Genomic DNA, 70,948 nt, shown 5'->3' with positions numbered 1-70,948 from the left:
TTCTTTTTTTTCCTTTCTGGTTTGTCATCGCATCCCCCTCCCCGCTTTCGTTGCTTTTTTTTTTGTATTTAGCTTCTTGACTTCTTCTATAAATCATCTACATGCTTTGATCCTTAAATATATTTCTAAGTTACTATTTACAATCCAGCCACCTTCAGAGTTCATTCTGTTTCAATCTAAAAAAGTCTTCCTAACCTCTACTGACCACACATCCGTCCTAAATTTGTTACCCACGATACCTCTCCCAAACAGCTATTACCAGACCTTTTTAAGCGCTGTTACTTTTTTCTGAGTGGTTCTTAACAGATTTCCTTTTATCAAAGGATCCCACTTAAACCCCTCTTTCTCTATGTGGCTGCTACTTATTTCCCTCCAAAATAGTGCTTTCTACAGCTCATTGGTTTGCCTTTCAACTCGAAACCCAAACCCCCTTCCACCTACATCAGCCAGGCCTACATTTTTTTTCCTCAGTGGTCTGGCCTGGTTTACACTGTACCAAAAGCCACACCAAGCTGGCCAAACATGTCAAGGCACTGGAAGCAAAGAGATTAATGGTAAGCTGAGCTTGAAGATCAGGGAAGCAAAGAGAGGGATGGTGCTGTTAGAAGGGTTGAGGGTAATAGAAAGGTTCAAGGAGTTTGTAGAAGGTGCAAGTAACAAAGGCAAACAAAGTTGTTGGAAAGAGTTTCCTCTCAGAAACTGGAAGAAGATTTGTTGTAGAATGTAAGAGAAACCTTAAAGGTTATTGTATATCTTTGACAGAATTCTTTGGCAAGGGAAGAAAGCAGATGGTCTGCCTACCAGAAGGAAGGAAGAGTCAGGGCTGGAAGGCAGTCCATGGGATCTTATGTGAACTGCTGCAACACTTGGGTGCTAAAAGAGAAGAAACAGTTAAAAGGAAGATAAGCACTTCTACTAGTCTGGTGAGAAATAATAAGCAAGAGACTCTATTAGTGACAGCTGGGGCAGGCAAATACAGAATGGTAGTAAACATACAGAGAGGAGATTGGGAAAGTAAGCTGATAGTTAAAGCTTCAGCTCATATACTAGACTGGAGGAAAGGTGCAGATTTATTAATAGCAAGTTTAAAGCTGAAGAGTACGTTTATTTTAACACCCTTTGAGAAGGACAAGGCTGTGCTGGATCTGCTGGAGAATAGAGTAGAAGTTGAGGCATTAAATATCCAAGCTGATCTTGGAAGCTTCACAGTATCAAGATGGTGTCCGGGATCAAACTCCAAAGATTTCTTTGTTGAAGATGGAGTGCTAGTGCGTCTCTTAGGCCTTCCCTTTAACTTGTGGAAGCAGGAAGTTGCTGAAGCCATTGCTTTGATGTGTGGAGGATCTTTAGGAGGTGCCTTTTGGGGAGACCTTTGTTCAGCCTCCATTTTATTGAATGGTGTAAAACCTGAGGAGATTCCTCGAAAGATTGAGGTGCTAGTTGAAGGGCTTTGCTATTCAGTGTGGTTGGCTTCATCCTTTGAATCGGTGCTCTGGAAGGAGGCTCGTAGGGAGGGAGATGAGAAGGTTGAAGAAGAAGTACTGCATGGCAAGAAGGGATTGGTTGATTCAAACAAGAAAAGAACTTTCACAAAAATGGAAAAACCAAGACTGGAGAAACAAAATGGTAGCATTCAGGGGGTGGGTTTTATGCGTGTGGGAGCAGTGAACAGTTTGGAGGGTGGCAGGTCCTTTGCACAGGTTGTAACTGGTGCCAACCTGACCTATTTGAACAAGGAAAAGGAGTTGGTTCAAGGAAGAACTGGATCTAGACCGGATAAAACCAATCCGAGCCTGGGGTTGGATGCGTGTGACTCTTTTTAAAAGTCACGTGAGGTCGCGGTGACTTAAAAATGGGCTAAGGCCAAAGCCCATTCGAAATGTCTTGGGTGCGATTAAAGGCCCATTTGGGTCAGCGGGCCCGATCCAATGTTTTAAGAAGGCGCGTGAGCCTTTAGTAACTCACGTGACTGGGGACACGACTAAGATAGACGATGCTAATGGTCTATCATCGTTCCTAGTCGCAAGACAGGAGGGAATGTGCGCAGCACTGGAAAACAGAGAAGAAGCTCAACTTGCAGTGGGTTTCTTGACGAAGGCTGAAGGAGTTTAGCCCCATGCGGCGCTCCTCAGAGAAGCCGAAGCCAAGTTACGTTAAGGGAAGACCTGAAGAGAAGGAAGATAAGGATGAAGGCTGGGCGCAGTGCAGTGAAGGTGATGAAGACTCAGAGGACTATTCGGTCGATGGTACTAGCGTGGGCAGTGCAAACGACGAAGGTAGTTGCACTGGAGGTGACATCGATGGGTGGAATAGTGTAAGTTTATTTCAGGGTGACGATGGTAAGCGGTACAATCTGTTCCCAAGACCATAGAGTGTGCAAGGAGGATCAGAAGGGGCAGACCGGGAGAATCGGAAGCAGAGCAGGAACATGCCATCGAGGGGTAAACCAGGGGTAGAGTGGAAAGATCACCAGGGTGACCAAAGGACAAAAGCACTTCCCGACCAACTTAGGGAGATAAATATTTACCAACCTCTGGAACAAGAGAGGGAGGCAGGGAGCAGTCCTTTTCCAACTTGTCCATCAGTCCCATGTAACCAAGTGATTTCGGTTTGTGCTACTAATGTGTCTCCAGTGTCTTTGGTTCCAGATTCCGTTCCTGCTCCATGTTTTGTAGCCCATGAATATGTAGCTGAGCCAGCAGACGGGCTCTCCGAGGAGGGAGAGACCAGAAGGAAGGAAGGTGGGAAGGTGCCGGAAGGAAGGTTTAGGAGTGAAAAAGTATGGGAAATTATTGAAAGAGTGCTTAAGGAAGTGGAAGGAGAGCTGATCTGGAGAGGGGAAGGGGAGGTAGGAAGAGGGGAGGGGTTCATGGAGAGGAGGGAAAGGAATGAGGGTAGAGTTGGAGAGGACTACGGGGAGAGAGCAGGGTTGGAGGGAGGTATTAGGAAAGGGAGGGTGGATGGAGAAGAAAGAATAGAGGTGGGACCAGAGGAGAGGAAGTAGGGGCATGTGGATAGAGATGGAAGGGATTCTATAGGAAGGGTAGGGCTGGTGGACTCGGTGAAAGAAGACATGATAGCAGAATTTGTAGGGAAGCTAGGTTGTAGGTTGAAAGATCTGAATGTGCTGAAAGAAAACTTACAGAAGAGGAAGGAGAAGATCAAAATAAAGAAGAGGAGATTGAGTGAAGTAGAGAGATTGAAGAGAGGTATAGAAGGTGATAAGAGGCTTGGGGTAAAGGGAGACAGGAGGAAAGGGCAAAGTAGTGGTAAGTGGCAAGGGGTTTACCAAGAAGCGGAATGAAGATTCTTAGTTAGAATGTGAGGGGAATTGGGAGTGCAAGGAAGAGGGTGACAATAACAGAGGTAATAAGACGGTGTGACCCAGACATTGTGTTGCTACAAGAGTCTAAGAGAATGCAGTTTAATGATAAATGGGCAAGGAGTGTATGGAAAGCCAGGGGAATTAGTTGGGTGGTTGCTCCCTTATGGGGTGCTTCCGGGGGTATTGTAACAATGTGGAAGAAGGATGTGGTGGAAGGTCTGGAGGAGTTGATCGGAAAGTACTTGGTGTCTCTGAAGTTTAAGCAGCAAGAGGATGGCTATACATGGGTGCTCACAAATGTTTACGGACCGAATGACTATATATAGAGAGAGGAGTTGTGGGAGGAATTGGCTAATGTTAGCGGGTTGTGGGATGGGCCTTGGTGCACATGGGTGCTCACAAATGTTTATTGACCGAATGACTATATATAAAGAGAGGAGTTGTGGGAGGAATTGGCTGATGTTAGAGGGTTGTGGGATGGGCCTTGGTGCATGGGTGGGGATTTCAATGTGATTAGATTCTCGGAGGAGTCCAATAAGGTTAACTAGAGGATGACAAAAAGCATGAGGAAGTTTAATAGTTTTGTGGATGCCTTTGAGCTTAAAGAGATTCCCCAAGCCCATAAGACATTTACATGGTCAAACCTCCAATCTAGACCCATTTGCTCTAAACTGGATAGATTTCTGTTCTCTTTGGATTGGGAAGAACATTGGGGAACCTTGGCTTCTAGAGATCTCCCAAGGGTGACCTCAGATAACTGGCCCATAGTATTATGTGAGGAAAGAAGGTGTGGAGGTCCTACCCCCTTTAGATTTGAAATTATGTGGTTACTTCATCCAGGGTTTACTAACAAAGTGAGGGAATGGTGGCATGACTGTAACCCACTAGTGGAATGTGGGGGGATGAGATTTCATAAGAAACTACAATTCTTGAAAGCAAGAATCAAGGAGTGGAACTTGATGGAGTTTGGGAGGATAGAAGAAAGAAAGGGAGATTTGATGGATAAGATTGAATGCCTTGACTCTAAAGAAGAAAGGGGAGAATTTGGAGAGGAAGACAATGATCTCAGGAGAGATTTGAGAAGACAACTAGAGGATTGTCTGCACAAGTAGGAAGTTAGTTGGAGGCAAAAATCTTGATGTAAGTGGTTGCAAGAGGGAGACAGAAACACTAGGTATTTCCATTCTCTAGCAGATGGCAGGAGAAGGAAGAACTTTATCTCCAAATTGGTAGTAGATGGAATCGAGTTAGTACAACAAGAGGAGATTGCTAGGGCCTGTGTGGAGCACTTCAAATCTATTCTAAGAAGGCCTATGAGTAGAAGGGTGTGGGTAGAAGGTTTGGATTGGCCAGATGTAGGGGTGGAGATCAGGAGAAGGTTGGAAAGAAGCTTTACTCTAGAAGAGATCAAGGAGGCTGTGTTTTCTATGGATAGAACAAAAGCTCCAGGGCCGGATGGGTTCACAATGGCTTTTTATCAGGAATGTTGGGATATCTTGAAAGATGACCTCTTGCGGGTGTTTGAGGAGTTTTTTAGGAGAGGAATTGTCAATCCGGGCGTGAACTCTACATTTATAGCTTTAATTCCAAAAAAAGAAAGATGCATCACACCCGAAGGATTTTAGGCCAATTAGCCTAGTTAATAACTTGTATAAGATCATTGCAAAGGTGTTGTCTATGAGGTTGAAGAAGGTATTGCCCGATAGCATTGCACACTATCAAGGAGCCTTTGTGAGTAGAAGACAAAGTACTGATCAGATTTTAATTGCTGATGAGAGTGTGGAGAATTTTAAGAGGGATAAGAAGAAGGGAGTGGTTTGTAAGTTGGACTTGGAAAAGGCTTATGACTTGGTGGACTGAGATTTCTTGAGGAGAGTTTTGACTAAATTTGGGTTTGGGGCTAGATGGTGCAAGTGGATCATGTGTTGTGTCAGGAGTTGTCATTATTACTAGTGAATGGGATAGTGGTAGATTTCTTTCCAGCCAACAGGGGTATAAGACAAGGAGACCCCCTGTCTCCTTTCTTGTTCATTCTAATTGCGGAGGTTTTGGGGAAACTGATTCACAGAGCATATGCTAGGGGGCTCATTAGAGGCTGGAGAGTTGGGAGGGTGGAAACCCCCTTCACTCACTTACAGTTTGTTGATGACACGATTCTATTTTGTGAAGGCAGTAATGTGTGCTTGATTAGGAACTTGAAGTTGGTGATACAACTGTTTGAGCAAATGTCTAACTTGAAGGTTAACCTTGGAAAAAGTTGTATAGTGGGGGTGAACCTGGAGGAGGGAGAGCAGGGAGAGTGCTGAAATGTTGGGGTGTGAAGTTTCAGGGTGGCCTTTGAACTACTTAGGGTTGCCATTAGGTGATAATCCCATGCGAGAGAGCTTTTGGAACCCAGTGGTGGAAAGGTTTGAGAAAAGATTGGTATCCTGGAAAAAGAACTACCTCTCTCTCGGTGGGAGAATTACACTAATTAAGGCCACACTTGCTAACTTACCCATCTTCTTCCTATCGATGTTTAAAATTCCAGTGAAGGTTGCTAACAGATTAGAGAAGTTTATGAGAGATTTCCTATGGGAGCCAGGAGAGGAGAAGAGGGATCACAGAGTTAGCTGGGAGATAGTGTGTAGGAGTAAGTCTTGTGGTGGTGTGGGGCTTGGGAGTATCAGGAGAAGGAATATGACTATGTTGGGGAAGTGGTTGTGGAGGTTCCCTATGGAGAAGGAGAAGCTATGGGCTAAAATAGTGGCAAGTATACATGGGCTAGATGACAATGGATGGGACGCTGGAATCAGAGCTAGGACCACAAGCAACTCTCCTTGGAAAGCCATTCATGACCTGCTACCAATTTTCTCCCCTAATATCAGGTATGACTTGAATTCCGGTAACTCCATAAAATCTTGGGAACAAACCTGGGTGGGGAGCGCCCCTTTAAAGGATCAATTTCCTTCTTTGTATGCTCTTTCTGATTTGAAAAATGAGCCGATCTCATCTTTCATCACCCCGTCCTCTTCCACTTCTAGGATTGGGTGGAAGTTGGGTTTAAGAAGGGATTTGAGGGACTCAGGCCTCGACAGTATTTTGAGCCTTATTGCACTTCTTGATAACGTTGTCTTAGACCCCACTAGGGAGCATTCTAGAATTTGGACACCTACCCCCAATGGCATCTTCTCTTGTGCCTCGTTCTTCAAAGTCTTAAGTCAGTCCACCAGTCCTACCTTCCCCCCTTTCCCTGTTGGTGAGGTTTGGTGCAGAGCAATACCTCCTAGGGTTGGTAGTTTTTGTTGGGAAGCCTATCTGGAAAGAATTAACACTGGTGATCTACTCCAAAAGAAGAGACCCAATACTTGTTTGTCACTTCAGTTGTGTGTTCTATGTAAAGTGGATGGGGAGACTGGTTTTCACCTACTGGTGTCTTGCCACTTTGCAAGGTCAATTTGGGATTGGGCTTCCTCCTTATTTGGATGCAGTTGGAATCCCCCATCAGACTTGCAGGGCCTTTTCTCCCCTAACTTTTTCAGGTGGTGGATAAAAAGGGGAAGGATAATGTGGAGAGGACTAAGGGCTGCAGTATGTTGGACACTGTGGGGGAAAGAAACTCCAGGATATTCTCAGAAACCCAAAGAGGAGCAGCAGATCTGAGGGCTATCATACATATTAGGGCGGTATAGTGGCTGAAATATTTGGAACTATTCACAGATTACATTGTGGATGACATGTTGAGGAAGTGGGGTGAAATTGCAAATTGCACATAGACCAAGTCAGCAATGAAAGTGGCTTGGACTCCCCCACCTAGTGGATTCTTGAAATTAAACTTTGATGGATGCAGTAGGGGAAATCCGGGGCAATCGGGGATTGGAGGTGTTTTTAGGGACGAAAGTGGGGTCATCTCTGCCATGTTCTCAGGCCCAATTGGAGTGGGTGACTCCCTTAGAGCCGAGATCTTTGCAGTTATGGAAGGAGTCCGGAAAGCTAAGGAGTTGAACATCAAGAAACTCATAATTGAAGGGGATTTAGAGGTGGTGATAGGATGGCTGACTAAAGATCAAAATGGTTTATGGAAGTATAATAATGAGAGGAGGAAATTCATGTGGCTGGTGCGGGAGATGGAAGTTAAGACATGTTGGGTTAAAAGATCGGCTAATTCCCTAGCTAACGGTTTAGCTAAACAAGGGGCAGAAACGGATTCACTATTTTGGGCTAAGCTGTAACTTTAGTGTATTCTTTTCTCTTTTTCTTCTTTTTTCTTCCTTTTATGAGGCTCTTAGTGGCTCTTGGAAGATAAGTGTGATTGTCTTCCTCCTGTAAATTTTCTACTGATGATTTAATGAAAGTGTTATTGATCAAAAAAAAAAAAAAAAGAAAACATGTCAAGGCACAACCGGTGATGGCTTTACCTGGTTGTATATGTGCAGTAATTAAAATAATCTCTAAATAGTTAAAGATTTTGCTCCTAGTTTTGTATCTTTTTTTTTTAAGATTTTGCATGGTCTTCTCTCCCATTTTCTATGCCTCATTGTACTTAATTGCTTTTAATTTAATAAATTTCCACAGTTATTGATAAAAAAATCTTCTTTGAACTTGTTTGAAAGTTCCTTTCTTTTCTGTACTTAGCAGAAGCAAGGAACCATTTGATTGGACGTGGATGCAATTGTTGAGTAGCAGGTGACCAGCGAAAACCATGCAGACTCTTTATCTTCACTCTTTTAATTGTTCTGACAGGTTTTCTCTTGGTCTTGCTCTCTCTCATTTAATATCATTCATGTACATATTAATTTGAAATTTTGAACTTGAACCCCTGAACACTTGCAGGAGAAGTCCCCTTGAACTGATAGATTGGACAAAAAGGAAAGCCCTGAACCTGAAAGGACCTGCTCAGGGACTAGGATTCCATGGAAGAGATTTGAAATATGGTTTTAACAAGTCCACTCAACATGGAAAACTTGTTTGTTCAACTCCAAATTCAGATGACAATCAGCCGCCTCTCTTTGTCTCCCAAGAAAAGCCAAACACAAACCATGCACCTGAACCCTTGTTGAGCAAATGGTCTCCTCCTAGGTACCTGTGGAGGGGATTCTCTGTTCTCATCCTGGCAGGACAGGTGATTATTAGATCTTTGAAAGGTAAAGTCCATCGGAACAACACCCTTCAGCAACTGGAGAGGGTAGGACCTAGATCAGTTGGGGTTTGCCTCTTGACCTCAGCTTTTATTGGTATGGCTTTCACAATCCAATTTGTTAGAGAGTTCACCAGATTAGGGCTACACAAATCCGTTGGTGGTGTATTGGCCCTAGCCTTCTCTAGAGAGCTAAGTCCTGTGGTTACATCAGTTGTTGTAGCTGGCCGCATAGGAAGTGCATTTGCAGCAGAATTAGGGACGATGCAGGTCTCCGAACAGACTGATACACTGAGGGTGCTTGGTGCTAATCCAGTGGATTACCTGATCATACCCAGGGTGATTGCTTGCTGCGTGGCTGTGCCAATTTTGACTCTCATGTGTTTTACAGTAGGAATGGCATCTAGTGCTCTTTTGGCTGATGGTGTTTATGGGATTAGCATTAACATTATCTTGGATTCAGCTCAGAGAGCTCTTAGGCCTTGGGATATTATCAGTGCGATGATCAAGTCGCAGGTTTTTGGGGGCATCATTGCCATAGTGAGCTGTGCATGGGGAGTTACCACCATGGGAGGTGCCAAAGGCGTTGGTGAATCAACCACTTCAGCAGTGGTGATCTCTCTCGTTAGCATCTTTATCGCTGATTTTGCCCTCTCGTATTGCTTCTTTCAGGGTGCCGGAGATTCACTGAAGCACTGCATGTAACGTTTATAGTTTCAGGTGCACTTGTGATCGATCATCTTTTGACGTCCAGGCGGGAGCTTGTTCAATTGCTGTGTTCTTTCTGAATGCAACAAGAGATACCAGACCAAGCATTCCATGCTCTGAAAGGAGCAAAGTTTCTGTAAAAATCTGTTTTACTTGATGTTCGCCATCATTTTTATTTTACTATTCTGTTTTGGATTCTCTCGAGTGTATGGTCCATTAAACAAATACGCAGTGTAATGCATTTTCTTGTGGTATCATCTAGAGTCTAGACTGTAAGCAAGGAAAATTTCACTTGTGAGAAAATTGTTGTGAACTAATATCTTTGGTTACTTCTATTTTCCCGTTTCCTCTACTCTTTCTAACGTCAACTGATGGGAAATTTGGATTTTGGAGTGGACCAAGCAGAGTTTATCTCAACCTTGCTATTACGTATCGGTATCGGCTGATACATATCAGTTTTGAGACCTGCCGGCACATGGCCTGTATGTTGTTAAATTCAGTTACTTGTATAAATGATTTTTGACCCCCTATAACTTGTTAAATTCAAATGATTTTAAAAGTTTAGAAATTATAGAATGTAAATTACAGTCAATCATGGCCTGTATGTTGATTGCAATATAATGTATTATTTAACAAGTTGTTAAAGTATGTATTTGTTATGTACGCCGTATTGAAGTTTAGAATTTGTGTTATGTATTTCTTAGGATTTGTTTGGATTCCCTATCATGTCTAGGAGCACAAGTCGGGCCAAGTTAGACCGGTGGAGGTCAAGTTGGGCTTGGGCTGACCTTTCTTCTCTCTACGTTTTTAGTTTTTGTCAAATGTACCCATTTCTTAGATTTTAATTACCATGTTTTTTTATGCAAATATGAAGATTAAGTCAGGTTCAGGTTGGATTGGGTTGGGTTGGGTTAGGTTAGTCAAGGAATCAACCCTAGCGGCCAAAGTTAAGCTGGATTTATACTTTTCAACTTTAACCCTAACCCTAGCTCAAACCTCAACCCAACCCTACTTCTATGGGCTGGGTTCAAGCTAGCCCAGCCCAAGTTTTAGCCCTAATCATGTCCTTTAATTCCATATCCTAATTATTCCACCATTTTCTAGTGGTTCTCATGGCACTAGTGAAGGGGTTGAACAGATATTTGGTAAGAGACTTTGGAAAAATGATTTTCCGTGTATGCCAATCAATAAAAAAAAGTGTTTATGGAAGAAGAAAAGTCATAACATATCATTCTTTTTTTTTAACTAACATTAAACAAAATAAATATTTAGGCTCCGTTTGGAAATGCAAGGTTTTACACCTTATATGTTTGTATATGTACTCCTTCCAAATTGAGCCTTAATTACAAACTGTCCAGGAAAAGTGCACAAGACCAGGCCAGGCCACCATTATTTCATTCCTCTTTCCTCTTTTCATATACATCTGTTGATTGATTCAATTGTATATACTAGAAGACAATCAAGCGATCAAATTCTGCAGCCACCAGGGTCGGGGATGAGTTACCCTCCAAAAAAAAAGGTTGTCCATGTTCTCTCTCTCTTCTTAACCTTGTTAGAATTTTGTAGGGTTTTTATTTTAAAACATAAAGGATTGAACTATGGGATTTCTCACGGTCAGATTAATTTACAATCGGGATTGGAACTGGAATCAAAATGGAAATTTGTCTAAACCAAAATCAGAATAGTCTATTCCCATAATCTGTTTGGTTTAGATAAAAAGTAGAATGAAAATTAAGATCAATTAGAATGAAAATTAAAATCAATTGGAATGTAATTTCATTCTAAGAAAAGGGGAAGTAAATGGCCATTACCTCAAATGAGAAAATGCCGTTCCAACTCTCACTGGAATCCATTCTAATTCTGCCCAATCAAACTAGACCCCTATTCCCGTTAACCAAACGGCCACTCAGTTATAACCATCAATTCAGTTTCCTTTTTATCGGGAGAAAAACCAAACTATAAAAGAAGGGTATGTTTTGCAACTCCAGCCCACTTTCTTCTCTCCTTCGCTCCTCCTCGCCCCCCCCCCCCCCCCCCCCCCTATAATAATAAATTAAAAAAAAATTAAACCAAACGCCTCCCTTTCCTTTCCTTCTCTCCGCCAAATCCCCCTCGCAGATCCACATTCCGCCTTCCCCTCTACCAAACACACTTTTAGACAACTCACACACATTTCTGATTCTGATTCACAATTTCACAACATAGATATTCCTTCATTCATCCAACTCCAATTTCCAACCATGTCGTCGTCGTCTGCACCACCACCCCCACCCCAGCCCACCACCCTCCCAATCTCCACCCCACAACCCTCTCAGCCACCTATCGCCACACCCGCATTCCGCGCCTTCATTTCCAGAATCAACGATTTGGCCCGCCAAGGCTTCTCCAAGCGCCGCCCATGGGCGGAGCTCATCGACCGCTCCGCCTTCTCTCGTCCCGATTCCCTCTCCGAAGCCACTTCACGTGCCCGCAACAACTTCTCCTACTTTCGCGTCAACTACGCCATCCTCCTTGCCGGCGTTCTTGCCCTCTCTCTCCTCTCTCACCCCTTCTCTCTCCTAGTCCTTCTCTGCCTCCTCGCCGCCTGGCTCTTCCTCTACCTCTTCCACCCTTCCGATCCTCCTCTTGTCCTCTTTGGTCGTACCTTCAGCGATCGAGAGACCCTCGGGGGTTTAATTTTGCTGACCTTCATTGTCGTCTTCCTTACCAGCGTCGGCTCGCTCATCATCTCCACTCTCATGATCGGTTTAGCCATCGTCTGCGCTCACGGCTCATTTAGGGTTCCAGAGGATCTCTTTCTCGACGAGCCTGAACCTACGGCTACCGGATTCCTCTCCTTCATCGGAGGCGCAGCTTCTTCTGCCGCAGCTGCCGCTGCACCTTCTGTTACCGTACGCGTATAACCATGCATGATGCACTATTATGATTTGGTTCAACTTTTCAAGGTTGGATAGGGCATGCATGATGCAAGTGCAGCCGGGTTGTTGTTCACTGATCAGAATTCCTCTCATAAATGATGCATTGCATCCATTTTTTTTTCTTTTTTTCTATACTCACTTAATTAGCATTTCTTTTTTTTTTTTTTCTCTCTCACACACACTCTCTCTCTTCTGTATGTAGATCAGGTCTGCAACCAACAAAGTGTAGAGATCTTTCTTGTAATTTCCAATGTGGGTCTTTACACAATTATACTTGAATATTAATTATATTTACGATTGATCTGTTATACAAATAATTATTGATTAACTTTTAAAAATCATGTTCATATTCATGGACACCTTTTGTCTGGTTGTGTTTATTACATTTTGTGGATATATCCCCTTTCCGTTTATCTGTTAAGAAATTCTTTTTGGGGTTTTATTGATTCTCCGGTTAATATAATAAATTTTCATAGGTTTGTATTCTCCGATTCTTAAATTTTTATAGGTTTGTACAGAAATGATGATAAATTGATAGTAAAATGTAGGATAATCAATAAAATTTATTAGGGTTTAAACCATAAATTTCCCATGCATCATCATTCTAACCCAAACATTGTTTTTTGGGTTGTGAGTTTTTCGTTTTTTCGTAATTTTTTTTTGGAAAAATCTATGTTATAAAAAATACATGATACCAAAAGGCTTTGACCAATCACCCCCTCCCCGTGTGAATTTAGATGAAAACTCACTTATTAGTTATCACTTTTCTGTCTAGCAAGATTTAAAAAATCAGACCGGACACGGAACTGTTTTTGTTATAGATTTTGGGTCAAACGGTCTGACCGTATGGTTTGAACAGATGGCCTGTTTTGATTTAAAAAATAGAAAATTAAAAAATAATTAAAATAAAAAAATGACCAAAAACTGTTATTCGGATTGATAGTTTGACTGCTTGGGTCAGCAGGCTGTTTATCAAATGGTTTTAGGGTGAAACAAAATCGGTTGTCTGACCGGTTCCTGGGTCAACCGGTTTGATTGCCCTGCTTGATCCAGTTTTCAAAACCATGCTTTCCAACACCATAGTTGAACCGATTTTTTTTTATGAGAAAATAGCTCTCACAATATTGGTATAGATGTGTTCCGTTAATTTCTTTTTTATTGTTATTTTTATTTATTATTTAGAGAAAATAGAATCTACTATATATTTTATTTATTATCTGTAGTTGTATGAAAATCAACATTTTCAACGCAGTATGGAGAAGTTACAGCTACGAGGAATTCACATTGGCACCCCACATTCACATCTCAGCGTGTTGGGAATATATGCCATAATTGTCGATGGGAGATGTTCTTATGGAAAAAATGGTGCATGTAACACATATACACAGTAATCCGTTGTGTAGCGAATTACTGCATCATCACCAAGCCTCACGTTTTTTTCTATTATAAATTCATTATGGATGGAATTAGATTCAATCCAATATTGAACTGGAATGGTCCAATTTAGTATGTCTTATTCGTTCATCCAATATGTTCAAATTAATTTTGATTTGGATGGGGTCCAACCCAAAACCGATCCATTGATTTCCCCACACGCCTAACACCATTTAAAGAGAAAAAGAAAGAAAACCAAATCAAGGAAAATAATATGATGCATGAAGTAGAGCGAGAGTAAGTGAAGAAACCAAGGCAATGCACAAGAAAGAAGAATAAAGGAAGAAAATAGGGCTCATTTGGTGTGTCTTTTTGCGTGGTCTTTCAGTTATTTACAAGTTGGGAAGATAGAAAATAGATTTATTCTCGTTTGGCACGTGAAAAATCTAACCGCCAAAAGATGGGGTGTCGAAAAGACGCAAAAAACTCATTTTGGGCTGACGGAAAATTCCAAATGAAGCTTCTCACGTCTTTTGTGTTTCAATCTTGCAAGAAAAGACCCGAAAATGACGCACGGAAAGATGCACATCTGCCAAACGGTCTTCGGGCTACCCAAATCTTATATCAAATTCTCAATGTGTCTTTTGACTGTCTGAACTACAAGAAGATCTTCTCAAAAAGACTTGCCAAATGGGCCCTTATTGTTCGACTTCTAGGTAGAAAAAATAATTTATACAAAACAGGTATCATGGGTATACAAATATAAAAGGGCATTATTGGAATAAGAAAATTGATCATCAACCAAAAGAGAGCGTGAAACTTTCGCTTTTTGTCATGTTTAATGGATAACTCTCGAAAATGCCCAAAACACTTTTTACCTTGAATTTACTCCCCATTCCCACAACCCGAAGCTCAACAAGCAAAGGCCTACCTAAACCAGTGTTTTCAACCCACCATTGGCCTAGGCAATTGAACCGCTTGACCCATTGGTCAAGATTTCAGGTATGCTTTTAGTAAAACCTGAAAGATGGTCAAAAACCATTGAATTGGTCAAAAATCATCCGACTTATAAATGGTTGGACCATTGACTTGTTCGACCCAATGGTTAGATAGGTTGCACACTAAATGTGTATGCAAACTTTGGAAGGCCATACCTTTTTTTAATTTTGAGATTTATGTGTCCCAAGTTTCCGTTAGCACCTTGCTCCCTTTTTTTAGCCTCAATTACAACTTTTAATATTTTTTATAAATAAAATTAAAAACATAAATTAAATATAAAATAATGCATATATTACATGTAAAACATAATTATACATTATTTATTGATAAAATGCATGTTTATATAATAAATTATCTCTAATCTCTATTTATTCTCTCCCCCACTTTTTATCTATATCTATCTAAAGAAAGTTTGTATTCAAAAATTTAAGAATTATTTAAATATTCTAACAAAATTATATAATAACTTTGAATTATTTATTAAAAATACAAAAAATAATTATAATATATTTAGTAATATTTAAAAAAATACAAAAAAAAATATTTATCCTCTCCCCCACTTTTTAAGAATATTTATAAAATTTATCACAAAATTATGTACTAAAATATAAATTATGATTTTCCGGATTATTCAATTTAAATGTTATTAAAATAATAAAAAACTAACATTAAGTATTATTTAAATATTTCAATAACTAAATATCTTAAATAACAAAATAATAAAATAGCTAAATAATTATATAACAAAATACTTAATGTTCTGTAATAACTTTAAAATAAATAAAAGTAAAATAATGAAAATTTTTAAATATTTTATATATTATTTAAATATTTAAATAACTAAACATTTTAAATAATGAAATATTTAACATAACTAGATTTTAAATAGTTAAAATAACGAAATTATGTAATAAATTAAAAAAATAAAAGAAAAATAAGTATAATAGAATATTTAATAACTTACAAAATTAATTACGAAATCATGTGTAATAGTATAAATTATAATTTCATATATTATTAAATTCAATAAATAATTAATATTTAAATATTTAAATAAAATCTTAATCTAAATTTATTATATATTTATATATAGAATATTTATTGTATTTTTAGTAATTATTTATAGTTTTTTTGTGATAAATATTTTTAAGAATTATGTATAAATTTATTTTTGTTTTTTATAACAGAAAATTTTCGAAATTTATTAGAGATTAAACTATTATTATTTAACTTATTAAATTTAATTTAGTATACTTATTGTATTTTTTATAATTTTTTAATTAATGTTTTTTTTTGAGATTAAACTATTTATAGGATAATTTAATATATTTTAGTATTTATTGTATTTTTATTAGTTATTTATTGTATTTTCACTATCAATATATTTTCAATAATTGTGTATTTTTGCTACAAATTTTCAATAATTATTGGAGACTAACTATTGTTACTTATTAGAAATTAGACTACTAATTTAGTTGAAATTAGGAGTGCTCGCGGGTTGGTTCAGTTCGATTCAATTATAGGTTGTTTGGCCAACCAAAACGACCTAGTCAGGTAGGGAGTTGGTCACCCGAAATCGACTAACCATTAGTGAAAACCAGCCAATTTGGGTTGTATCGGTCTGGTTGGTTGGTTCAAAAGATTTAAATGTAAAATAAAAAAAATTACAGCTGCATTATAGAAAATTAAATTTATGATATAAAATATTTTAGATTTAGAAATATGAGAATTTCCCACTTTTGTATTATAAAATGATATTTAAAATATAAAATATTAATACATATATGTAAAGTTGGGTCGTTTGATTTTGGCTAGATTCCAAAGTGAAATTGATCCAAAACTGATTGGAAATTTTTAGAAAACTGACCAACTTGGATCGAGTTGGTCAAATTGGTTAGTTTCATTAGTTTGATGAAAAGCCCTAGCAAAAATAAATTATTGTTATTTTTGTGTTGTAAAAATATTATTAAAAGTAGTATATAAAATATAAATAATTATTAACTACTTAAAAAATTAAAAATGTAAAACAATGTATATTCTTATGTATTTTTATTGTTTAGTTTTCACTTAACAAATCCCATGTATTACATACATATATACGTATGAATTTTTGTATTACTGACATGGCATGGTTTGACACATTCGACCCTGGCGGTTGACCAGTGACCTGTGACCCGAACGCAGGTTTTTAAAACATTGATATAAACATGGCCCTAGGAACATGTATACCTAGGTGAGACTAGGAAAAGAATGTCGGGTTCTCCTATGATAATTATCTCACTCTTGGAAACGTGGTTCCCCCAATAAGCATTCATCTCTTCTACTTTTTCAAAGTTTTTGGATTGAAATAGATATTGAGGACTTTCATTGGGAGAGGTGGGTGCATAATTCCTACCACCTCAGTAACCCTAGAGTCACTATAGGTTGTTTTTTCTGTAAAATAAAAGATTCTTTATGTGTTCCTAGATTCTCACTAAATTAGGTAACAACTCATATTTTATCTTCCCTTGTACTGAGTTTATTTTATAGTAATAGTGACATATTTGATCTTGTTTTGTACTCTTTCTACAGGTAAATTCCTGGGTTTGGTTCTTTTTTTTTCCCAATACATGTGATGCCTTTTCTCCAGATCAATCTAAAATCTCAATATAAGTTAATTAAGTAGATTAGTGGAAACAATTTCTTTGATTTCAATCTTAAAGATGGAGAGTTTTCTGCTTTGACTTCATAGGGCAGGCTGTGTAATGGGAGGTGAGATGGACTGGAGCTTGTAGAATAGAGTTATGCAGGACATCTGGGTCTTTAATTTACAGAATTATAGTTTCTAAGCTCGGTATACTTTATTGTCGTGCATGAGGAACAAAAAATTAGCACGACATAAGTGGAATCCATGGACTAGTAATTTGACATTTCATACAGGCTGAATGATCTGACTGCTAAACTGGTAAAACCATGATTCATTAAGCTTTTTGATTTTTCATCTAGTCCAAATTTAACAACATTAACCACTCCTAAATCATATGTAATTAAGTCTACATGATAAGTTGGGTTGGGTTGGGATCAATTGAGGTTTGTCTAATTTTTCTTTCTTTCACTAGGGTCCCATCAGATGACAGCCTAGGCCAGCCTCTAAAGGTGCAATTTCCTCCATTTCAGCAATACAATTATACTTCGACTTTTCTCACAAAAATGATGTGAATGAAAGTCGGTATCAATTTTTATGATTGAGATGTGCAAAATGGCCAAATACGGAGTTGTGAAGAATGAATTGTTCAAAAATATATAATCATCAAAGTGCTTAACTAAAATTTTCAGGATATTCACATTCCTTTGCAGTATCATCACAACATCTCTACGGTATTACAGGATTTATTCAAAATCTGGACACAAACCCACTTCGATAGGTGATTGAATCAATTTTTGGGTGATGTCCAATCTTTTGTGCTAAGTACCTCGTCATTTGGTCTGTTTCTAAGTGGCCGATGATTCAAGCTAAAGTGGAGAACTTTAACTGTCGAGCTACATGTAAGGTATCGGGTTGACCAGGTGGCGAGCTGCCTGTGAGGTGCTGGGCTAACCAGGTGCCAAGCTGCCCAGGTGCTGAGCTGGATTGATGAGTTTCGTTGCTCTTTAGAGGCCTGCAAGAAACCAAATGTCAGAGGACCCAAGGTGGCTAACCTAGCAAGGTCGCTCCGATGCTTAAGTCAGTACTCTCATAGTAGACTGCGAGCTAAAAATCACAAAGTATGAGGGTTGCAATTTGCTTAATTGCTTGCTTGCCCCCCATGTCATTGGGGTTGGTGCCCTTATATAGGCATTGTTTGGTGTGGGCTTCACGCACCATATCCGAGATTTCTAAGAAGTCGTCTAAGTGGTCCGAGATTCCCTGAGGTAATCGCCATGCACGTTGACCACCCTCTGGATAGTTCGACGCGTGGGCCAACTTCCAAGGATCGTGGAAGTGTTTGGATATGCATGTCGAATTCGTCGGCAAGCACGTCTTGCAAGTCGCCAGGTCGGTGCCTGTGCCAGGCTACCAGCTCGCGCCAAGGCCAGGCCGCCAGGTCGTGCTAGTGCTAGGCTGCCAGCTCGCGCTTGTGCCAGGCTGCTAACTCGCACCAGGGCTAAGTCATGCCAGTGCCAGACTGCCAGTTTGCGCTTGTGTCAGGCTGCTAGGTCGTGCTAGGGCCAAGCCACTAGGTCTATGCCAGGTCGTGCCTGTGGTGGGACACCATCAACTTGGCTAAGGTAAGTTGTTGCTAGACCTGTTCATGGGCCGGGCTTTTACTCTTCATTAACAGAAATATAAACTAAGTTGATTTTCAACATGATTCTAATCTAACTACAGAGTTCTTTTATTGCAGCATGGGTGGGACGGATTCTTCCTATATTCTATATATCAGCACCTAATTTTTGTTTGGTCCCTTCTCTAGTCCATTCCTTACACTTTAAATGCCCAATCAGACTTTATAATTCTCTCCAAAACATGTTGAAGCCTTGGAAGACCAAATTTCGACTCAAGCACACTCAAATCCACTGTTAAAACTACAATATTCCCTTTTGACGGTCACAATTACGCCCCATCACCACACCTATAAACATCTAATCATAACAAATTTCTGTTATAAATTCCTTGATTTCACCATCCACATATAAGAAATTCCATTTTGATGAACCAGACGCTATGACTAAAACCCACGATCCAAAATCTCAACTTTAAATTCATTGATTTCACCATCCACTCATCGAATATTCCATTTTAACGAATCGGACGCTATGACTAAAACCCATGATCCAAATCTCAACCTTAAATTCCTTTATTTCGCCATCCACTCATCGAAGATTCCATTTTGAAGAACCAAATATTACGACTAAAACCTACAATCGAAATACCCTCGACATCATCAAAACTTTCATCAACCTCCCGATCGACCATACATCAAATTTTAAATCTCAAAATGAACATTTCGCCATTTACTTAAAAGGATTTCAAATAAATCTTTTTTATTGGTTGCCACTCTCCAAATCAAAGATATCCATCATTATACATCAACTGACACCTCCAAACCCTATCAAACCTCCCGATCGATGATCCATCACATTTCATGCCCTAAAATGACCATTTTGCCCTTCACTTAAAAAGATTCTAAATGGACAATCCTTGTCACTTGATACGCCCCAAATTTAAGACATCCATTGCCATACATTGTTCAACGCCTCTAAACCCGTCAAAGCCTCCATCAATCCCCCGATCATCCATTCATTGAATTTTAGGCATAAGATTCCCATTTTACCCCTCATAAAAAGATTCTAATTCGATCCTTCTCATCACTCGTTACTCCCAAAATCAAAAATCTACATCATGACACTTCTTCCAAGGCCCCTAAACCTTACCAAAATCTTCCTTAACCTTCCAATCACTCATTCACCAAATTTCAGACCTAAAAATCCCATTCTGCCCCTTATACGAAAAAGATTCCGATTTAAGCAACTCCCATTCATCAAAGACATTCAGAAATCCGATCCTACAAAACTTTAACTCAAAATTCCTCCATCTACCCATCCATCGAACAAAGATTCCATCATGGGCTTTCTCGCATGCTAGATTGCACGTACCGCAAATTGCCTCAATATGAACACATTTGAACTGATCAAACCCTGCAAATTCAGCCATACCCCTTAAAAAACCTCATATTGTTAAACTTCAACTCAAAATTCTTCCATTTGCCCCTCTAGAAAACGAAGGTTCCATTTTAAGTTTTTTCGTTAATCAAAATGCTTATACCTTAAGTTCTCTTGATCCAAGCACCGTTAAGCCAATCTGACCCCACCAATTGATCTGGAATACCCAAAAATCCTACCTTGAGAAATTGCATCCAAAACAGACATTATTTGCCCTTGATCACACAAAGATTTTGTTTTAAGACTCTAGATTGACCGAATCAAATCCTATCCAGATTTGACCAATCCAAACTCATTTGGGCCAATCTTATCCCACCAATCAACTCAAATGTCAAAAAACCACACCGTGTGAAATTTCACCAAAAATACCTTCTTCATCATTCCATTTTAAAAGATTCCATTTCAGTTGATTTCATTAGCCCGCACATGCACGACCCCACTCCGTGGTCACATCCATCCTAACCCTCTAATCATCAACCCCAAAACCCCATCGTTGAACTAAAACCCCGGTTTGACCCATGGACCGATTTTGACCCGAATTCACAAAATTACTGAATTACCCTCGAATCCCCAAAATTACCAAAATGCCATTTTAAGTTCTTTTTTAAACTTTCTTTCATTCAAAAGGAAAAGGGGGGATCGGCCAGAGGGCTAATGTTCACCGGGGATCTCCTTCAATCTGTCCAACCTAGCGGCGGCAACTCTCTCCGTCTTTCTTCCTCTCTTCTTCTCCTTCCCTAATCTTCTTTTCTTTCTTCTTCTTCATGTTTGGTTCCACCCTCCTCTGCTCCACCACCTCTGTAGCTCACAACAGCGGTAGTTTCTTTTTTCTCTCTGGCTTCTCCTCTCCTCTCTTTCTTCCTCCCCAACTCTCTTTCCGTATCTTTTGTTCCACGATCACCGCCGCTGCAACTTCTGGCAACGGCGGCATTCCCTTGATCGGCCACCTCTCTAATTAGCCTCTCTCATTTTCTCCCCTTTGTCTCTCTTCCTCTCATTCTCCCTCCCCCTCTCTTTCTCACCAGCCAGCACCCACGCACTGTTCGTCTTCAAGTTCTCGACACTAAGAGAGTGGCGGAAAGCTTCTTCCCAAGTTCTTCTCCTTCCAGTACAGATCATCCCTCCACTGCAACTCATCTCCCCACCTGAAATCCCCCTCTCTCCATTCTTTTTATTCTTTGTAATTTTTTTACTGTTTTCTTTTTTCTTCTATTCCCCTGTGAAACCGCCACTACCACAGCAACGATTGGATTGTCAGAACTGAACCAGTCAGTCACCTCTTCCCCAATCTCTCTCATCTTCTCCTGTGTCTCTCATTCACCTGGACCTTCTCTCCCTCACTCCATTCTCTTGCTTTTTTTTTTTTTTTTTCTTTCATTCCCCCTCTCTATTCACCGCTGCAACAACCTAGACAGAGCACACCCCTCCAAGGCTCCTTTATCTCTGGCCAATCTCTGTATCCAATGAGAATCCAAGGTGTCAACCGGGAAGAGTAACATCTCGGCTCTAGTTCACAACCCGTTTCAGGCTTCGTGGCGATTGGAAAGGGCCCACCATCGATGAACCAACCATGATCCCCTGGTATTCCATTCATACACATGCAGTTATCTATCCAATATCAACCGCGTGGCTCTGAATTCTGATTCGAAGGCAACATTCAAAGCGAACTTCTCCGGTTTTTGGTTTTAACTCCATTAACTTCGGTTTATTTCTTTATTTTCTCATTTATCCTATAACTTTGCATTGTTTTCCTATTAATCTGTTAACTTAACTAACATTTCCGTGCACTGGTTGGCTTATTAACGATTTGTTCATTTGTATTTTATTTTATTTTATTTTTCTCTATCTGATTGATGCCATTCCTAATTCATTTATGAGCAAGCAGTAGTTCTCTGGGCCGAATCAAGGACATCTGAATTGGCATTTTTATTTTCTTTTTGTATTGTTTGGTTCTATGTCTATAGCTAAAGACAACTTGACATTAAATCTTGATCTATTCGCTGTGCTAGAAATCTGCTAGTCTCTTTCGTTTAAATGCATGTTCGGTGGATTAATTGGGATTTGTTTGTTGTATACTGAGTTTGGTTATGAAGCTCAATCACTTCCATCATGCATTGGTAGTGTTTTTTTTTTTTTTTTTTATGTGATGAGTTTCCTTGTATTGTCTTGAAACCTTTTGAAAAGGTGTGGATTTAACGATTGTCATTAGCCTTAATGCTTGTTTAATGGGCAGAAACACAATAGAGATTAGTTAGGTAGCTATTGGATAGTTACGGCTATGTTGATGTCATTTTAATTGTAGGAATGATTCCCATCTTGTGGGTAGTGAATATTTTCTTCTTAGATGGCTGATTAACTCCTTCCGTCCTATTATTTAATAAATAATTTCTTTAGTTTTTTTTATATCTATCTTTTTTATGTGTAATTCTATAGGATGATGGAAAATAATTTGTCAATTGATCCCAACCTTTAGAGGCCGGTCTAGGCTGTCATCAGATGGTACCCTAGTGAAAGAAAGAAAGAAATTAGACAAACCTCAATTGATCCCAATTCAACCCAACTTATCCTGTAGACTTAATTACATGTAGTTAAAGGTTGATTTAGGAGTGGTTAATGTTGTTAAATTTGGACTAGATGAAAAATCAAAAAGCTTAATGGATCATGGTTTTATCAGTTTAGCAGTCAGATCATTCAGCCTATATGAAATGTCAAATTACTAGTACATGGATTCCACTTATGTCATGCTAATTTTTTGTTCCTCATGCACGAAAATAAAGTATACCGAGCTTAGAAACTGCAATTCTGTAAATTAAAGACCAAGATGTCCTGCATAAGTCTATTCTACAAGCTCCAGTCCACCTCACCTCCCATTACACAGCCCGCCCTATGAAGTCAAAGCAGAAAACTCTCCATCTTTAAGATTGAAAGCAAAGAAATTGTTTCCACTAATCTACTTAATTAGAACTTATTATTGAGATTTAGATTGATCTGGAGAAAAAGCATCACATGTATTGGGAAAGAAAAGAACCAAACCCAGGAACTTACCTATAGAAAGAGTACAAAACAAGATCAATGCAATCCCATCTCTGATGGTGTAGAAATTAAGCCATGTTGATGGATAGCAAATTTTTTTTTAACAATGGTTCTTTCCACACAACACATTCAGTTCGTTAATACATGAATCACTATCATTGTTCACAGCGAAACATCATCACAAACCACTCAAAATGGTTTTTCCTTGTCATACTAGTGAATATAAACCTAACAAACAAATGCATCTCTAATGGGGAATCATTTACTATAATCAACTGCAAAATACAACAACATCTCTACAATCTGTACTGTATTAAGAGCAACTCCCTTGCATACCTGATCATCACAAACAAAGATATCCAACCTATTTGGGAAATATTTTTCTTTTCAGTATGATGTATTATGAAGTTAATAATTTTCTTTTTAGTTTAACAGGGTGAGACTAGAGTGTGCTGTATGTTTTCTTTTATTGGAGCTGTTTTGCAAGCAGGAAACCTCACAGTGCAGGTTGTTTATGTTCTTTGATAACAAGTACCAGTAGGAGAATCTTTAGTTAAATACTGTAATGACTGGATATATTAGTAGTTCGTATAATAGAATACTAGCTTCAGAGTAATCAAATCATATTAAATATGTGATGATTCCTGCAATGATATGCAATTCTTTGTAACTTTTCACATTTTTATGCTTTTTTTTTTAATTTCCGCATTCTTTGCAATTTTTTGGCAAAACTTTTGTGCTTTCATGCCTTTTTTTTATAAAATTCCTGCAATTTTTTTGCATTTTTTGAATTTTCATGCATGTTTCTGCAATTTCTGTAATTTTCCACATTTTCTGCAAAACCTCTGCATTTTCTACAAATGTTCTGCAAAATTTATGCATTTTCTGTAAAATTTCTGCACTTTCATGCATTTTTCTTCAAGATTTCTGCACTTTCATGCATTTTCTGCGTTTTCATACCTTTCTTTTGCATTTTTCTGCATTTTCATGCATTTTCTGCAAAAAACTGCAGGGTACACTCCGTGGGGAGCCCATGCAAATTCCATTAGAGTTTGGATTTGTTCCCCACAAATTGACCCTACACGCACCACAACACATCCCAACCGTGCATTGGGAACAATGCTGTGGGGCATGCTCTATCAGCCAATTAACTCTGTTTGGGCTGGGTTGTTTTTGGTTGCAGTGGTTAATCGATGGATTGATAACCCACACCCAACTCAACCCATCCAGTTCTTGCAACCCCATAGCTACTTGTTTGGCTTGATAGGTTGACCACAGACCCTACATGGTGTACACTAATTTTTTCATTCAATTTTGGTTTAGCTTTGGCCTTTTTATTTTATTTTCTGTTCAATCACTTAAACTAAGTTGATTTCCAACCTGATTCTAATCTGACTACAGAATTCTCTTATTGCAGCATGAGTGAGATGGATTCTTCCTATATTCCATAGTCAGAATGTTTTCTGAAGATCTCTTGCTTTTGTCAACCTTGGTTGAATGAAACACAGGGAGTTCTCCCATCTCTTTGAGTCATGCAAGGATGTTAGATCTATTGTGCAACTCCACTCTCATATCCTCAAAAGTGGGCTCCTCCATGACAGCTTCTTCGCCACTAAACTAAGCACCTATTATGCCAAGTACACCTCCGTTGCTGCTGCACGGAAATTATTTGACGAAACCCCTCAACAAACCATCTATTTGTGGAACTCTGTACTCAGGGCCTACTCCAGGGAAAAGCAATGGCAAGAAACATTACATCTCTTCCTTCGCATGATGTCAACAGCTATTACCATAGACCAAAAGCCCGACAATTTCACGGTACCCATTGCTTTAAAGGCCTGTGCAGGATTATTGGCTCTCAAGACTGGCCAGACGATCCATGGGTTGGTTAAGAAGATCGATTGTGTTGATTCAGATATGTTTGTAGGTGTTGCTCTGATTGAGTTGTATGCGAAATGTGGAAAAATGGATGATGCTCTACGAGTATTTCTGGACTATCCTCAACCTGATGTTGTTTTATGGACTTCTATGGTTACTGGGTATCAGCAGAATGGTCATGCAGAGGAGGCTCTGTCATTCTTCACCCGGATGGTAGTGTCGGAAGGTGTGACTCCTGATCCAGTGACACTTGTTAGTGTCACTTCTGCTTGTGCAGAGTTGATGAATCTCAGGTTGGGAAGATGTATTCATGGTTTTTCAATTAAGAGAGGGTGGGATATTGATTTATCTCTAGTTAATTCCTTGTTGAATTTATATGCAAAGACTGCTTCTGTAAATAGTGCTAGGAATCTGTTCAACATGATGCCTGAGAAGGATCTTATTTCTTGGAGCTCTATGGTTGCTTGTTATGCTCAGAATGCAAAGGCCATTGAAGCTTTGAATCTCTTCAATAAAATGATTGAGAAGAAGCTAGAACCCAATTCAGTCACTATGGTTAGTGCTCTACAAGCATGTGCAACATCTTTCCATTTAAAAGAAGGAAGGAGGATCCATGAGCTTGCTATTCAGAAGGGTTGTGAGCTAGATATTATGGTATCTACGGCTTTGCTGGATATGTACATGAAGTGTTCATGTCTTGATGATGCAATTAAACTCTTCAAAAGAATGCCCAACAAGGATGTGGTTTCTTGGGCCACTTTGATAAGTGGGTATGCTTGGAATGGACTGGCAAATGAGTCTGTAAGAGTTTTCCGTAGTATGTTGTGCAATAATACTTGGCCAGATGCTGTTGCTATGGTGAAGCTTCTGAGTGCTTGTTCAGATATGGGAATTCTCCAGCAGGCTCTGTGCCTTCATGGTTACCTGATTAGGAGTGGATTTGATAAAAAAGCTTTTGTGGGGGCTGCACTCATAGAATTATATTGCAAATGTGGCAGCTTAGACAGTGCCATCAAGGTTTTCAAGGGCATGGGTGAAAGAGATGTTGTTGTCTGGAGTTCAATGATTGCAGGTTATGGAATTCATGGCAAAGGAAGAGAAGCCCTTCAAACATTTGATCAGATGATTGAGGCCTCGTTACTTCAGCCTAACCATGTTACATTCCTTTCAATCTTATCTGCTTGTAGTCATGCCAATTTGGTGGAAGAGGGGATTGAGATTTTCAATAAAATGGTACAAGAATACAAGATCCAGCCAAATTCAGAACATTACAGTGTTATGGTTGATCTTCTAGGACGTTCTGGGGAATTGGATAAAGCCATGGATCTTATTAATCAGATGCCAGTTCCAGCAAGTCCCCATGTTTGGGGGGCCTTGCTTGGTGCTTGTAGGATTCACCATAATGTTGAGCTAGGGGAGACTGCTGCTAAAAATCTCTTCCAATTAGATCCAAATCATGCTGGCTATTATGTGTTATTGTCTAACATATATGCAGATGATGGAAATTGGGATAATGTTGAAGTGATTAGAACTCTAATTAAGGGAAGAAGGTTGAAGGGGTTGCCAGGTTATAGTTCCATTGTGGTTGGAAGCAAGGTCCATACTTTCTTAGTTGCTGATAGATCCCATCCAGAATCTGAGTGCATATATCTGTTGTTGAGGAAGTTGGAGGTGGAAATGAGAGGTGAAGATTTTGTACAATTATCCCAAAAGAAAGATTGCAAAGAAGGAATGTCAATGGAGTGGTAAATCGGGTAACCATCCCCACTCTTTAATCACCCCTACTGGGATGAGTTTGCAATGCTACTAAATGAATTAGTATTAGGTTTGGGTCTTCTAATGTCAATTCACGATGGGTTCAGATCATTTTGTATCACATTCTTAGATTGCCATGCTCCATTGCTACATAGATATCAAGACTTATATATACTACTCAAATCAACTCAACTAAGCCTTGTCCCAACTATATGGGCTCTGCTATTTTAAGTGTGTTAAAGCAACATAGTGCATATAACAAAATAAAATCATATACTATTATTTTAAATAATTAGTGGTAAAGAATAACATATGAAGCTTTAAAATAATTTTGTCTTACTAGTTGTTAAATACCTAGTTGATTCTTAGTTTTCTCAGGCTACCACACTATGAGCATTGACTGGCTTGTTAATGATGTAGTTGGTCCGGCTCTCAGCTGATTAGTTTTTTTTTTTGATAAATGCTCTCAGCTGATTAGTTGGTTAACTAATTGATGACTAGTTGGCCTTTTAGTAACACAGGTTGAATTACAACTCAAGTTTTTCTTTTCCTATACCCCACTGTATTATTCCACTCCTATTTTTCATTGGTACCCCCACCTCTCTCTCTCTCTCTCTCTCTCTCTCTCTCGCTTGATCAACAACTCAAAAAATTTTATTAAAACTTAAAGAAAAAGAGATTACAAAAAGTTGTTAGGAACAAAACCCTTTACAACCAAAAAGACCCACCACCCTTTCAACATTGAGCCCAAAACAAGTGATGTCTATATACTCCTTGCTTAGCTAATCCATCCGCCAACCCATTAGCCGACCTCCTAACCCATCTTACATGAATTTGCAATTGTCTTGATAGCAACTTGAACTGCCTGAATTCATTTCTGAATTGCCATAATACGCCTTCTCCTTTTTTCAACCAATCAATGACTATTTTTGGGGGAGACCATACCTCCAGGAACTTTTATTTCCTAGAGGAAGAAAGAGCCAACGGCTCCTAGTTTTGAAAAATATCTTCCACTGGAAAATCTGACAATAGATTTTAAGTCTTTACCCAGTGAGCTACTCTTACTGTAATAGTCTCTGAGATTGCCTCCTTACCTCTCTCTCTCTCTCTCTCTCTCTCTCTCTCTCTCTTTCACACATACACACGCACATCACCCCCAACCTCCACATTGTGATGGTACAAGGTACAATGAGACTGGTTTGGGAAGTTGGTTGCCAACTTATATGGACCCCGTGCAATATACAAAAGATTCAATCTCAATTACTTCTTCAAAAAATATTTCTTCTAGTTTAATTGTTCAATAAAATAAATATATTATAGATCTCAAATGAGATATTTTTATCCTCTATATAAATTCATGTAGACACTCTTTTGAGCATTAATTGAAAGAATGAATGAGATTTTGCTTACTCTTGTCATCTTGTGTTTGATGCTGACTCCAAGCTTATGAAGGTGCTCATTCCTAGAGAAACCTAGTGGTGTGAAATACATTATGCTGTATCTTTGTCCTAATAGCTGATATTATATAATTTGTATTTTTGTATGTAGATATTGCTATTATAGAATATAAATGAATATATACATATGTTTTTTATTCAGTGTTGACCTTTTGTTCTCACCTTGTCTTTATGATGCATGTTTCTCCTTATTTTTCAATTTTATTCTTGCACCGTCTCTCTTTTTTTCTTTGTCGTTTCAGTTATTAAAGCTTCTGCAATCCTTTCATGACCAATACTTTTGATACTCTTAATTTTTCCAACTCTTATGAGACTTTGCAACCTATAGGCATGATTCTAATAATCTTTTCCCACCTATCAGTTAGTCCTCTCTTTTATTTAATTTTGGAAACTACTCTAAGTTTTGTCCATATGCTCTTGCTGGGAGCATTTAAAGCTAAATCTCAAAGCAAACAAGCTGAGGGGCCTTCTGGCCTGTTCCCAGCTTGATATAGATCATTCCAGCCAGTCAGCCACTGTTATTACTTATTGCTTGGAGGTCTGACATCATACTACCTCTTCTTTCTATGTTGGGAAATGAAAACTTACTTATTGCTTGCAGGTTGCTTGAAGTTGCAGGTTGTGAGTGCGGAAGAAGAAGAAGAAGAAAAAAAAAAAAACAGAGTAGAGCTTCTTCGCAGTTCGCACTTTGCAGAGGTTTCACAGTTCAGACTTCACAGTTCTTTTGAGCCCTAGAGTTTGGGTTCGAAAGTGGGATATTTCCCCCTCTTTTAGACATAAGAAATAGTTGTATACAATGGGGCCATGATATAATCGTGGCCCCACCAATTAGAACATAAAAAAATTAAAACAAATAATTTGTTATATGTTTAAGTACATCACACATGGGAGGTTTAAGTATCTTTCCAAAGGCATGCCAGAAGTGTACGCCTCCCTGGACGCTTCTGTCATGCACCTCCAGGCGTTTTGGGGGCGCCTCGCCTGGAGGCTATGCCTCCCACGCCTTTTAAAACACTGGTCAGGTCTAGATTTTTGTTCAAATTATCTATAAATTTTAAGGCAGCCGCCTCCTCCTCCCCACCACCTAAGAAATTTTGAGCTATAATTTTTTTTTAATCTGAATCTTGTTCTGACTTTCATTTGTGCTAAATTAATAAATAAACATTGACCTACTATATTTTTTTTTTTTTGAACTGGCAGTCTCAATAGTAGCAATGAACAGCATCAGCATGGCATCTCCTATCTATTTAAGAAGAGAAGAACAAGAATATCAGATAATATAGACAGGAAGAAAGAAAACTATCTCCAAAAGATCTATAAATCATTTCTCATTCCAGGCACTATGCCACTAACAATGGAAGTTCAACTCCTTGCCACACTCATCAACTTGTTTTCTCTCCTGCTACTTGCACCTACTATAGCCTGGGCTCTAGTAGAGTCAAAAGGGTTATAAGGAAGCTCCTTGTCTGTTGAGAAAAAAAGCGATTTCTTGACTTCACCAGAGGGTGCTTTTTCAAGTGGATTTCACAAGGTGGGCAACAATGCCTACTGTTACTCTATCTGGTTCACAAACTAAAACAATTGTATGGATGGCAAACAGAGACCAGCCAGTGAATGGGAAGCATTCCAAGTTAACCCTTCGCAAAAATGGCATCTTGGTATTAACCGATGCAGACAATTCAGTGATTTGGTCGTCTAGCACATTCTCGGAGGAAGATGTGGAAGTGCAACTTCTTGAAACAGGAAATCTGGTCATCATCAACCAAGTTCATGGGATGATCATTTGGGAGAGCTTCAATTTTCTCACAGACACTCTTCTTCCTTCCCAGTCGCTCACCAAGAATAAAACCTTGATCTCTATGAGAAGTCAAGGTATGTACTCATCTGGCTGTTACAACTTCTACTGATAACAACAACATACTAAATCTTATCTACAACGGGCCTCAATTTTCTAGTGTGTATTGGCCCAGTATAGCTTCAACAGTCTTCTCAAATGGCAGAAGTCCTTACAATAGCTCCAGGGTAGCATTCTTAAACGAGAAGGGTCGGTTTAGATCAAGTGATAACTTGAAATTCAATGCATCTGACTATGGTTTGGGCCCCAAAACGAAGACTAACATTAGATTATGATGGAATATTGAGGATGTATACCCTAGATGAGTGGACCAGACATTGGAAAATTTCATGGTTACCCAGTAGCGTGAAAGCATGCCAAGTTCATGGACTGTGTGGGTTAAATGGTATCTGTAGTTATTCCTCATTTCCTACTTGCAAATGCCCAGAAGGTTTCAACATTGGCTGACCCTTCTGACTGGTCCAAAGGTTGCTCTCCTCTGTTTAACCTGATCTCCAATCCAGCTGAGTTGGATTTCATGGAGCTTCATCACACTGATTACTATGGGTATGACTTAAGCAACTATGGTATCAATATTACCTTTGAAACATGCATGACTGCCTGAGTGACCTTAAATGCAAGGGTTTTGGATATGCATTGGATGGAGAAGGGCAATGCTTTCCCAAAAGCATTTTATTAAATGGGTATCATATGCCCAACGCTGCCACTACCATGCATATCAAGATCCCAAGAGGAATGACGATCACTCAGTCAGACCCTGAAATGTTCAAAACATTTCATATGAACTGTTCAGATAAGGAGATCATAATCAGAAATTATGCTAGAGAAGGAGGTACAGACAAAAACTCATACATGAAATACTTAATTGGGTGCATTGCTGCTCTTGCAATTGTAGAAATTGTCTGTATGGGTCTAGGGTGGTGGTATGTTTATCATAGAAACGATAAAAATACAGAAACTAAAGATAGCAACTAACTGCCAAGAAGAGATAGGTAAGGGAGGCTCTGGCACAGTATATAAAGGAGTTCTGAACAATGGAAGAGCTATTGCTGTGAAGCGACTGGAAGGAGTACAACAAGGGGATGCAGAATTTTGGGCAGAGATAAATATCATTGGGAGAATTAACCACATGAACTTAGTGAAGATGTTAGGCCTCTGCGCCGAGGCTAAGAATAAGCTTTTAGTTTATGAATACTTGGAGAGTGGATCCTTGGATAAAATCTTATTCTGAGATTTATCTAGGATGTTAGGGTGGGATCATAGGTATAATATTTGCTCTAGGGACAGCCAGAGGTTTGTCTTACCTACACGAGGAGTGTCTGGAGTGGATTCTCCACTGTGATATAAAGCCTCAGAACATACTGTTGGATAAGGATCTCCAACCTAAGGTGACAGGCTTTGGAATGTCAAAGCTTGTAATGAAGAACCAAAATTCAGGTTTTTCAAGGGTTCGTGGAACCAGAGGTTATCTGGCCCGAGTGGATGGTGAACCTAGAAATTGATGCAAAGGAAGATGTCTACAGCTATGGTATTGTCTTGTTGGAATTGCTCAGTGGGAAGGGTGCATTAGGATTTAGATTGGAAGAACCCCAAGAGAATGACTGCATCCACTTGGTTCAGTGGGCAAGGCAAAAGGCAAAGCAAGGACAAGGGATCAGTGAAATTGTTGATCCTACACTTAATGGCGAGTATGATATTGAAAAGCTCAAGAAGTTGGTAAGTGTTGCATTGCTACGTGTGGGAGAAGACCGCAATACAAGTCCTCCCATGAGTAGGGTTGTTGAGCTTCTTGTTGGAGAAGACAAGTCACAGTCAGATGAAGACTGAAGAGATTGGTGATTAGAAATAAAGGGGTTGATCTTATAGCTTTTGATGCTTTGCACAACTAGCCAAATTGTTTTAAGTAAAATGTTTCTAAAATTGTTGAAGAACTTGAGTGCAACCTGTTCTTGTTTTAACAATTGACATTATATTTGTAGTTGACAACTACAACTGTAAGATACTATAGCTTTGCAATTATCAGTTGAAGAAATTGTTTGGTGTACTTGTATACACACATACACAAGATACATGCATGTGCATATATGATTAACTGATTGGATCAAGTAGGGAGCCATCTTACACAATATAATTACCATGTGTATTGATGATGTAGCTACTTCAAAGTTCAAACTGCTTCCCTAGACCAATCACATGCTCACTCCAAGAATCCAATGAGTCATAAACCCTACTTTCTTCCAAGTTTTTCTTCCTGAAAGATGAGAGCCATTGTAATTTCTAACAAGGATATCCAAGAAGGGCTTGTTTTTGGCTACCTACGATATCAAGGGTGCTGTGTTTTGCCAAATACTTCACTTTTTAGTGTAAACTAGTCATAACCCGTGTGATGCTTAAATGAAATTGACAAAGAAGCTATATGACATTCCAAAGCTTTTCATGTAACCCCTTATTGATAATTTATTGCCTTCTCCAAAATTTAAAACTAATTAGGTTAGACATCAGACACGAATAACCATGTCTTAGCATGGATAGAGGCTTCACCCCTAAAACTTAAACACAATAAAGTGGAGCCAGATAGATGTGTGACTGGATACGATCCGACTCTGACCCGATTACGGCCTTAAAGACATGACCAATTTTTTGTAAACTTTTGTATTTTTTTCTAGATATTTTTATATTTTTTATATTTTTATTATATGATTTATAATCTCACGGAACCAAGACAATTGAATTGCTAGCATGGACCCAGTCCTCTTCTATATGCAATTTAGAGTAACGATATGCTAATCATTTCTTTGAATTAATCACTTGTGTATGTAATATTAAAATTCGAAAAATATGGACTACTTCAATGATTTATACTTTTTTATAGACATCTGCAAAACCTTTCATAGAGTATTAGACTTATATAAAATTAAATTTGGAGAGGATTAATAGTAATAAAATATAGGAATGAGCCAACCAAATTAATTGTTTTGTTTATTTTTTTTGTATTATTAGACATTTAATCTTACATAAGTATTTATATTTAGCTTTTTATATTAAAAAATATTTCTAATATAATAAATAGAAAATTGAATTAATTATCATCATCATTCATGCCTTATCCCAACTATATTTCACAAAGCTCTTGTCAATGCAGGATCTGGAGAGAGACAGATATACGCAGCCTTACCTGGTTTCACCAATAAAGCATTAAATTAATACTAAATTAAATGAAGAGATAATTAATAGACATTTAAATTAAATAACAATTGAAATCCTAAAGTCTTTTGCAGAAAATGGCAATTAAAATGAGAATACAATTTGGTGGTGTTAACTTGTTTAAAATTCTGCATTCATGGTAGTGAATATTTCTTGATTTGATTTTAGTAATATGTTGAACATCATGACATTATTCATCAGGTTTCTCATTCATATTATCATATACCCTCAACAAAATGGGATGGTTAAACAGAAATTCCTAAAACGTTTTAGAATAATGTAGTCATTATAGTACGATATTTCATATTGACTACCACCAAGAATCCACATTGGGCGCAGGTGCTTTGATGAAGCTTTTGGAAGAGGCTTGTTTGAGGCGGCATGTAAATGGGTGTAGGATGACCAAAATTTTTATCTTCAAATTTTAACAAATGCTGCTTGGAAGGAGTACAAATACAAATACAAAGATGTAAAGTGCAAAACATTGTATTTTACATATATGTATACTGTACATATTTGTATTTGTACTCTTTCCAAACGGAGCCTTATGGACTGAATTGTATGAATCTGTTATTGAAAAAAAAAACAGTACTTTTCTTAAACTTGACAAATTTGAAGTTAAGCCCTCCCAAATTTTTATTTTATTTTTTCCATTCAAATCACTCTTAATTCTCTTCTTCTCTGCGTAGATAGCATCCCTTCACATATTCTGATTTCAGAACATATGTAAATATCTGATGAGATTCAATTTGGATATACACGAGTCGATCCAAATTTGATCTCCTTAAAGCTCCAACTTAAAAGATCATTTGAAGCTGAAAAGGGCATTGTGTTAAAACATAAGATAGAATAGCATTCACAAAACCAATCTAATAACTTTGGTGACTCGTTTGTCTACTTCTCAGCATGGATCTAATGGCACAACTTCCAATATTTTCAAGCTAACAACCACCATTTATAATAAATCATAAATGGTTAAATGTAATGTGCTTCACTAAACATAAATCCATTTTGGTGTAAATACGAGAAGTTACAACATTTACATGCTACTACTGATCTCTCATTGCTAGTTTGAATCAAGAACAGGCAAGCACTTCAACAGAATCTCAGCTGCATGTTCTAATTCTTGCTCAGAGATAACTAGTGGTGGCACAAGCCTTACTACGTTTCCTTTTCCAGCAGTCAAGATAAGAAGGCCTGAATCTCGGCATGCATCAACGAGTGGCGAAGCTGGAATATCTAGTTCAATCCCAATAATGAGCCCAATCCCACGCACTTCTTTCACATGGGGGTTTTTCCCTAGTTTCTCAGATAACAACTTCTTAAAGGACTGGCCCTTTCCAGAGACAGTAGCCAAGAACTCAGGATTCCTAATTTTTTCAAATACTGTGAGGGCAGCTTTGCAGACAAGGGGGCCACCAGCAAAAGTGCTTCCATGGTCACCGGATTTTATGGCTGCAGCTACTCTATCTGTCACCAAGACAGCACCAATTGGTAGACCTCCAGCAAGAGGCTTTGCAAGCGTCATTATGTCTGGGGTTACTCCATATGCCTCATAGGCCCAGAGGTACCCAGTTCGGCCTAATCCACATTGAACCTGACACAAGATGTCATTAAGATAAAATTTGTAGGAGGCACGAACATCAGAAGAACACATGAACATATGACATGATATACACATCTTGAATAAAGGCCCATTTAAAGTAATTACAAGTCAAATTTATTCTCAGTTCCCCCAAAATTGAAGGAGAATTACCTTCAGCCATGCCATGCCAGGTCTTCATAAAGACATAGCAGTCATTTGTGTGTTAATGTTGTAAAAATGTCACTTAGTTGTAAGGACATAATGTATATTAATAAGTAGAACACTTGCAAAACCAATGAAATGATAAAATCTTGGCTATAATCCTATAAACAAAAGGAATACGGATCCCAACCATGCAACATCAGAAAGCAAAATGGAGAAGACCAACACCACATTTCCACATTCGCAGTCCAGACTCCAGAGACCATGCATTTCTTTGCATGAATGCATGCGTGCATGTCTGTGCATGTGAGTCTTGCGGGAGGCTAGAGATTTATATATCTCAAGTGTGGCAGCTTTAATGGAAGCCCAAAAATGAACAGAAAGAGGGTGATTTACATAGCGCAATATCACCAAAATATGTGAAACAGAAAAATAACAGCACCTACAACAATATGGAAAACAAAGAGAAACTACAACATAGTGATGGAAACAGGTCAGGTTTGTCTCAACCCAAACTCATCATTGCTCAGGTTCATTTGATCTGAGACCTACCTGACAACCAATTAAATCTGATCTCACCCAATCAAATAGGGTCAAGTGAAGGAGGGTTTACCATCAAACTTAACCAATTTGCATCCCTAATTTTACTGCACAAGCCATTTCTGCACGGGAAATAACAGATGCTGACTCCAGCATCCATGTCGATGAAACAATGTATCAGTATTTACATGCTACACCTAATGGAGAGTTCACAGTTCATGTTCAAGCAGTTTAACTGGCATTAGCACTATTATAGGTGTAACAGACATCTAATCACGGGCCATTTCTTGGTGCAATGGTAAAATCCTGGGCTGCCAAGAATAAAAATGCATGTTCAAGCCTCAGAGCAACCATTTTGTGACCAAAAAAATGCCAAAGGATGTCAAATGGATAGTCATGACCAGCATTTGGTAATGGCCTTTTTCTAAAATAAAAGGATGTCAAATGGCACAAAAATAAAAGATGATCGAGAAATAAGCTTTACACCCACCATTCACTGGACCTTTTTCACAAGTAAAGCTAGATATAGAAAATTTAAGATTTTTAATTTCAAAGTTCCCAATCTGCAACATAGAAGATTTCATGGTCACATATATCTCTTCATAGGACCCATTAAAGATATCTTCAGGGTAAGAGATTGACAAAGTCAATGTGACTAACCCCCACTCCCTGGGGGCGAGGTATGCAAAGCAGATGACGTTGTTCTATAAAGCCATGAATATAATTCAAAATTAAATAGCTGCATACCTCATCAAAGACCAGGAGAGCTCCAGCATCATCACAAGCACTACGCAGTGACTGCAGGAATTCCTTTGTAGCACTGTATATACCCCCTTCACCCTGGATAGGTTCCACAAAAACAGCAGCTGTTTTTCCACGCTGGATCACTTCTTTTGCGGCTTGTATGTTCCCATATTCTAGGAAAGTGACACCAGGCATGACAGGTTCAAAAGGCAATCTGTAATGCTCTTTACTTGTCAAAGCAAGAGCACCCATTGTTCTCCCGTGGAAACTATTGGAGAAAGAAATAAACTCCACAGCTGGCTGTTTCTCATCAGGGTTCAAAAACCTTTGAAACTTCCTAGCAAATTTAATAGCTGCTTCATTTGCCTCTGTTCCTGAATTTGAGAAAAAGACACGATCGGCAAAAGAACATTCCACCAGTCGTTGTGCTAGCTCCACCTGCAGAAACACAGTATTTCTTAGTTAGCCATCATGAAAGAAAGCAATCAAGTAACAAGAAACCAAACATATACCAAATTGAGAATATCAAGATGGAGCTGAAGAAGTCTCAGAAGCAGGAGTTGGATCTGGAGAGGGAGGATCGGTGGAATTGAACCATTGAAGCTCCAAGATTAGTACGCTTCAAAAGCTTGGAGTGCCTCTGGAATATATCTATGAAACATTTTTTACTTTTTTGGTTGGTAATATATCTATGCAACATTACAATGTCGAAAATAGTAAGTTGTATTGTTGTTTTTTTAACTATTATGTGCATGTACCTATGTGAATTTAGAACTCTGTAGATGAATCAAAATAATTGTTGCATTCAATTATTTTGTGCATATTGCAAACATTGCACTAACACTAATGCAATACGGTTATTTCCAATCTATTTCTAAAATTGCTTTTAAAAAAAAAAATGCTACTTTGTCAAGTGTTAGGTCTGTAATCCAGCCCATCCCTCCCCAGATAGATGGGACCGACATTGGGCATTGGCCTTTACAAATAGATACTTAACAGTAAGTTTTCATTTCCCAACATAGAAAAAAGAGGTAGTATGATGTCAGACCTCCAAGCAATAAGTAATAACAGTGGCTGACTGGCTGAAATGATCTATATCAAGCTGGGAACAGGCCAGAAGGCCCCTCAGCTTGTTTGCTTTGGGATTTAGCTTTAAATGCTCCCAGCAAGAGCATATGGACAAAACTTAGAGTAGTTTCTAAAAATTAAATAAAAGAGAGGACTAACTGATAGGTGGGAAAATATTATTAGAATCATTCCTATAGGTTGCAAAGTTTCATAAGAGTTAGAAAAATTAAGATTATCAAAAGTATTGGTTATGAAAGGATTGCAGAAGCTTTAATAACTGAAACGACAGAGAAAAGAAGAGAGACAGTGCAAGAATAAAATTGAAAAATAAGGAGAAACATGCATCATAAAGACAAGGTGAGAACAAAAGGTCAACGCTGAATAAAAAACGTATGTATATATTCATATATAGAGATTCTATAATAGCAATATCTACTTGCAAAAACACAAATTATATAATATCAGCTATTAGGACAAAGATAGAGCATAATGTATTTCACGCCACTAGGTTTCTCTAGGAGTGAGCACCTTTATAAGCTTGGAGTCAGCATCAAACACAAGAGTTAGCAAAATCTCATTCATTCTTTCAATTAATGCTCAAAAGAGTGTCTAAATGAATTTATATAGAGGATAAAAATGTTATGGTCACACCATCTGGCAGGCCGCACAGCAGCAGGCACCGCCTGGCAGCACACACCACCGATAGCGCGCAGCACGCACCACACGGCAGCACGCAGCGCGCACACGCCCGGCACCGCATGGCAGCGACATCATGGCGCGCAGCACGCACCACCAGGCAGCAGCGCGCACCGCACGCACTGCACGGCAGCATCTGTGAAAGTCTGAATGTAGGTGCATGCTATCATTATACCTTGTACCATCACAATGTGGAGGTTGGGGGTGATGTGTGTGTGTGTGTGTGTGAAAGAGAGAGAGAGAGAAGTAAGGAGGCAATCTCAGAGACTATTACAGTAAGAGTAGCTCACTGGGTAAAGACTTAAAATCTATTTTCAGATTTTCCAATGGAAGACATTTTTCGAAAGTAGGGATCGTTTGCACTTTCTTCCTCTAGGAAACAAAAGTTCCTGGAGGTATGGTCTCCCCCAATTGGTGGATGGATGAAATTTAACTTTGATGGAAGTGGTTTTGGCAATCTGGGACCCTACGGAATTGGAGGGGTGATTCAAGATGGGAGTGGAAACATTTGTGGTTTGTTTTTGGGGACTATGGATCAGGGAGATTCAATGAAGGCTGAATTCATGGCTGTTATTGTTGGGGTGCAAAAGGCTAAGGAAATGGGAATCACGAGGCTGATTGTACAAGGGGACTCAAAATTCAAAGATAGTCATTGATTGGTTGAAAAACAGAGAAGGGGTATTAAGGCAATTCAGAAATGAATTCAGGCAGTTCAAGTTGCTATCAAGACAATTGCAAATTCATGTAAGATGGGTTAGGAGGCCCGCTAATGGGTTGGCGGATGGATTAGCTAAGCAAGGAGTATATAGACATCACTTGTTTTGGGCTCAATGTTGAAAGGGTAGTGGGTCTTTTTGGTTGTAAAGGGTTTTGTTCCTAACAACTTTTTGTAATCTCTTTTTCTTTAAGTTTTAATAAAAATTTTTGAGTTGCTGATCGAGAGAGAGAGAGAGAGAGAGAGAGAGAGGTGGGGGATACCAATGAAAAATAGGAGTGGAATAATACATTGGGGTATAGGGAAAGAAAAACTTGAGTTGTAATTCAACCTGTGTTACTAAAAGGCCAACTAGTTAACCAACTAATCAGCTGAGAGCCAGACCAACTACATCATTAACTAGCCAGTCAATGCTCATGGTGTGGTAGCCTGAGAAAACTAAGAATCAACTAGGCATTTAACAACTAGTAAGACAAAATTATTTTAAAGCTCCATATGTTATTCTTTACCACTAATTATTTAAAATAATAGTATATGATTTTATTTTGTTATATGCACTATGTTGCTTTAACACAGTTGAATACAGTATCAGTTGCAAATTTTATATTCATAATTTAAGTATTCAAAATGAAACAACATAGAGAATGAGATGGGATCAATCTCAGAGAAGAAAAAACATAGAGAATGAGATCTCTACAAAGTCTGCTTCACAACGATTTATGATGGAATCAAAGAAAACCATTTCTGACCTACCAAGTCAGAAGACAAACTAAACTGTTGATGGAAGCTTCCAAACCAAGCATAAGGAACCAGACAACCACTCCATAACTGCAAGAAACTTATATCCTTCTATGCGGAAAATAATAGAATCAATTCCCTACAACTTCGCCACCAACTAGAATGGCCATAGTGTCTGTTCATATACTGGTGCCTGCGGTTCCCCTTCCATTTTCTTTGTTTGTTTCCAAGTTTGGGAAACCCTTGCAAAACAGAGAAAATAAGGACCTCTAAAATAACTCAATTTTTTTAGTTTTCCCAGCCATGATCTAAGAAACTATTGGCTAACAACAAGACCTAACTAAAAGCAAGAGAAAAAAAAAATGTCCTTAGCTCTAGGACCAGAAAACATTAAAAAACCAGAAGTCATTGCTTCATGGATCCATAATAGCATCTAAAACAACCATTGCTGGAGCTAAAACCCTAGAATTTGAAAACAAAAAAGAGCAAACAATAGAAGAACAAGACTAGAACTAGAGATGATTGTACACAGAGAATTTTTGAAAGAACGAGCCTTAAAAGGTTTCATGAATGCCTTAAAATGCACCTCGCCCATGTGCCTAGGTGCACCTTTTAAATAATTGCTTCAGGCAAGCCCAAATAGAGAACCCCCTTTTTACTAATGTTGTTCCTTTCATTCTTTTTAATACAATACATTAAAAAAAAAAAAAAAAAAAGATACGGAACTAAAACTAAATTATAAAACCAATTAGGGATTAAAAGCTTAAGACCTTAGCATGGATTTATATGGGCTTGCCAAGGGGCTTGGTTGGGGGTCCAGGAATGAAGCCCCTGGCCCAGCTACCATGCTTAAAAAAGTACAAAAAACGCAAAATTTAACAAAGGTACATGCCTAGGCTGAGGCACCAGGTGCATGCCTTTCTAAAGGGGCTACGCCTAGGCCTAGGCAAGGCACAGTCCTTGAAATGTGCCTCGCCTATGTGCCTAGGCATGCCTTTTCAATCACTGCCTCAAATCAAACTGACGAAATCCCTTATCATACTCCCACTCCCAAATTACTTGACCCCCTTGGAGTTCAGCTTACAATGCCAAAGCACCCAACCTCTGCCAAGCAACTTCTCCTGTAACTTGGATCAGAATCTCAATGCTTCTCTTGGAAATTCTCCTTGACTTTTTCACCTTCTTGCTAGGTCCAATCCGAAAAAAGCCCTCCTTTTATCCTTGCAAAAACTTTTGAAACCTTAACAATTCAGCAATTTTTCTGGTTTCTAAAGTGTCTTACTACATTGGGGAGCCTATTAGATTCTTTCAGATTCAGAGGGCAGTCATTAATACTCTCTAGCTCCAACACTGTATTCTTCTCAAAAGTCAAGGAAACATCCACCTCTCCCCCCTCTTTGTCAACAACCCTTATTTCTTGCCCTAGCCTCTTATTATCTAGAGCATCTTCAGTCCCTAAGGTTTAGCTACTTCAAATCCAGAAATACTTTTCATAGGATACTTCTCCAATTCTTTAAATGTCTTCCTTGCAAACTCTTCACCTCCCACATATCTCAAACCCAATGATTTACTGATCCCTTCCTTTAGATGCACCACCTTTTCCAGATCAACTGTTTTGTTAATCTGATGTATTTCATTTAATACCACCTCCTCCACTTGCTCATTTTCTTCATCTAACTCACCCCCATCTTCATCCCTATCTTCCAGAGTCTTCATTCTATAGATCTTTTTTCTTTAAAAGTTTGAGTGCATGTACTTTCCTAAATTCCTTCATTCCCACTAATTACCATCAGTTCATCTTCCCTCAAACCTAACATGTTTACTGACTCTAATCCATCTGGCCAATTCCTGTTTCCTGCACCTCATCGTGCCCTTGCTCTTCTTCAGCATCACCCTCCCTCTCTCCTTTGAAATTTCCTGTAAGCTTCTGCATTTCTTGTGATTGCAGATTCTTGATCTTCTACTGGGTATTTTTTTGATCAACCTTCTACTGGGTATTCTTTACTGAAAATGTTACAGCTCACTCGGAAGAGGATATTAGAGATCATTTTCAGAGCAAAAAAGATCTAAGACTGAAACCCTGGGATTCCAGATTCTTTAATGTAAAATAAAGGTGAGTTGCAAAGACAATAGATTCTGACAAAAAAAAAGAATAAAGGCCAATATTTCTAGAAAATGCTCAGAAGAAGACAGAGAGAAGAATCTGTTATTGAAAAATCAGAAACCCTGAGCTCCAAAATCACTCATGATTATGAGAGGCTTTGCAATTTCTGGTGAACTCAGAACGATCACATTGCAGGGAACCTCTCGCTCAAATGTGAACAGATGGTCAACACCAAAGGGCAAAATTGGGCTTCAAAAATAAAATAGGCATGTGATGTCACGTTACAAATGGATCGGAGGGGTAGTATTTGTCCTGTTGTGTTACCTGACAAGGTAGGTCAGAGTCCTTTGTATTCAACCCTTTTTTTTTATAATCTTTAGTATGGTTTTCAATTTCAAGTTTCAACTATCCAACAATTGGTATCTTAGCTTTGTATGGCTTGATATCCCATCATAGTTGTCAAGGCAATGCCTAGGCGACAAGACGCCCTTGGAGGCTCGCCTCGCCCAATTGTCAAGTAGTTTTGTGCACAACGTTATAAAATACTTTTATATTTTTAATTTTTTGACATTATAATTATAAAATAGGCATTATTAAACTAGAATACTCATTTTATGTGTTTATGTACTAATTTCTTTTTATTATTTTCTTATTTGTTAGGGTTTAATCAATACAAACATTGCTAACTGCTGTATTGAACCCATGGTTCAAAGTATCGATACACCTCTGTGTATAGGCAGAGGTGTATGTGTATCAGTACATATAACGATACTTCCCTATTTTTTAATTTCTTTGGTTTTCAATTTCATTTTTAAATACAAACATTTAAAAAATGGGCTCCCAAAAACGCCTGTAAACATGTGTATTGAGGCACCAAAGATACAATACAATACACCCGATACGGGGTGTATCGTATTGAAGTTTTGATCCTTGATTGAATCCTCAAAGATTTCAGAACCTGAACCAATAAGCAAGGGAAGAACCTAAAATTTTGTCTAATCAACACATTTTCTTCTTACAGATCTTCTTCTTCTTCCACCTTTTCTTTTCTTCTCTTCCTATAACAAAAGTAGGGGTTCAGCCCCTATATTTTTTGAATTTTCTTTCCTTTGTTCCTTTTCTTCTCATAAAATGTTGATTTTCTAAACTTAAAACATGAAATATATACTTCTCTTATGAAAATTATGGATAATTATAAAGGAAAAATGGTTATAGAACCTAGGGAACTACCCTAAGATATATGGTTTTACTTAAAAAAAATTCATCACCTAGGCCTCGCCTAGCCTCGCCTTGGCGCCTTAAAAACTATGTACCCCATTTGGGAATCTTACAAGTATTGCTTCAGAAGATATAACTGGTCCATACGCACAACAATCAAAATATATGTGTGAGTAAAAAAATCCTCATTACCAAAAGAAAACAAAAAATTATGGTTTCATGCAGCTTAATCGTTAATGATATTGTGTAACCTAAGGTAACACTTTTCATTTATGCATTAATTCCAATTACGTTAAAGCATATAAAACATTGTTGGTCTTCGATCCCATTCCCCTCCTCCACCACCACACGCAAATTCAGACACCAGAAATAATTGAGAACCATGCCCAGGTAAAAACAGCTTTGTAAAATTAAAAGGCATATTATGTAGACATTCAATTACAGAAGCGCCATTAAGAATTTAGGTGTAGGACATTTTAACACTCAAAGATGCACGGAGTAAGAGAGCTATACAGAACAGAACTAATCCAACAAGCCGAAATCCTCACCTGAGGGATGGAATAGTAGACATTACTGACGTGAGTGAGAATGTTTGCCTGTTCAGTAATTGTCTTCACCCAATCAGGGTCTCCATGGCCAAGAGCGTTAACCGCTATCCCAGAAGTCATATCCAAATACTCCCGCCCTTCAACATCATGCAATTTACACCCCTTGCCACTCGCTAGAACAATCGGAACTCTAGCATAAGTTCCAACAAAAAGACTCCCTTCCATTTCCATAACCTCCTTACTCTCTCCAAACCCTAATTTCCCAGAAGAACTTTTCGAGCTCGCAGAAGACGATATCTGCACGTCCAGATTAAGACAAGCCGAGATTCGAAGACACCGAGTAGAAGAAGATTGTCCTTTGTCTAGCTTGAACAAGCGTGGAAGATCGACTGATGGAGTAACCGAGCTGTTCAGGAATACATGCAGAGAGCTCATCTTTGCCGAACTTTTTCACAGACGCGGACCAAGTATTCTCAGGCTGAGGCCAAACTTATCGAATCAACTTGATTTTTTTTTTTTTTTTTTGCTGAGAGTTTCACTATTTATATAGATGAAATACGGAGAACGGTTCGAGTGCAAGGGCAAATGCTGTGCATTGCAAAGGCGAGATCATACGAAAAAGAAGAGGAGATTCAATGCCCTAGAATAGGTTCGAGAGATCAACGGAGGGAAGATTGGCTCAGAAATAGAGTGACTAAGAATGTGCCAGCCTGTTTAGGGTAAGAGGGATGAAAGAAGAAAGAAATGGGTGGAAATGTGTCGGGTTAGTTACGGGTTGGAATATCGGGTCCAACCGGGCGGGCCATTTGGTGGATACCCGGAGAGGAGGGGCAGTTTGTGAATTGTTTATTAAATTTTGGGATGGCATACGCATTCTCGGCCCGACCGAGTTAGCATCCGGGCTAGGTTCAGGATGAGAGAAATTTTCAGCGCAGTCAAATCTGGCAACTCATTATTAGAAGTGATTTTGTCATGGTTGGCCATTTGATAACAGCTGAAATTGCTGAACTGAAAGACTTTTTTTTTCATATTAAAATAATAAAATAACAATTTCAAGTTTGAACCTTGGGTGCTTGGTGCATAAAGGACCATGATGGTCAAGAACCTATACTCCCCAGAGTACTCATCATACAAAATCAACTTCAACCATCATCAATATATCATCTTCTTGGATTAAATGCAGTGAAGCCAATATAACTACAAGCATGTCCACATTAATTTCACTATGGATATGGGCTATATGGCATTAAACAAAGCAGAATGGAAGAATAGGATCGGTGTAGAAACCTGTATGATTGGGATAAGACTTGGATGATGGTTATGTGCATATTAATGGAGCAAGCATAGAACTTCAACCCATAACTTACAAGGGTGGGTGATTTGGACAAGAGTAGAGAATTAGTTGAGGCAAAGGATAAAGTGGGTACCTTCGATCTTAAGAAAGAAGACAATGTGGGGAAAAAACAATTGAATGTAGAAAAATGTGTTTAGACATCAAAGAATGGTTAGGAAAAAAAGGAACTCCCTCAACGGTAAGAAAACTGAAGTCCACTAATTAATTGACAGAAAAATCAAGTTCAAAATGAAGTGCTCCATCCATTGAGTCACAATCATGTGTGCGGTTCGCATGGACGATCCTGGATCTCCTGAAAGCAAAAGTCTGTGAATTCGAACCCTGAGAGCATGGCATCCAACAGTACATTAAGAATATCTTTCATACTTGTATGTTAAATTCATTGGGAGATGTTCCCAGTGTGCAGATGGATGTCATGTTCTCAGGGAATTCACATGATTTTTGCTTTCTATAAATCCAGTCTCCACCAAGGCATTTCCATATGTTGTAGACAAAATCAAAACATGTGTTCCTTTGTAGATAAATAATTAAATATCAATTTCTGTCTAACTTTTTCTTTCTTTTTTTTTTTTTGAGAGAGAGAAATCAACAACCCTTTTTTCTTCTCCTCCCTACGAGTGTAATTATATATATATAATTGAGTATGCAATGGACCTATACAGGATAATATCTAGATATGGTGTACTAGAAGCCTGGTTCCAAATACTGATGCCAGCAGCCCGCATCTATTCCTCCCATACAGAAGGGAAATCAGAGGCCAATCTGAACAAGTGCTACTCAGATTCATATCCAGATTTCTACCAAATAATAATAAAGCTTCATATCCAGATAGTAGCACATAAAGGTTATGCCAATCTCCATTGTTTTAAAAGCCATTGGACAAGGAAAGGAACTCTGTTTCAATTATCTCTTTCTTCTCTCACCCCAACTCTTTCAATCATAAATATTCTCCTTTTCAGTTATATAAGTACATCAATAATTTCAATGGAAGAATACTACATAAAGAGGCTTACCCATACATAGATGTGATAGAAACATTGTTGGAAATTCATGATTGGAGGATTTTTTTAGGGTGTGCTCCTATAGTCAGCTTCAATCTGAAGAAGTATAACTCAGCTTCATATCCAGATTGTAGCACACAAAGGTTGTACCAATCTCTATTGTTTTAACTATTCTTCAGATCAGCATTTCAACAAAGCCTTTGGACAAGAAAAGAAACTGTATTTCAATCATAAGTATTCTCCTTTTCCAGTTATATAAGTACATCAATAATTTCAATGGAAGAATGTAACAGGAAGAGGCTTACTCAACACATAAATGAGGAAGAAACATTGTTGGAAAAAAATGATTGGAGGATTTTTTAGGTTGTGCTCCTACCAACAAAATAAAAATGCTACTTGCCATTGATAGGTTCAAGGTGTGTCAGATCAAAAGGCAATGGCAGGACTTCCTTATAAAAGGGAAAGCACTTCGAAATCACTAATGATTGCTGGGAGTTTGAGGATGGTAAACTTCAAATTATGGGAATCCAGTGGTTAAAGAAGAGATATGGGCATCACCTCTTGATCCAATCACCCTTATAATAGGACAAGGAGCCTTGGATTACTAACACTGAATGGAAATTGAAGCTTGAACATGTGTGGTTTCTCACCCTTGCCTCATTCAAGGAAATTATAACTAATAGGAATCCAACCGACAAAAAAGAGGGATAGGCATTGGCTTTAATCCTACCCGTTTTCCCTTGGACTAGGATCACCTTCCTCTTCCAAAGCTATTGGTGAACCTTTCTCAAGGCTAAAATTCATCTCACTGATATAAGTCCATCTTCAACTGCTCCGTGATCACTTCTAAAACTATATAAATTTCTGAGTGGAGGGAATGAATCCTATCTTCAGCAATGAACTCATGAACAACGCCATTCACCTCAATCCAGCTACACCCTGGTCTCTTTTTAACTTGAAGATCTTTCATCATCTTCCGTATTTTCATGGCTTCGTCCCACCTTTTCACAGAACAATATATATTCCAAAGAAGTACATATACCCCATCATCATCTGGTTCTAACTCAATTACCTTCTTTCCAGCCATTTCAGCTAATCTCAGATTCCCTTGAACCAAACAAGCACTCAGTAATGATCTCCAGATGACAGCATCTGCTTCAATACTCATCTGTTCTATAAACTTCTTTGCTTCTTCTACCAACCCTGCACGACCATAGAGATCCACCATACACCCATAATGCTCAATCCTGGGTTCAAATCCATAGACTTGGCTCATTTTATCAAACCATTTTCGGCCCTCAGTAACCATTCCTGCATGACTACAAGCCGTTAGAATTGCAACAAATGTAACCTCATTGGGGCTGACTGCTGATCTTAACATCTCTTCAAAGACTTCGATAGCACGGACACTGTTCCCATGACATGCTAATCCTGAGATCCTCGTTGTCCATGAAAATATATCCTTACCGGGCATCTCCCTGAATATCTCCTCTGCCCCGTCAAGCCTTCCACTCTTTGAGTACATATCCATTAGAGCATTGTGCAAGGTAGTACTATTAGAATCCAGGCCAGTTTTGTTAATATAGGCATGAATTGATTGGCCAAGATCTAGAGCCCCAATATCAGCACAGCCAGAGAGGACGGCTACAATTGTGATCAATGTTGGAGGACTGTTTCCTTCTAATTTCATTTTCTGAAAGAGCTCTAGTGCTTGAACTGGGGACCTTCCCCAAATATAACCAGTGATCATTGCAGTCCAAGAGATGGAGTTTCTCTGCGGCATTCTATCAAAGACCCAGCGAGCAGATTCCAAGTCATTGCATTTGACAAACCCATGAAGCAAGCTAGTCCACGAAGCAATATCTTTGACTTCCATCTCCTTAAAAATCAATTCAGCTACTTTAATCTCTCCATTTCTGCTATACATATCGATCAAAGCATTACCAACTATTGGCTCAAAACTCAACTCATGTCTGTATATCATTCCATGAACCATCTTTCCGTGACTCAGATCCCCAATCCGCCCGCAAGCGGACAGAGCTCCCACTATGGAAAAGTTATCAGGTCTTAAACCCGATATGACCAAGTCTGAGAAAGCTGATAGCGCTTCGTGGGGTTGATCAATGGTTAGGTTCAGATTAATGAGAGAGGTCCAAGAGATGACATCTGGGTTTTGGATCTGATTAAAAACCTTTAGGGAATCCAATGCCTCATTGAAACTGGCGTATTTGTTGAGAATTTTACAGGCAAGGTATTGGAGACGGTAGAGTCCCTGTATAATTGATTGGGCATGGACTTGCTTAAGCAGTTTCAAGTTTCCACACCTGTTCAGTAGATAATGGCAGTTTACTCTGTTGATTTGGTTCATCTAATCAGGAAGTGGCTGCATAGCTCTCTGAAGTGCAAAGAGAAGAAAAAACAGAGTAAAAAGCTTGTACAGGAACGGTCTGACAAGGATGCGGGGAAGCGGGAACCGGAGAGACCAAAAAAACAAAGGATTTGGGGTCTTTCAACGGCTCAAGGTATATTAATTAAAAGATTAAATTACTTATACCTCCCAGTTATTTTGGTCGAATGCTATTTATATACCTTGGTCTGTCTATATAAACAGCAGTTAACGGCTTAGTGCTGAAACTGGGGCCGGGTTAACCCGCATAATGTAGGTTGGGCCTAGGCCAACTAAGTCCGTACGTAATGCAGGTATTTTATAAACTCGTGGATAAATTATTTACCCTTGTAATGTTAAAAGGGTAAATTATAAACAGCCACTGTAGTGTAGATTCGATCCGATCAGATCTCAGATATGTGGATCCCGATTTGAATATGTTAATTAGCGATATCAATGGGTTGAGTTAAGGTGTTCTTTTTGGGGATTTTGAGAAGAGGGAAAGTTGGTTAATAGGATTTTGATTTGTTCTTTTTATAGATATATGTAGGAATCTGTAGTGTAGATTCGATCCGATCAGATCTCAGATATGTGGATCCCGATTTGAATATGTTAATTAGCGATATCAATGGGTTGAGTTAAGGTGTTCTTTTTGGGGATTTTGAGAAGAGGGAAAGTTGGTTAATAGGATTTTGATTTGTTCTTTTTATAGATATATGTAGGAATTAGGAAAAGTTTGTTTTTCTAGGTATTACTTACTCTGTTGGGGAAAAGTTGCCAACACTTGAATGAGATAAAATGTCTCTTTTAATAATTGAATTTTATGGATAAAGTGGTCATTCCTATATTTATATGGGAAATGAAAAAACATGGGTAAATACACTTACCCGGGTAAACCTTTCCTGGAAAACACTTACTTGGGCAAGTATATTTACCCAAATAAATAACTTATTGAAAAGTGAATGGGGCCTAAATGGTATCCATTCCTATAGGGTCAAGTTAGGGTTAGCATATTTGACTTTAGGGTCAAGTTAAGGTTTTGATTCTTCAACCCGAAATGGGTTTGGATTTTGGCAGACCCTAAAGTTTAAGCTTTAGGGTTTGGATTTTGACTTCAAACTCTATGGCCTTAAAGTTTAAGCTTTATTTACATGTTACTTTTTAGGGTTTCTTGTAGATAGGGTTGTTCATAAAAAGACCCAACCCGACCAAACCGGACCGACCCAACCCGAGTCGGACGATTTTTCTTTAACACCGATCGGTTTCGGGTTGTAAAAAATCATGAATCGATGGTTCGGGTCGGTTTCGGTTTTCATGTGTAAAAACCGAAATCGATTCGAACTAAACTGACTTAGTAGTTAGTACCTATTTGCAACCCAAACTTGCACCACACAAGCACATGGGGGGTGCTCTTGTTTCACAAAGTTATTGGCCTGTTTTCTCTTAATTTATGTGCTTTCCTTGCTGGATGATGTTGCTAGCTACTTCTCTGACGCCCAATCTACCAATTTATTGCTGATGAAGGAAGATTTGGCCCGACCTCTTGACCACCCAACACGTGGAAACAACTGAGGGTGGCCTGGCAGAAGCAACAACTCGGCACGGTAGTACGCTCAAGGCGCGAGCTTCGAGAGGAGGAACCAGCGGTCCGAACTCCCCAAAAGGAGCTCGAACTCTCCCTTTGATCTCGAGCCTTATGAGGTGCACAAAAGGCAACAATGCGAATTGGCCCACCCCAGGGCAGTTCGGGCCACACCTCTATCTGAACTCAAGACTTCACCTCGCACACCACTCCAGCACTTCGTCTCCATGCCGCCGAACCGAACAATCGTACCTGACACCAAAGGAGTCCGTATCCTGAGGTGGTACACCTGACTGACTTAGGATCTGACGCTTGACAGCCACACTTCAACGGCCACCTGCCACCGCCATCTCTAGTCACAGAGACGGCTCTGACAAAGAGAGCAGTGGCGGTTGTCTACCCCAACAGAGGTGATGACACCCGAAGTGACAGAAGTGCAGAGGTAATGATACTCGACTTGACAGGAGCTTGGGAGTGAGTGCACGAAGTGGTTATAAAATGCCCTCTTCCCCCCAAGAACGAGGTACGTGATAAATTTGTGCCATCTGTTTTTTCATCTTGCTTTTGAGGAAATACTAACTTGAGCTTTGGAGCACTCCCATCGGGTTCCTCCCCGAAGATTACTCGCTTTCTTCCCCGTTTCAGGCACTTTTTGCTCCAGCCAAAGGCAAGACCATTGACAGCTAGGACCGACCGGATTGTGCTCCATCAATTACCATTGTTGAACTTAGAGTCGAAATCGACCCAAACTGATCCAACCCGATTCAAATCGACCAGGTCGGTTTTGCTTAATACAAGGTTGGTTTCGATTTTAATTTCTGGTAACCCGGCCAAATTGGGTCCATTGGAAAAATCTCAGTAAACCGACCCAACCCGACTCATAAACAACCCTAATAAAAGATAATAATCTTATAAAATAACAAAAACAAGTAGCTTTTTTTGAAAAATATCATCGCCCTGCTCTGCCCTTCCTCTACAGCTCTGGTGATGAGATTCTCGTTGAGTATATTAAGAAGAACGGCCACGGAAGCTGGAGATCACTTTCTAATCACGCAGGTTTGATTTTTCCATCACTTTCTTCGCCATTAACGAGCATTCCATCTGGTCTGTTCAGGATCCTAGCGGTTTAAAGCTTGAAATCCTGTCAAATGTTTCATCGATACATACGAGGGTTTCTTTATTCGTTTTCCTCCTTTTTTTCTAAAATACATTTGGATATGATTGATCAAAGGCAATGAAAGAACTTAGTATCTCTTTGTCTATTACGACTTTAAAGAGTTTTGCCCCACTGTTTTTCAGGATTGAGTGGGTGAGCTGTGGTGGATCGTATCGGGGCGATTAATGAACGAGTAAAACGAGTTGTCCGAGTCGGTTTAATCTCGGTGCTGACTGCTGTCGTTATCCAGATGTCATACACCATTATTTCGACACGTTTAAGACGTTTCGAAATGCTTTGAACACTTGTTTTTTTGCTTAATCCGGTATGCCCGAACCATGAGGGTTCCGGATCTGAAACCCAATTACGAATAAACACGTTAGTTGCTGTAATCTGAAAGCCGTACGAATCGATGACGTGCTTACTTCCGATTGAATTTTTTTAGCCTGTTCTCTACTTGTTTGCAATCACTGAAAGCTGAAGATGAATCACCAAAGTTGCAGAGGGAATTCCGGCCTCATTTCCAAAGAAGGGAAGATGAAGACGATGAACAGTATTATTACGTATTAAAAAAAAAAAGCTACTTTATTTTTGTTATTTTATAAAAATATGATTGATATTTAGAACAAAAAGTTGCTCTTATTTGCCAGAAACCCTACTTCTTATTTTCTTTTTTTAATGGGAAAAATGATACCTTAAAATCTATAAAACAATTTTTTAATTTAAATTAATGAATTCTAAGTCTTCAAAACATGCTAAAAATATACAATTGAAATGCTACAAGTCAGGTCAGGTCAGTATTGGGCTAAACCCTATAGGATTGGGTCGTGGCCGGAAATTATGTATTTTTAAGGTGGGTTGATTTTGAGTTCAGGTTGAGGCACTACAAGGCCGGGCTAGGGTTGAGACAAACCCATGCCGAACCCAACCCATTGACATCCCTATCGTTAAGGATGTCAAATAATATCCAACTCTAATTATATGGGAATATGGGATAGGGAGACCTGAATTTGGATCTAATCATGATCGGATCCATTTGCACCACCCTATTAAAAGGATGGTAATACTAAGGGGGTGTTTGATTCATGAGAATAGAGGTTTGGAATTAGAACCAGAATGGGTCATTCCAATCTCACTGGGTTGGGTGGAATCAAAATCCCATTTCAGCTGATTCCAAATCCCCTTCGAATTCATATCTGAACCAAAACTAATGAATAAACAATTCCAAATTCTGATTCTGATATATTTTAATCCCAACTTTGAACCAAATAAACCCTAAATCCATAAACTTTGTTTTGTGGCAAAGAGCCCCTCAAAACTTCTTAGATTCTTAGATTCCAGCACTTTGCTTTTTTTTTTTTTTTGTTTAAACAGTAAATAACTATTAACAAAACAAAAGTGAACAAACAATATGGTCCAACCAATTCGATAGAGAGAACCACCAGTACCTTTCGCTACCAAAAAACTTTTCCTTTTGAGCTATTTGGGCAACTAACGTAGCAAACCAGCACTTTTGCTTCTTAACCCCACCAATAGAGATAATGGCAAAAGTAAAATAATTAAATTGCTTTGGGTCGACAATAACAAATGGTCAAATACCAAACCTGTTCAGCCCACCTCAAAATTCTTAACTTTACCGTGCAGGTGGGATGATTTAATGTTAAATCCACACACTTTGTAAATATAACCAAAGAAAGTTAAAAGGGAAAATTGCATATTTGCTTAATCTCATTTCAGTACTCAAAATTCAAAATCTGAATCACGTAACCACGTGTGCAATTTAAAATTTTTTAAAATGTCAAAACTACCCTTTGTGATATTTTCGAGATGATTTTACCCTTTTATTCAAATGCTAAATCTTTGGGAAAGTTAGGGTTCTTTCCCATTTTTCTTTCTAGATTGAACAAGCAAATGAAGGAGATTTTGAACAATTGAACGAATGATAAATTGAAGATTGAACAAGCAATAAATTCAAGATTGATCAAGTGATTCTAGAGCCCGATGAAAAAAATCAGTACTAAAAATCCTTCACAATTTTTATTTTATTTTATTTTATAGTTTTGTTTCGTGAACTTTAGTTCATGGTTTTATAATGAGGTTTGGCCTTGTAATGTGGGAAGAGACGTGTGATTCAGGTTTTTAAAACATGTTACTATCCAAGTAGGATATGTTTTACAGCTCTCCCAGTAATCCTGTAAGCATTTGTGCTAACTTTCATTGAATTTGCTTATACACAGGGGAGCATACCTCCACCATACAAATTTGTTTAATGGCTGAATCCCTCAAATTAATCTGATGAAGACAGTTCATCAATGAACTATGTTGAAAAGTTAGTAGCTGATCTAGATTGTCGTTTGAAGTCATTGGAGTCTTCCTAATAAATACTCATCAAAGGGATGAAGAGTTGAAGACCATGCCAGTCTAAAGCATTGTATCTATTGTTGGCTTCTTTTGTTTGTATATGTATGAGAACTAAAGCCTAAGGTCAGATGTATGTATTAAGATATTTGTGTTGGTTATGCAATTTTAAATCAATAGAATTAGATGGTTCAGTTGTAGGATGATTACGAACTTGAATTATAAGATGATGTATTGTTGAATACTACACTTAAATTCAGGGTTGTACATACCAAGAGAGAGAGAAAGAGAGAGATGGTCAAACCTAAACCTCTACCATATGGAGGTCCTATTCCCTTGCTTCATGCTTTGGTCTTTGAAAACAATGATTAAAAAGCATGGACTATAGATATCTGGTTGAAGCAAAACCATTATTTTTCTTTAGATATGCCATGTTATTTAGATATGTTATGAGCTATTTTAATTAGATATGCCATATATTACTTAGATATGAGCTATGTTACCTTTACCTAGATATATTATGAGCTATGTTACTTAGATATGCTATGGACTAAAAAGCACCAAGCATCTCTATCTCCATGGGTTATGAGATATGTTAATTGGATATGCCATGGACATGGCTGAACAATGTGTATAGAGGGAGACTCATAGATTGCCATTGAATAAATGGAGAGAGAGAGAGAGAATTGACTTAGTCCATGGATTGCGTGATTTGTATTGCCTAGGCATTTGATCTGGGTATCCAGTTCAATTATGAGATAACTCAATTAATCAATTGATTAGGAATCAGATGATACTTAAAGAGTATTTATGTCTTTTCAAGTTAAGGACCAAATAACACTAAACCCAAAATACAAAGTACTAATCGAGAATTTTTTCCATCACAAGTTTCATAACGGAAACGGGGCGCGCGAGTTTGGGGGAAGAGGACGACCTCCTGCTTCGAATTCCAAAATCTATAAAAGAGTCTGGACCAGGCTGTTTAGGAGAAGAGGAGACCCTAATTTCCTTTCTCTCTGCCCCGATCAAAACCAAAGTTCCGGTTTCCCATGGCAGCCTCCGCTTCCATGTTCAGAATTTGAAGGTCAGATTTGTTTTGCTTTTATCTTTGTTCCTCAGATTTTCTTTCATCCAAACCATTCGTTTGGTAAAATTCTTTTTTCCCCCTGCCTGGTTTGGGGTTCAATCGCCTTTTTGTTTCCTCTCTCTCTCTCTCTCTCTTCGGCAATTCTCGCTTGGTTTGGGTTCTGAAAGGAAATGCTGAGATATTTTTGGTTGGGACTTGGGACAATGGATACCTGTGGTTGCAATTCCGTTTCTGCATTTTTAATTTCCTTCCCAGATTTTTTATGATTTAATTTTGGTATTGAAACGTGATGAGCATAAAAGGAAACCTGTTCGATATCGGTTTCTTTTTCCAGAAGCAAGAGAAAAGAAATTTAGGCGTGTTTCTGCTTTTCTAGGGTTTCAATTGGCAGGAATTCGTAATTTCTCAAAATTTCCCATACTTATTCACGGAATCGGAAATCGTCCTGAGAACTGGTTCTGGTTATGAAGGGTAAACAAGTTCTCATCACGATTCTCTCTCTCTCTCTCTCTCTCTCTCTTCTAGAAAGTCGCGGGAGTGAGAGAGATTCGATGTTATCAAAGCGTATTCCTCGTTGTCTCCGACTATCCGTGTCGAAAGAGGAATAAGGGTACAATCGTCATTTTATATTATTTTATATTCAGTTGCGATTTAATGGCTCCTATCGATTTGGGGAGTCTTTTGACTCTTTGCTTTAGCGGTTGGGAACTTGTACTGCCTTTTTTTTTGGAGACACGTATTCCTAAAATGACAAATTTACCCTTAATTACCGAACCAATCGAGCAAATTATTAGCGCTTTTGACATCTCAACTGTTCTGTTAACTGTTAATGTTAAGTGGTTAAATTTCTGACTTTTTGTCGTCAAATTTCTTATAATATTTATTTTATTTTTGTTTGTCACGGCAGGAACTCTGGGAGGGGGAGGGGGAGAGGAAGGAAGGGCGCCTTCTGCCTCGTGTGTCCACACTATAAGAGATAACGGGCTGTCATACTTCATGACAGCCCGTTTATCTTGAAGCAACTACGAAACAGAAGCGATCCCTCTCTCTTTATCATCACTGCATCGTCAGCTTAGCTGGTAAGCTAAAAGACAACGTTTTTTTTATAAATAACGTTGTTTTTGAATTCCGTTTTTTTGTTTGACTATGATAGATATGTTTGCTTAGTTCATGCTTTTTTGGAAGTTTCCTTCGCTAATTTCTTTCGGGCGTGAAATCTTGATGGAAGTTTTGGTGTAGAATCTGGATGGCAATAGATGATGTGTTCAGCAAAAGCTTTTTATTTTATTCCTCTGATTATTTGTAGATGTAAAAAAACGTGGGATTTTTGCTGTCCATTCAATCATGACAACTGTTTGACCTGTATTAGCCGCGTTTTGAATTAGTCGTTTGCTTCCTTACTCAGGCTAGTTCAATTGATAAGGTCCCTTTTAACGATCTTTGTACCCTTAAGTATTTTTCTTCTTGTTGTTCGGTTGAATTTCAAAATTCTCAACAATCTCGTTTGCACTTGTTTGGTTCTAGCAGGTTATTCAGATTGAAGTTCTTTTTGGGTTGGTGGGTCATTGAGTTATTGACGCATCTGGTGCGACCTACGTTGCAGTTAACCAATTGCAAACTTATCTTTTCTCTAATGAAGGCTATTGGATATTGGTGCAAGACAATTTGATTGTTAACGATATGGGTTCCTTCTCTGGACTCCTTCAGCGACCTCTAGTGGCAGTTGCTGCTGCTGCCATAGCTTCCGTCTCTGCAGACATCTCTGACAAATTACGGCCTCCTAGATCATCAGATCCTACTTTATTTACAGAATTATCTAATACCAAATCTCCAAATTCAGTAAAGGAATCGGCACCATGGATATCTAACCTTTCTGTTTCTAAACTTACAAACTTGTCATTTGCAACGAAGGTCCAGATTCCCCTACCTAACATTAATCATCCACTGCTTCATTCATGTCATTCTAGTACATGGGATCTTCTGTCCAATTCACACTCTTTTTCTGTTTCTTCTGCTCCTGCCCTTCTTGCGCTTTATCATTCTGCAAAATTGGCAAAAGCCCCCAAACCAATTAAATTTAAACATTTTACCCCTTCATTGCCTCCTGAGGTTCTGTACAGATGGCATTTACCAGAATCATATGATTTGCGGGATTCAGATTGTTCATCTTCAAAGTCTAGGACAGTGGTGGTTTTGCTTGGATGGTTGGGAGCAAAGCAGAAGCATCTGAAGAGATATGCAGATTGGTATACTTCAAGAGGATTCCATGCAATTACCTTCACTTTTCCCATGGCTGAGATCCTCAGTTATCAGGCTGGTGGGAAAGTTGAACAGGACATTGAATTGCTTGTGAACCATCTGGCTGATTGGTTAGAAGAAGAGCATGGGAAGAACCTGGTTTTCCACACTTTTAGCAATACCGGATGGTTAACGTTAGCCTCTCTCTCTCATAACACACGCATATACACATTCTTACACTAACATGGAACCTCTGTTTAACTTTCTTTGTTTTAATTTAAACTTTTTAATTTGATGTTTTCTGTTGTATGTAATTTAGGTATGGAGTTGTTCTTGAGAAGTTTCAGAAGCAAGATCCAGCCCTGATGGGAAGGATTAGGGGTTGTGTTGTCGATTCAGCTCCTGTTGCAGCCCCTGATCCACAGGTAAAGGAAATTTAGGCTCCATGAGATTTATTTTTAGCATGATGATTTAGACATTTGCTTTTTTCAGGTACTATCTTTAGATTTGGTTTGTGTGTGGATTTTTTTCTCCAGTATCCTGTAAATGCTCCTCTTTTCACAATGGATATGGCATTAAACAGAAAGAAATGGCAAAACAGGATTAGCCAGCCCATGAATTTTGAATAAGGTTTGGATGATTGATGATGATATCCTGTAAATGCTCACAAAGAATTTTATGCTCCTCAGATATGATTGTTTCTTTGATGCTTAGCTGATAAAAAAAGGGAAAAAAATTGTTTTGGTGCTTAGGATCAAAGTGCAAGGCATATACTCTCTTTTAGGGGCATGCATGTCATACATTCATTGAAATGGGGTATCACGAGGCCAAACTTCCTATACAACTTTTTACTTTTTAAATTGCATATTTTCTCTCTATTGAGACAAACAGTTTATTCATTATATTTAATGCATCTATATCTAAAATTCTTTGATATTTTATTTTACATTAATAACTCTAATGGGTGATGAAAGTTTTTCTTCACAAATAAATAACTATAACATTTTTGTTACTGTCTGTTCAACTTGATTCTATAACTTCTATGATATTTTGATATAAAAGATGATGAGATGTTATTGCCTTTCAATTTGCAAATAAATGAAGAATTATAACTTAATTAGGCACTTTCTGTGTCTAATTTTTAGTATTTCTTATTTGAAGGTTCAATGGTTTATGTATCTCTTTGTAAAACTGTATCTCTTATTATTATGAACTTATCCAAAACTCTCATTTTAATCCATGCTTCCAATGAGTTAACAAGTGAAGTCTCTTGATTCTTATGCCTGAGCCCTTGAGGCTTGTATTTCGCATCTTTGTCTTTTGAAGCATTGGTTGAGAGTTGTAAGCACAAGGTATTACACACCCAGAATTAATTTACTGGATAGTTTAGGAGATTCCTGGGTGATACCCCACCCAGTCTGTATAGCCTTTTATGCCTTTTCTGGTTATTCCTTTTTTGAATTTCTATGGGAGTGTGATGTTATGGAAATTTGTCTGGGTAAATTTTCTTAAGTAGAATACAGTTTTATGCAATGTGCACAACACTCCGTAATCCATGTGTCTTCTGGAATAGTTTTGACTTACAAGTATTATTGGATGGGTTGTCATTCTTTCTATTTTGGTCAGTAAAATATACTAAAAACATGTCATCCTTTCTGATTTCTTTTTCTAGGTCTGGGCTTCAGGTTTCTCTGCTGCATTTTTGAAAAAGCAGAGCATTGCAACAAGAGGATTAAGTAGATCAAAAGAATCTGGTGCAGAGGCCTTAGTTGACACAAAAACTTCTATTGAAACCAAACCTGCTGCAACTGAAACAGCTTTGCTGACCGTTTTGGAGAAGTTCTTTAAAGTGGTTCTTAATCTTCCAACAGTTAACAGGTTAAGTGCCTTTTCCTAATTATCACTGGTTTTTAGGTTTAATCATAACTCAACTGTTCCACTTCCACTTCATATGTCCAACTTGTAACATACAGATATTTACTATATTTTCTTTGGAAAATCGCTTTCCATGATTTGCATGTAAAACATGTTGAAATATAACCACGAGGAATATTGGCTTTCGTGCTCACACTGTTTGCACAGCCTTTTACACCGTGCATTGGGAATATCTCCGTACTTGTATGTTTTTTTCATAGAGATATTCCCAATGCAAGGCTGCAAGGGACTGTGCGAACAGTGTGAGCACTGAAGCTGATTTCATCATGAGGTAGTTTTATTTTGGCAAATCTGTGATGATACCGGAAGAGCTTTGATCAATCAACCCCCTCCCCCAGGTGAATTTGATGAATACCACCTGATTGGTTAACCCACTTTTATGATATTGGTAGTTGACTATATAAAGCACACCGAACCATACATTCCTGTTCCTGTCTAAGAATAGTCATGTTGCGTAGCTGTGCTTTTATCGGAACCTATTATTACCAATACAGAATTACAGACAATTCCCTTTGCTTGAAATATAGATTAAACTGCTCTAGTGACTAGAAGGGTGTTTACCTGGGTTTATAAAATCCTGGAAAATAGCTGTTATCTGCATCTTTCAAGTGAATAAATCATAGCTCTTAACAAATAATTCTCTTCTCCAGCATTTAAAAAAATAGCTTACAAAATCCATAAATAAATCATGCTCTTGTTGCTTGATTTGCAACATTATCTTCGTTTGCATTTGATTGTCTCTCATTTTGTTGAATTACAGGAGGCTCTCTGATGTGATGGATCTTCTATCATCACAACAACCATCTTGTCCACAGTTATACATCTACAGCTCTGCAGATAGGGTCATTCCAGTAGAATCTGTGGAGTCTTTTATAGAGGAGCAGCGAAAGGCAGGGCATGAGGTCCGGGCCTGCAACTTTATCTCCACACCCCATGTTGACCACTTCAGAAATGACCCAAATCTATATACTTCTCAGCTTACCAACTTCCTGGAGGACTGTGTGCTGACTTGTTGCAAAGATGCTTAAACTTGACCAACCACCTAGAATGTCTTATTATTTCTTTAGTTTCATACTTGTAACAGGTTATATACTCCTCTATTCTCAACTGTAAATTCATTTTTGTTGAATTCTTTATAGAGGTAGTTGAATTCAAGGGAAACAATAATCTGTAATTTGTTTATTCTTAAGTTTTCCTTATCTTTTAATTTGAACCTGTGTACAGAGTACAAAGCAATGTATTAATATTTATGGAGAGGGATCTCAATACTGTATCATTAAACTGGGAAGCAAAACAATGGAATTAAAATTTCAACTCTTTATTGCATATAATTTTTGTGGTTTCTGCTGGATTTATTTAAGCAACAGACAATTGATGATGATAGTTATTTTTGTGATTGGATCTGCTGATCAAACTTAAGGAGTCCAAGGTGCCATTGAAGCATCATAATTGGTCTGTGCATCCATGCGGCTGCAGGATTCTAGTCAATACACATGGGAATGAAAGTATTAAATGTTTCCTTTGGGTTGTGTTTGGTACCATTGTTGTTTCTACCTGAAGTGTCAATTTGGCTGTTTAGCAATAAACATCAATGATCAACCGAAAAGGTCTCAGGTAGAAACAACAATGGTACTGAATACAACCTTGATGATTGTGTCAAGACGTTGAAGAACCTGTAATATGCAAACCAGTTCTGAAAGAAGATAAAATTTTGAATTCTTTTGTACTTTGACCTCTAAACTTGAAAACATGATTCCAACAGTATAGATAGGAACTTCAAAATGTGTTCATATCCAGATCTAGCATCTAAATTCCAAACTGAGGTTCTAAAATTTAACGAATGTTTATTCTTACTGACCAGATTAGTTAGTTTTGTTGCTATTGAATCATGTTTGTGCACGAGTTTGTGACTAAGGATCATTAATCATTTTAGGTGAAAGATGAAACTCGAGAAGAATTACATGAACAATCTACAAAACCTCTCTTACTTGAAGAAGAGGATAGGCCTTTCTTTTACTAATTCTCAAACTCAGCGTGCATTAGGAACCACTTGATTGCGCGTGTGCCACTGAATGTTGAAAAGGAAATTTTCACTCGGAGATAAGAGCATTCGGTAATGCTTCTAAAGAAATCGCTTACTGCTGAATCATCGAATGCTGTCAATTATATAATTAATTACTTATTTTATTAATTCATGTAATTATCTTTCTTAAATAATAATTTATTATTACTTGGTAATGTAAAATAGCCATTTCGATTGCAGGGTTGCAGCATTCAGATACCCAAACAATAACTTCACATTCAGAGATCCAAAAAAGCAGGAAAGCAAATTTCATATGATTACATTTTTTGCTCAAGAAGAGCGCCACTATTTTGCTTAAGAAAGAATTAATGAAGGAACAAAGTAGAGCTGCAATCCTGCAACTTGGGCGGGCTGGGGTTAAACATTTGTGAAAGGGTGGAATTTGTTCAATTTAAATTATTCAAGTTTTGAGTACCATGTTTGCACCACCAAAAAAAAGGAAGGTAAAAGAAGGGTATAGCTCCTTTTTCAATGAAGAAGATGAAGAAACTAAAATCGGCTTCGGTGCTCACAAAACTGTGCTCACATTCATGATGGAATTGTCGAATTCTGGAAATACCCTCATCAAGGTTCAAAGTATTGGAAACCCCAAATGTATCGGAAAACCACTTTTAAGAGACATATCGGGATACACATGCATATCGGAGAAAAACTAAGATATGCATAGATACACTTAGAAGCACTATAAATACTTTAATAAATCATAAAAACACATCAATAACACTAAATATAAGACCTCAATGAGGTGTATATACATTTATTATGTTTTAATGGTTTTATGAAAAAATATATTGTAGTTAATTATAATTTCATTAAAAACCCAATGCTTAACTATAATTTATAAATTATAATTCTTACGTTTTAATGTTTTATGGGATGGGAAAATCCCAACTCTCCTATACCATAAAACATGCATTGGCACAACTTCTAAGTGAAAAAATAATTAATAATTATTTATTGTTTAAATAATAATTATTTATTATTTATTTCTAAAAATTATCAAAAATAAATAAATATTATATAATATATTCAAAAAATAGTTATTAAAGAAGAAATTTCAATTGTTTTGTGGATATGATAGATCATCCATAGAATTATAATATATTCAATCATTGTGATCAAATGATAAAATATAATTATTTATTTATTTATTTTTTAATTCTAAAAATAAAAAAATATTTATTAAAGAAGAAATTTCAATTAGTCTGTGGATACAATAGACCATCCATAGAATTATAATATATTCAATTGTTGTGATCAAATGATAAATTATAATTAATTATTATTTATTTTTTAATTCTAAAAATATAAAAAAAAATATTAAAGACAAAATTTCAATTCCTTTATGTATATGATAGATAAAATCCATAGATTTAAAACATATTTAGTCTTTATAGGCAGAGAAAAAATTACATTTTCATATTTTTTGTTAATTTATATTTTTCCCAAATATCTTCATGAAATTTCCATAAATCTACTGATAACACAAAAAAAAAAAAATTGTGATTTTGAATGTAAGAATGTAGATCAACATAAATTTAAACATTCAAGAAAAAAAGAAATCACAAGATATTATAAAAATTTGAAAAAACTTACCTATTTTTGCCTTATTTTTTCAAAAATTGAAAAATCTTCAAAAAAATTAACAATTCACACTTGTTTCTTGCAATTTTTTTGCAAATCTAGCATTCTAGGAATGAGGTTTGGAGTTTTAGAGTCATTTGGGGTGAAAAAATGCTTATTTTAGGGAAAAGAAGCTTGCTTTCCCCCTTTTTTTTTCAGTTTTTGGTCGTATCTTTTTTGTCGATACGCTATTAATACGCCTCGATACACCCCCAATATGCCCCGGTACACCCCCGATACGGTCAGATATGCATGAAAAAAGACGAGACGCCCAATTTCCATTCATATCCCATATTTGTTTTTCAAAGATACAATACGATTTCCATGCATATCTCGTATCCCGATTTCCATGGTACTTCCCTCTCTTACAACAATCAGAAATACAAAGCTCAATACGCCCAAGCCCAAGCCTAGCCTGAGCAAGGATGCCAACAAAGTGGGTTCTAGGAGGGCTTTGTAAATTCTAGACTCTACCTGCCTAGTGGGTTGGGTTTTGAAATCCAAACCCTCCCTACACATTAAAAATGCAAAACCCTCCTCGTATTCAAGGGTAGGAGTGGGTTGGGTTTAAAACCCACATTTAATTTCCTATTATTTCTTATTATATAAAAGCAATAAATAAGTAAAATAAACAACAAAATTTTCAATTATTTGATTAAGATGTAAAATAACACATAAACTATCAATTATTCTTTACATATAATTCAAAATATTATTAAATTCAACACCTAGTACATAAAGTTTATATGCTTTCCAATAATATGCAGGTTGAAGGTTCGAGTTTAGCCTAATACTATACCCTACCCATAACATACGAGTTGAAGAATCCCAAATTCCATCCCTCAAATGAAAAAACCCACCCTATCATGGTGGGTAGGGGTGGATACACCGGGTAGGGGGTAGAAATTGCCATCCCTAAGCTTGATATGCTTAGTTAAGGTTGAGTTGGGTCTAGGTTGGTAAACTTAGGCTTAACCTTGAATTGGACCAAGCTTGAGCTTGAGGTTTGAGACTTGGGATTGGATTGACCCTTAACCCGACACAACCAACTCAATTTTCACCTAGGAGGGACTCTTGCAATGCATGGGCTTTGTCAAACGGAAGCTAAACAATAAAAGAATGCACATAGACTAGATAATTGTTTTATATTTTAACCTTTTAAATAATTAATAATTAGTTATATTTTATATAGTACTTTGAATAATTTTTTTACAATGCAAAAATAACAATAATTAATTTCAGCTAGGTTGTTCATCAAACTGGTGAAACCGACTTACACGACCCAACTCAACTCAAGTTGGTCAATTTTTTAGTATTTCTGGTAGGTTTCAATGTATGTATGTATGCATGTATGTATGTTATATATATATATATATATATATATGGAAAAGTGGGAAAATTGCCATATTCCTTAGTCAAAAATATTTTATATTATAAATTTTATTTTTTATTAATACCACTATAATTTTTAATTTTTTTTTTAAGTTTCCTTTGAACCAACCAACCAAACTGAAAATTGACCCAAACCAATATAACCCAAGTTGGTTGGGTGGTTTCAGGTGACCAACTCCCCAACCCAGCAAGGTCAATTTGGTTCGCCAAATAACCTACAACTAAACCGAACCAACCCGCGATCACTCTTAATTTTAGTTAAACTAATAGTTTAATTTCTAATAAATAACAATAGTTTAATCTCCAATAATAAATGGATTTTTTTTATTAAATAACAAAGAAAAAAGATTTATACATAAATATTGAAAATATATTTATCACAAAAATAAAATAAATAATTACTAAAAATACAATAAATATAAATTTTAGTATATATAAATATATAACAAATATAGATTAATATTTTAAATTATTATTTATAAATACCAATTTTCTGGAATTTATTTTCTAGAATTATTAATTGATATAAGTGAAGTAATGCTTTTATTATTAGTACATCAATAATTGCAATTATTATTATTTTTTATTATCTATTAAAATATTTTTGAAAGTTACTACTTATTTTTGTTATTTGAAAGGTTCAGTGCCTCTAAATTATTTAATCTATTTTTCATTATTTCAGTAGTATTAAAATTTTTTTAAATTGTTTATATTTTATCTTATTATTATCAAATATTACTAAATCTATTATAATTATTTTTGTGTTTTCACAAATTTTTTACGGCTATTACTTAATTTCTTTATTTAACCAATTTTATTTGTTTTTAAATAATATATAAAATGTGACTTAGTTATTATTTTTTTAATATTTAAAATATTTAAAATATTTAAAATAGTTATTTACAATATTATTTATCTATTTAAATAATATCATTATTTGGTAATTTTAATATTACTTATTTATTGAATTCATAATGTATAAAATTATAAGTTATACTATTAATTACATAATTTCGTTATTTTAACTATTTAAAATATAGTTATGTTAAATATTTCATTATTTAAAATATTTAGTTATTTAATTATTTAAATAAAATTTAAAACATTTAAAAATTTTCATTATTTAAATTTTATTTATTTTAGTTATTACATAATATTAAATATTTTGTTATATAATATTTATCTATATTTAATGTTTTGTTATTTATAATATTTAGTTATTGCAAATTTTAAATAATTTTTTTAAGTTTTAATTTTATTATTCGAATAATATTTAAATTGAATAACTCTAAAATTATTGTTAGTACATAATTTCGTTATGAATTTCGTAAAAGTGTAAAATTATTAATAATATGTATATTATTAATTCTATGATATTTTTTTTGTGTTTTTAATAAATATTTTAAAGTTATTACATAATTCCATTGTAATGTTTAAATAATTCTTATATTTTTTTAGTTTAAACTTACTTTTGATAGATATAGATGAAAAGTGAGGGATAGGATAAATAGGAATTAGAGATAATTAGGAATTATATATAATTTAGGAGATAAATAGGAATTATAGATAATTTAGGAGAAAGTGGGGGATAGTGGTGTCATTTGTCTATAATAAATTTGATTTTGGTAGAGAGAAATTTTAGGAATAGTTTTAGGAAGAGATATCCAAAGGGATAAACATAGAGGAAAGAGGGACGGGCCAGGCATGCTAAGATGTCAAAATCAGATAGGGATAAGGGAGTGATAAAGTGGCTTTATGAGGGAGCAAGGAAGGCTAAAATGAAAAGGGGATAAGAGCTCTCCATTGGAGTATAAGGCCATGACGTAACATATTTATACTTTAGTATATATATAGATATGAAAAGTTAACTTAAAATGGGCAAGGTCAAACATCTTGGTGCCAACTGCCTAATTAGGTGTTTGAAGTAGTTCACTCACATGCAAAATTGTGTATCCTGAATTTCTCACATATTTTTTTTTTTCAGTTTTATAGTTGACCCTGAAACGTATCATACAATACACATCACCTTGTGATATTTTAAACCTTGGTTTAGAGATAAAACTATTCTTCATTTTTTTTTTTCTTGTTTTGCATTTTAAAGATGAAATTTCATATTTGTCAATTGCCACCATAGTGATCTAACTTCAATGATAGAATTAAATGAGCTTTCTCTCATGTGCAAGAGCCATTAATTATATTTATATTGCATGAGATAATTAATTAGAAAAGGGAATCCATACATTCTACTACTATAGCACATGATATGAAAAATTAACTTAAAATGGGCAAGGTCAAGCACCTTGGTGCCTCATTAGGTGCATGGAGCAGTTGAGTTACATGCAAAATTGTGCATCCAGAGATTCTCACATATTCCTTCTTTTTTTTCCAGTTTCATAGTTGACCCTGAAATCTTTGTACAATATACATCGATTCTCTCTCTCTCTTTTTTTTTTATTTGCTTTCTAAAGATCAAAGTTCATATTTGCCAACCGCCACCATAGTCTTTCAATGGTGGAAACTAAACAGAGTTTTCTCTCATGTGCCGGATCCATTATACATTTAGATCGCATGAGATAATTAGAAAAAGAAATTTATATATATTCTACTACTATATATAGTACATAATATGAAAAATTAAGGTGCTGTTTAGTAATGTGATTGTTTATTTAATAAACATTTTATACTTTTTATCTTGAAAAATGAGAAAGTGGGTGCTAAACATTTATTTAGTATTAGTAAATATACGATTGGATGTTGGAAGCAACTTTTTTTTTTCACACAAACCAAGAAAACATTTATTTAATAGACGGTCTTGCCAAATAATGGTGTTTCTCCTGATGCCTAATGACCTGGCATTATCCTGAGTTTCATAGATGTTCTTTTTTCTTCAGCAGATGACTACTACAATTTGAAACTATCAAAAGCCTCCAAGTTCTCAGTATTTGTGTATTCAAGACCCTCAATACTAATATAATATTAGGGGTGGCCATGAGTTGAGCTCTTCACGAGCTATTTGAGCTCGGCTTGACTCGACTTGGTCCTAATTTATAGACTCGTTTATTAATCGAGCTGAGCTCAAGCCTAATAAAGCTCGGCTCGTTTGGCTTGCTAGCCGGCTCGAATAGCTACATAATAATAATAATAATAATAATAATAATAATAATAATAATAATAATAATAATAATAATAATAATAATAATAATAATAAATTATTATTATATATACAATATTTTTATTTTTATATAAATAATAACTAATTATTATAAATCTTAAAATTTTAAATATCAAATAAAAATATTATATACATATTTTTATTTTTATAAAACATTTTTCTCAAGTCAAGCTCAAGCTTACAAGTTTTTGACTCAAGCCTTGTATTACCATGGCGAGCCGAGCTTAAATAATTAACTATTCGGCTCAGCTCGGCTCGAATGCACCCCTATATAATATGTGTGATACGATGCACACGTTCCACTTTGAGATGAGATGTAAGGTTTAGCAATGGCTCACTCCCACAAGAGGCATATGCCTTAAGCCCCAAGCCTCAATTATAAGGCATCTAAGATCCCTGTTCATTAACTAACTATTCGGCTTTGGCTCGGCTTAAATCCACCCCTATATAATATGTGTGATACGATGCACACGTGCCACTTTGAGATGAGGCATAAGGCTTAGCAATGGCTCACTCATGCAAGAGGCATACGTGTTAAGCCTCAAGCCTCAATTATAAAGGCATCTAAGATCCCTGTTCTGCTGATTTCCTTTCTCTTAAAAGAGATCAAATAGAGTCCTCCTTCATGCGGGCTGTCTCATGATAGATCACCATCACCATCACCTCCAATTAAGGGTGTCAATTGGATTGGATTTGGTCCAACCCGATTCAGCCCAATGTAAGTCTATTACAAATGGATCAGGTCCAATCCAATCCAATGAATAATTTGAACTATTTTGGACCATTCCAATTCAATGTTTGGATCGTCCAATTTGTTCAAATTCATTTTAATTTAGATTGGTTTTAACCCTAACCCAGTTCATTAACACCTAATTCTTATCTTATATCAATGAACCGGGTATTGACTTAATCCAACCAAATTCAATATAATTTTTTTACGGACAGATCAGGTCAAATCCAATCTAATAAATAAATATTTTGGACCGGATTGGTCCAATCCACTATGCCCCTTTGGTCCATCCAATCCGTCCAATAACCATTAGATTGAGGTGACTGAGGAGATTGACCAGTAAATTTACATAACATCATAGGGATCGAAGGACCACACAGACAGTTGAAAATCCAATTTTATATTCCAATGACTGAGGATGCTTCATAGTAATTTCAGCTGGTGCTCACTAGGTATCCATATTTGATATTTCTTTCAAAGAACTAAGAAGACAGTCAACAAGTTTCTCTTGTCCTCTTAGGTGATTTTGACCCACAATTTACACAGCCTTGATTTCCATATAAACCAAATTGAGGAATGGGCTGTGAATGTGATGTGAGAAAGTAGATGGAAATCCTGAACCAGAGTCCGACAGTCCATGGATTGTTGTGGATGCTCCTATCCTGACATTTCCTTTATTGGTTTGTTTATTATATTCAAATTTGAATCAGATTTTTATTAATTTTGAATTCGAATTCAGATTGCAATTAGATATTGAATATCATAAATGAATTAAATTAAAAATGATCAAAATATTTATGTTACTAATAAAGTTTGGTTCTATGACAATTTAGTAAAAACATAAAATATGAACAAACTTTATTAATAGATACAATATAAATTTTAAGTATATATATTAGGAATCGAAATGGAGCGGGTTTAGGGTGGGAACCATACTCCCTATCCCTGACGAAGACAGGTTCTCCATTAGGGACTCAAATTTTCATATTTTTTATTTAAAAGTTTTTTTTGAGAAAAAGATATATTTAAAATAAATAAAAAATTTTTAAATATATTTTGATATATATAATACAAATAATATTTAATATATGTTCGAGGTTAGGGTGGTGTGGGGACTTCACTTCCATCTGCCAAACCAGTCTCCAATCCTAACCTGATCCCAATACCCAATGGGCACAGAGAAAATTGCCATATCTAGGGTGGATGCATATTTAATCTAAGGGTTTATAAAAGATTGAATTCAGAATGCCTTTAATGGGATGAACTTCAAATTCGAGTTTGGACAATCAGATACCCTTTTTACAGCTCTGAAATGAATTTCTAATATGCAAAAAGAATGCTATTTGTAGTGTCAACAGAGGTAGTCAATTATTTAAAGGGCTTTTTTATTGAATAAGTTTTTTTTTTTTTTTTGGGTTTCCTCATACAATTATGATTAATAGGAATCAAAATTTCATTGACCAAATTTTCCTCTCTGAACGCCCCTTAAAGATTAATGGACTACAAATTTGAATCCTCTGAAATGTAAAGTCTAAACTCGGATCAGAATAAACAAAGAAGGAACAAAATTAAGGATGGAGCTTAAATTATAAACATCCTTACATAACATACAGAGAATGAGGAAAAAAACAGAGAGAGAGATTAAAGGAATATAATTGTTGATCAAAGAGAAGAAATCTCTCAAGTAGATGATGCGTAGCTAGAGATAAAAGAGGGTGTTATCATATTGATGGACATCACCCCATGAATACTCCAACCCAAGAGCCATATCCATGGTCATGAGGCCAGTGGACAAGCTGCGAAGCTCGACGAATGTCATGTCTCTCAGATTGTATGAGATGAATTTACCTGGTATATGCAGCACCAAGAATGAATCCCCTTCCTCTGAGCTGCGATCAAGATGCAGAACAGAGAATACAAAGCGATGCAGCTGAGAAAGATTAACATTGCTCCTCACCATACTTGGGTATGCAGCTGCTACTGAACCCAGGTTCACTCGATACCTCACAAACCATCCAGAGTAATCCTTCCTCAGCTCCATCACATCGAAGAGGGTGGTTCGTGGACCATAGATTTCGATCAGATGCAGATGGCCTCTCGACTCCCCGAAATATCTCAACCTCCTCTCCTCCCACCCTTCACGCAAAGGAGGGCTAGGCATCTCTACCAAGAGCTCTTGCTCTGCGTCGAACCGAAGCGAAGTCTCCTTCACACCAATCCAGTGCAGAGAGCCATTCCAGAACACCCCACGGCCGTAGAGCAAGCCTTCAACTTGGAGAAATGGGCTGCCGGAAAGCCTCCACGAGATGGTCCTCGAATCATAGACGGTGATCTGACGATGGTCGGAGGACAATTCAGAGTCGCAGATGCAAACTACTTTGTAATCAAGGGTTTTTGAAGGATCAAATGCTATGTTGATTCCGAAAACTGTGGTTGCCATTGGTCTGGGTAGAACAGTGTATTGCTTGGTGGTGGGCTTGCATATGTAGTACACTCGATCGCTCTCGTGGCATCGGGAGCTGCTGCAACACAAGAGGCCGTTGCAGGAATGCTGTATGAGGACACCCTTTTCATCATTGATGAAAGACAGAGATGCTTCAGGCGCGGCGTCAATCGTTCCATCAAGGGTAACAAACTCCAAGTCTGGATACAGCTGAAGATACAGAAGTTTCTGCAGGAAGAACCCGGATACGAAGAGATGAGGGTTTCGATTAACATAGTTCCAGGCAAAGAGGGGATCTGAGATGAGGAAGTTCCACCATTTGCAGACACACTTGCAGCTCAGGAGAGACTTGATGGGTAGCCGAGATAGAACCTCTCTCATGACATCATTGTCGTTGATCATATCAGAATCGTTGTTGCAGTCTCGCCAGCAACGAAGATGGGATTTCTCTGTGGTAAGCTTCAAAAGAAGAGATGAAGGAAAATCTGTTCCAGCAAATAGGTGCTTTGGGTCTTTGATGAGGATTGAGGAGACTACATATATAAAAGCCAAAGCAGCTTTAGACTTTAGTTGAGCACTTGGAGCTTTATCTTATTTTATTTTTAATTTAGACCAGAATGAAGAAGTTTGATAGAAGATTCCTGAGAAGCTGTATCAAAGCCAACACAGCTCTTTTGGATTTTTCTTACACGGTCAAGGAAACATGGATTAAAGTAAGTTCTATGAAATAGATGACGAAAGGCCATGTGTATTGGAAAGGCAATTTTAAGAGATGTATCGATATATGTTTTGAATACGTATGTGTATCGGAGAAAAATTAAGATACGTATAAATACGTTTTGAAACACTATAAATACTTTAATAAATTATAAAAATATATAACAATACTAAATATAAGACCTAAATGAGGTGTATATACATTAAATTAATACATTTTAATGGTTTTATGAAAAAATATATTGTAGTTAATTATAATTTCATTAAAA

The 70,948-nt window shown here is 37.4% G+C and overlaps 6 protein-coding genes and 2 pseudogenes across 35 annotated transcripts in view; 5 read left to right on the top strand and 3 right to left on the bottom strand.

Moving 5' to 3' along the window:
- Positions 1-9,484, top strand: part of ABCI14 (trigalactosyldiacylglycerol 1) — a 15,386-nt gene extending 5,902 nt beyond the window's left edge. For 4 of the 14 annotated variants that reach the window (XM_088977592.1, XM_088977597.1, XM_088977593.1 and 1 more), the window contains 2 exons: positions 7,943-8,047; positions 8,138-9,484. In XM_088977592.1, coding sequence (XP_088833718.1) covers positions 8,007-8,047; positions 8,138-9,146 — 1,050 coding nt within the window. In that variant the 5' untranslated portion in view covers positions 7,943-8,006 and the 3' untranslated portion in view covers positions 9,147-9,484. Of the gene's footprint in view, positions 1-7,939; positions 8,048-8,137 lie in introns of all 14 variants that reach the window. The other 10 variants (XM_088977599.1, XM_088977588.1, XM_088977590.1 and 7 more) reach the window with 3 other exon arrangements.
- A 1,686-nt stretch (positions 9,485-11,170) lies between these two features.
- Positions 11,171-12,405, top strand: LOC148864132 (PRA1 family protein B3 pseudogene; annotated as a pseudogene). Its single transcript, XR_016110221.1, has one exon. The product of XR_016110221.1 is annotated as a PRA1 family protein B3 pseudogene (transcript).
- Positions 12,406-20,755: 8,350 nt separating this feature from the next.
- LOC148864130 (putative pentatricopeptide repeat-containing protein At3g01580) lies at positions 20,756-33,754 on the top strand. Of its 14 annotated transcripts, XR_016109402.1 has the most exons (5): positions 20,762-23,662; positions 24,573-26,787; positions 28,847-28,941; positions 29,446-30,117; positions 33,644-33,754. XR_016109402.1 is itself a non-coding variant. In XM_088975733.1 (3 exons), the coding sequence occupies exon 2, from the start codon at positions 24,653-24,655 to the stop codon at positions 26,780-26,782; it is 2,130 nt and encodes a 709-aa protein (XP_088831859.1). In that variant the 5' UTR covers positions 20,756-21,772; positions 24,573-24,652; the 3' UTR covers positions 26,783-26,787; positions 28,847-29,435. The 14 variants fall into 14 exon arrangements, 6 of the variants coding, with proteins under 6 accessions (XP_088831859.1, XP_088831858.1, XP_088831860.1 ...); XR_016109405.1 differs by lacking the exon at positions 33,644-33,754 and having other exon boundaries at positions 20,756-21,772; positions 29,446-32,165; XR_016109409.1 differs by lacking the exon at positions 33,644-33,754 and having other exon boundaries at positions 20,762-21,703; positions 29,446-32,165.
- On the top strand, positions 29,787-31,927 carry LOC148864131 (uncharacterized). Its single transcript, XM_088976300.1, has 4 exons — positions 29,787-30,117; positions 30,496-30,666; positions 30,894-31,000; positions 31,538-31,927. Exons 1-4 carry the CDS (start codon positions 29,787-29,789, stop codon positions 31,925-31,927), a joined length of 999 nt encoding a protein of 332 aa, XP_088832426.1.
- Positions 33,755-34,237: 483 nt separating the features above from the next.
- LOC148864129 (acetylornithine aminotransferase, mitochondrial-like) lies at positions 34,238-44,148 on the bottom strand. The gene is made up of 3 exons (XM_088975728.1): positions 43,423-44,148; positions 36,339-36,773; positions 34,238-34,901 (listed from the first exon to the last, which is right to left on the bottom strand). Exons 1-3 carry the CDS (start codon positions 43,855-43,857, stop codon positions 34,371-34,373), a joined length of 1,401 nt encoding a protein of 466 aa, XP_088831854.1. The 5' UTR covers positions 43,858-44,148; the 3' UTR covers positions 34,238-34,370.
- A 1,828-nt stretch (positions 44,149-45,976) lies between these two features.
- Positions 45,977-48,252, bottom strand: LOC148864128 (pentatricopeptide repeat-containing protein At2g29760, chloroplastic pseudogene; annotated as a pseudogene). Its single transcript, XR_016109400.1, has one exon. The product of XR_016109400.1 is annotated as a pentatricopeptide repeat-containing protein At2g29760, chloroplastic pseudogene (transcript).
- A 5,874-nt stretch (positions 48,253-54,126) lies between these two features.
- Positions 54,127-59,850, top strand: LOC148864127 (uncharacterized). 2 transcript variants are annotated; one of them, XM_088976106.1, is made up of 6 exons: positions 54,127-54,343; positions 55,254-55,425; positions 55,874-56,778; positions 56,904-57,009; positions 58,257-58,462; positions 59,280-59,850. In XM_088976106.1, the coding sequence occupies exons 3-6, from the start codon at positions 56,027-56,029 to the stop codon at positions 59,545-59,547; spliced, it is 1,332 nt and encodes a 443-aa protein (XP_088832232.1). In that variant the 5' UTR covers positions 54,127-54,343; positions 55,254-55,425; positions 55,874-56,026; the 3' UTR covers positions 59,548-59,850. The 2 variants fall into 2 exon arrangements, with proteins under 2 accessions (XP_088832232.1, XP_088832233.1); XM_088976107.1 differs by having other exon boundaries at positions 54,177-54,343; positions 55,871-56,778.
- Positions 59,851-69,079: 9,229 nt separating this feature from the next.
- Positions 69,080-70,565, bottom strand: LOC148864126 (F-box protein At5g07610-like). The gene has a single exon (XM_088975604.1). The coding sequence runs from the start codon at positions 70,362-70,364 to the stop codon at positions 69,219-69,221; it is 1,146 nt and encodes a 381-aa protein (XP_088831730.1). The 5' UTR covers positions 70,365-70,565; the 3' UTR covers positions 69,080-69,218.
- Between the last annotated feature and the right edge of the window lie 383 nt (positions 70,566-70,948).

The sequence above is a fragment of the Nelumbo lutea genome, chromosome 3 (genome assembly GCF_056320005.1).
Source record: "Nelumbo lutea isolate HS-2025 chromosome 3, American lotus-T2T, whole genome shotgun sequence".
Lineage (NCBI taxonomy): Eukaryota > Viridiplantae > Streptophyta > Magnoliopsida > Proteales > Nelumbonaceae > Nelumbo > Nelumbo lutea.
The sequence above is the reverse complement of the archived record's forward strand: the minus strand, read 5'-3'. Positions and strand labels throughout refer to the sequence as shown.

Excerpts from the sequence above, each read along its gene's own strand:
- LOC148864129 (XM_088975728.1), bottom strand. The coding sequence starts at position 43,857 with ATGAGCTCTCTGCATGTATTCCTGAACAGCTCGGTTACTCCATCAGTC. Across the intron at positions 36,774-43,422 it reads TCTACTATTCCATCCCTCAG|GTGGAGCTAGCACAACGACT; the intron begins GTGAGGATTTCG and ends GTGTTTCTGCAG. Across the intron at positions 34,902-36,338 it reads CTCTCCTGGTCTTTGATGAG|GTTCAATGTGGATTAGGCCG; the intron begins GTATGCAGCTAT and ends ATCTTGTGTCAG.
- LOC148864130 (XM_088975729.1), top strand. The coding sequence starts at position 24,653 with ATGAAACACAGGGAGTTCTCCCATCTCTTTGAGTCATGCAAGGATGTT.
- LOC148864127 (XM_088976106.1), top strand. The coding sequence starts at position 56,027 with ATGGGTTCCTTCTCTGGACTCCTTCAGCGACCTCTAGTGGCAGTTGCT. Across the intron at positions 56,779-56,903 it reads AGCAATACCGGATGGTTAAC|GTATGGAGTTGTTCTTGAGA; the intron begins GTTAGCCTCTCT and ends TATGTAATTTAG. Across the intron at positions 58,463-59,279 it reads AATCTTCCAACAGTTAACAG|GAGGCTCTCTGATGTGATGG; the intron begins GTTAAGTGCCTT and ends GTTGAATTACAG.
- LOC148864126 (XM_088975604.1), bottom strand. The coding sequence starts at position 70,364 with ATGATCAACGACAATGATGTCATGAGAGAGGTTCTATCTCGGCTACCC.
- LOC148864131 (XM_088976300.1), top strand. The coding sequence starts at position 29,787 with ATGCCTACTGTTACTCTATCTGGTTCACAAACTAAAACAATTGTATGG. Across the intron at positions 30,667-30,893 it reads GTATGACTTAAGCAACTATG|ATAAGGAGATCATAATCAGA; the intron begins GTATCAATATTA and ends TGAACTGTTCAG. Across the intron at positions 31,001-31,537 it reads CTCTTGCAATTGTAGAAATT|GTTTTTCAAGGGTTCGTGGA; the intron begins GTCTGTATGGGT and ends ACCAAAATTCAG.